Genomic DNA, 71,741 nt, shown 5'->3' with positions numbered 1-71,741 from the left:
AATTGTCCATCTCACGTTTTACAGTTATTACCATTGGATATTACTAAATGCAATTATGGCGGACATTGCATGGCTGCCAGCGACGCGATAGACTTTGACTGGCTGCCTATCAACTTTATTGTAACTCTTTAAAGTTTAAGGCAATACGAGTCATTTTCTTGATGTGTCTGATGAATTTAGGAAGCACACAGCGCCCAGTGAAGGTAGCGAGCGCACAGCTCGAGTTTAACAGGATCATGAAACTGCTTCTACGTATCATATAAGTGTTTTGCAAAACAAAACTTTTCTCTGATATTTCACCCGGATTTCAAAGCCTGCAGTTATTTTCAAAACAGCAGGTGGAGGACTGGTGGACTGAGAATATTCGCAGCGGGTTCAAATATAAGTTGGATGTGATGGAAAAGCAAGACCTTTGGAGGAAAACACACTCAGAAAGATGCTTATGGATGACATATTTCGGGTAAACACGTTGGAAGCCGTATCGTGTGAAATTGCTCGCTGTCTACAGCTATCTGCAACAATCACTTGGAGGATCTTAAGATGTTTTGTTATAGTTTGCTTCAGAAACAGAGCCTGTACATTTTGTAAAGCCCTCTGAGGCACTTTTATTTGGAGTATAATTAAAACTGACTGAACTTATAAGCAAAAAGTAGAAGGAGATGGGGAGAGAGGATGGTTATAGGATATAATTAGTGAGAGGGGGAGAAACAATGAAAAGTCCAATGAAATAAAAGAGAATAATAGAGGGAGAACGAGAGCAAGTGAAAGATAATGATGGGAGGCTGCTGGAGCTATGGAGGAAAAGTCAGGAGGGATCAAAAAAAAAAAAGAACAAGAGAGAAGTTCAGTGAAACCATAAGAGAGTCTTCAGTGTTATCTGTGCATGTGTGTGTTTTAGTTTTTTTTAAGAAAGAAGTGCTTTCAGTGCTGCACCTTCCAATTTCCAGAAGTCTCGCCCTCCCCCAGGAGTTTCACCTGGTGAATTCACGTCATCTCTGTGATGCTGAGTTTGGCCATCACTGCAGTGCATTGTTCACACATCTCTGGTATTCACTAAGTCCTGTTGGATTAGTGCAGGAGATTCCTCTGACACTGAGAGGAGAGAAACGCCTCTGGCTTAGCAGAAGGAGACTGAATCAGATGCTGCCGCCGTCCGTTGGTCCCGTGACTTGCTGCTCGTTCCCAGCGGCGTATCGCAGGCTTTCTTAAGCATAGAGTTGTCTCTTGGGGACGTGACAAATAAGGGCAGATGGCTCCAGCTTTACATCAAAGGAATACATTCAAAGGAAATGGGTGGTGTGCCTAATCATATTCACGATAGATTATCAATTGGGCCGCTTGTCTGCATTATTCATATTTTGTCAAACAGCATATTTTACCCCCAGTATACTTTCTGTAGTTATCCTTTCTCTCGCCATTAAGAGAGAAGACCTTTTGAAAGAAGCACTTTAATACACTCTGTGTGAGGAATGGACAATCCTCTTCTACTCACATGTATTTAAGTTAAATATATACTCTCAGTGGATTCATGTCCAGGTTTTCTAAGATCAATAATGTTTCTGTGACATGAATTAAATAGACATGGTAACATGACGCTTTTACAACTGTGATTATTTCATAACATAAGTTTTTTCATGTCACTGAAAATGTGAAGTGTGGGGCTCAAAAGCATTTATACGAGTAAAAAACAAAAACATTGTCACAGTACACCATGTGACGGTGAGCTTGCCATCTCATTGTCACATGGTGTATTGTGAACTATGAATGACCCAAAGAGTTCAACCACATGTCATAATGCATAATGTTGCATGACGTGGAATCACTTTTGAGTTCAGTGGCCGGCCACTATGAATTATTAAACCTTCACCCGCACACCACACATTGAGGAAGAGCAAAAAGGCAGGGCATAATGCACATTTCTATTACAGTGGCAATAAAGAGATCACATTATTCCTGTATAAGCTGCTCTCCACTGGCTCTCTGTAAAAGCAATAATCACATTTAAAATGATTCTCCTCACCTACAAAGCCTTGATTGGTGATGCTCCATCATATCTTAAGGAGCTTGTAGTACCATATTGGCCCACTAGAGAGCTGCGCTCACTGAATGCTGGGCTACTTGTGGTCCCTAGAGTCTTAAAAAAGTAGGATGGGAGCCAGAGCCTTCAGTTATCAAGCTCCTCTTTTATGGAACCAGCTTCCACCTTCAGTCCTGGAGGCAGACACAGTCACCTCATTTAAGAGTAGACTGAAGACTTTCCTCTTTGAAGGTCTTATAGTGAGGGCTGAATCAGGTTCACCTGGTCCAGCCCTAGAGGTGCTGCTATAGGCTGATAGGCTGCTGGGGGACGCTTAGGATACACTGAGCACCTCTTTTCTCTCTACTTATGGATGAATTGTCATCTCTCCATTGAACATTACAAACTCTGCTTCTTCCCCGGAGTCCTTTTGACTTCACGTCTCATAGGGTCCATCGGACCCGGCTGGGTCTGATGCCTCCTGCCATGGCTGATGCTCCCCCCTCTCTACCTCCATCTGCCTGGTGGATCATGGAGTTCTGAATCGTGGTCCATGCCTACTACTTTTTAATCATACACTCTGTCATATTCATTGAATGTGTTGTAATTCTGTAATGATTCCTTCTGTACACATCTATGTCTTCTATCCATCCTGGAGAAGGATCCTCCTCTGTTGCTCTCCTGAAGGTTTCTTCCCTGTAGTTTTCCCGTGAAAGGTTTTTCTTGGGAGTTGTTCCTGATCCGATGTGAGGTCAAAGGTCAGGGATGTCGTATGTGTACAGATTGTAAAGTCCTCTGAGGCAAATTTGTAATTTTTAATATTGGGCTATTAAAAAAAATAACTGAATTGAATTGAATTCAAAGTGCTTCTAAAATATCACAAACACAGGTTAAATATGTCCTGTGATTAAAACTAACAACGATAATTAACCATTAGAATGAGATTGATGAGCAGTTATAAAACCAAAGAAGAGAGAAATAAAAATGGAGCCTGAAGGAAGTCATGTTCTGCCCCGCTACACCCTCCACCTGCTCAGCCTCCTCTTGCATTAGTATTGAGTTGTGTGTTTTTGGCCGTGGCCTCAGGCGTTGTGTTTCTGGGTTGTTGCTGTCTGGTCCGTTGTCATGGGTGCATTATCTCAGGGCCGCCAGGGGGGAAGCTCTTCACATTATGCACGAAAACTACAGCACCAAAGTCTAACGGATAACATGTTAAAGGTCAAGTTCACTGAGACATCACATCCTTCCTATTCTCACATCTCAGGAACGTCTTATTTCTTCACATTTGGCATAAACATTTAAATTCAATGATAAACTGATTGGAATGATTTGGTCCAAGGTCACTGTGAACTTATAAAAAACTTTTTGGGGCATAACTCAATAATTAATATGCTAATTACAACAATTTCACACAATTGCTAAAAGGTCAATATTCTGTTATGTCGGCGTTCGAACGGAGATGAATGTAACCCGCGACATGACTGTTTAGTTGAGGAAAATCACAAATATATATTTCTACGGTGAGTTCGACCTCTGCAGCCCGAAATAGCCGTCATTTCTTGTCTCGGCAGCAGCAAAATCGGATGTGCCAAAAGCATTTTGTTATTTTTCTCTTTCAAACGTTAATCAGCCGTGACGCTTTTGTCATTTCTCATTAAATGTGTCGCATGGTCCTGATGGCCTTTTGTCACCCTTCCTCATCAAGTGTGGTGGCACCCATCCTCATGGAAATTGGCAGCTTCAGTTGTGTCTTACTGACTCTCATGAAATTAGCAGCTTCAGTTGTCTTTTCTGACTGTTTTTGCCTTTTGTAATGGGTTAAGAATATGCACATCCAACAATGGAGCTGAACCTAAATTGCTGGGTCAAGAATACAGCAACACATCCAACAATGGAGCTGAACCTTTCGTCTTCAAGTACAACCCAATGCGGTTTGAAGGCTACGGTGCAGTCTCCCAGATAGTGAGAGGCGAGTCCACTGCGCCGTGTTAAGAATTAGCGGAACGATCAGGACCTCTACTTTGAAATACGTGTGAGCGAGTGGTGGATTGCCTGTTCACTTCAACACAATTCCCCGGAGATGAATGAAGAGAAGCTGACAGCATGAAATGTAAATCATAACTGAAGTTCGAACATGATCCGTGTGTGTTGCATCACTAATGCATACATACAGACACATCTTGGCGATGCACAAACACTTGTATCAACAGCACATCTCCGGTGAATCTTCTCAGAAAAGGAGGATTATTAGAGAATATATTAATGGTATATATTATATATATATTACTCTCACTCTGCAAACTTAAAATGTGTCCCCTGGGTCTGCATAATTAATGGGGCTGAGGCAGGCATAATGTATCCATACTATATATATATATGTATATATATGTATATGAATATATATATATATGTATATATATATGCATACTATATATATATATATATATGTGTATATATATATAATATATACAGTATATATATATATATATATATATGTGTGTATATATATATATATGTGTGTATATATATATATACATATATGTGTGTATATATATACAGTATATGTGTATATATACAGTAAATGTGTATATATATATATGTATTTGTGTTTTTTTTATGCATTAAGTTCCTGACACTATCATGATATGCCTTTACTTGCTTTGTCAACTCAAACATTACACGATTACAGTGGCACTCTGTGTTTTGGAGCATTAATGTAGCTGGACTGGGATATTTCATGTATAGCTGCTAAATTGAACCAAAGCGGCCTCTAAATACGTTCATAGTGCATCATATTGGTGTTGAAATCTGATCAAATGCTAGCAACGGCCATTTGTCAAAGTACAACCCAATGCGGTTTGAAGGCTACGGTGCAGTCTCCCAGATAGTGAGAGTAGTCCACCGCGCCTCGTGTTAAAGCAGGCGCTGGAACCCGATCAGAGGACCTCTCGCACCAGTACGTGTGAGCGAGTGGTGGATTGCCTGTTCACTTCAACACAATTCCCCGGAGATGAATGAAGAGAGTTTACAGTACGGAATGTAAATCATAACTGAAGTTGGAACGTGATCCGTGTGTGTTGCATCACTAATGCATACATACAGACACACATGCGCGTGCACAAACCGCCGCCTCAGCAGCACATCTCCGGTGAATCTTCTCAGAAAAGGAGGATTATTAGAGAATATATTAATGGTATATATTATATATATATTACTCTCACTCTGCAAACTTAAAATGTGTCCCCTGGGTCTGCATAATTAATGTAATGAGGCATATATAATGTATCCATACTATATATGTATATGTATATATATGTATATGAATATATATATATATGGTTGTGTATATATATATAGGGTTACATATATATGTGTATAGATATGCATATATATATATGTGTATATATATATGTGTATACATGTAGAGGAGTATAGATTGTTCAGGCCTGACAGTACTCTATTTGAATTCAAGACTGTAATGGTCTGTAAACACATCCAACAATGGAGCTGAACCTTTCGTCTTCAAGTACAACCCAATGCGGTTTGAAGGCAACGGTGCAGTCTCCCAGATAGTGAGAGGCGAGTCCACTGCGCCGTGTTAAAGTTAAGCTGGAACCCGATCAGAGGACCTCTGCTTTCCTCTGATTCACATCTTTCTCAAAAATACGTTTAAAGGATTTCTCAGCATTCAAGACGAGAGGTCATCTCGCAGGCTCCGAGAAACGGAACCTGTGCGAAAGGTCGAGGCTTTCTGCAGCCCTACGGCAGGTGGGTGCTGCCTCTATCTCTGTTCACTTCAAACCCTACAATTCCCGGAGATATACATTGACTGACAGCGTGTAAATCATAACTGAAGTTCGAACGCCAGTCGTGTGTGTTTGTCCTAATGCGCCCATACAGACACACATGCGCGTGCACAAACCGCCGCCTCAGCAGCACATCTCCGGTGAATCTTCTCAGAAAAGGAGGATTATTAGAGAATATATTAATGGTATATATTATATATATATTACTCTCACTCTGCAAACTTAAAATGTGTCCCCTGGGTCTGCATAATTAATGGGGCTGAGGCAGGCATAATGTATCCATACTATATATGTATATGTATATATATGTATATGAATATATATATATATGTATATATATATACACGTATATATATATGTATATATATATGTGTATATATATATGTGTATATACAGTATATATATGTTTATATATGTGTGTATATATATATGTTTGTATATATATACATATATATGTATATATATACAGTATATGTATATATACAGTAAATGTGTATATACCTGTAGTTTTTGTTGTTTTGCTATAGCTGGCCAAAAACCCTAAAACTTATCCTATAAAATTACTCTCAGACCAAGCAAAAAGTGGACAGTAACAGCTGAGCAAGGTTGTCATATTCAGGAAACCCTGCAGTTTCGAAAGTGCTGACTAGACAATCATGATGCCCGTTAAGTGGAAGCTCTCTGGGACTAGGCTGTGGAGAGAAGAGAGGAGTGTTGCTCGCGGCATAGTGAGAGAGGAGTAAAGAGGTGAAAATTGAAGAGCATGGGAGGCTGAGTGCACCATGGATAAAGGGAGGGAATTGGGTACACAGACCAGAGAGTCAGGGTTGTGCATTAAGTTCTCCATGGCTCCCAATCGCTCATGCCATACTCTCTTTTTCATGATATTCTAACATTTAGAGATAGGATATTTGAGTTTTCAAGCTCGTAAGCCACAATCAGCAATAAATCAACAAGTTTGCAATATTTCAGTTGATTTGTAATGAATCCAGAAATGCATGACATTTTATGATTGTATTGGTTAGAAATAAAGAACCTAAATATTCTAATTTTCTGAGACAGTCCTGTATGTGTATATACAGTATATATATATGTGTATATACAGTATATATATGTATATATATATATGTGTGTATATATATGTGTGTATATATATATATAGTGTGTAGAGATATAGTATGTATATATGTAATGTGCATAAGGGAGAGGGCGTGGCTGAAATTCATTTGATATGCCTTTACTTCCTTGTTTTCTAAATATAAATAAAAGAGAGAGTCAGTTAAAAAAGAATAAAAAGAATAATAAAAAATGGAGGCATGTTCCCAAAAATGCCAATGTTTCTTAAATTATCTTGGTTATGTCCCTGTCTCTTAACCTTTTGTTCTTTTAACTTGTCTTGTTCTGTGTTTTTATGGCTTTCTTATGTTGTTGCCTGTCTTGGCCAGGTTGCCCTCGAGAAATACATTTTTAATCTCAATGGGATTTTAAATAAAACAAATATAAAATAAATAACAACTGCGGATAACAGAGGCTTTATCCTCCAGCATTAAGTTCCTGAATTACAGTTACATTTTTGGAGGTTATGCCTTACTTGCTTTTGTCATGGATATTATTTCTGTGCAGCAGCCCACTGTGTTCTATTACAGGAACCAAGCCTGTGTTTGGAGTACCAATGGTGGCTGACCGTTCATATTTTGCATATATTGGTTTGAAGTAGATAAATTGATCCAAAGCGTGCCCTAAAATACTGCCTAGGCATGTGGCTTTTCTCTAGTACTCATGGAGATTGCTCTTCAGGACTTTTCCCTCTCCACATCTTTCTCAAAAATGTCGTTTAAAAGGATTCTATGTTGCACATACCTTGCACCTGCCTATATACTTGTACTCTTCAGGACTTTTCCCTCTCCACATCTTTCTCAAAAATACGTTTAAAGGATTTCTCAGCATTCAAGACGAGAGGTCATCTCGCAGGCTCCGAGAAACGGAACCTGAGCGAAAGGTCGAGGCTTTCTGCCGGCCACACGGCAGGTGGGTGCTGCTCTTCTCTGACCTGTTTTTGTTGTTGTTTTGCTGTTGCCGTTAAGTGGAAGCTCTCTGGGACTAGGCTGTGGAGAGAAGAGAGGATAAGTTGTCATATAGTGAGAGGAGTAAGAGGTGAAAATTGACAAACATGGGAGAGAGTCAGACTGGGCTCCGAGCGGAACCTGTGCGAGGTGATTGTTAGAGCTGCGGCCACCCGGCAGGTGGGGTACTGACCTTCTGACCAAAGGGGAGGGAGTGAGGCTACAGACCAGAAAGGGGAGTCAGTTGTGTGATGTTTTGCACTCCATGGTTGCCGTAATCAGTACGGAAGCTCTGGGACTGGGCTGCTGGAGGAAAGAGGCGTGTTGCTCAGCGGGACGGGTGAGAAGAATCAAAGAGGTGAAAATTGAAGAGCATGGGAGGAGCCCAGAAGAGTGCCATGGATAAAGGGGAGGGAGTGGAGGTACTGGGTGATCGGGTTGTGGGTGCAATTGTTAGCCATGTCCCAATTCATCCAGTTTGGCTGAAATTCATTTTGAATTCTTCCTTGTTTCTTGAAATATAACAAAGAGAGAGCTAAAGTAGTAGTCAAAAGAATAATAAAATGGAGGCATGTCTTCAAAATGCCACTGTTTCTTAAAATTATCTTGGTTATGTCCCTGTCTCTCAACCTCAGGTTCTTTAACTTGTCTTGCCCTGTGTTTTATGCTTTTTATGTTGTTGCTCAGTTTTGCCAGGGTTCCCCTCGAGAACTGTGGGACGATATAAATCTCAATGAGAATATAAATAGTTTAATATAAAAATGAATGTCAATAACATCTTTATGAATCCCAGGCAGACTAGGGAAGCTGCGTGCTCCTCATATTCTATATGACTCTTCCGTGTCCCCCATGGTGGCAGCGGGGCACATGTGTTTTGTTTACACACTGCCATGCGTAGCTGCCACAGAGCTATGATAACAGAGGAAAAGCAAAAGGGAATCAGTTCGCTTTTAAATGATTAATTAAGCAGCAGCCCACTGTGTTCTGGGGACCACGGCAGCTTCATGATACTGAGAAGTAGATATTGATCAGGATGCTGTGGATCCTGGAGGTTTTTCTAGGATTCCCCCCGCTGGAAGAGACCTCGGGGCAGACTGGGGACACTGCACATCATACTGAGGGTGCTTCCTGTGGGACTGCCAACGGCAGAATTAATCGCATCATTTTTTTCATCATCAATTTTCAATGATTTTTGAAATTTCCCCACTGTGGGACGAGAGAAGCGCTCTGGAGCGTGTTCCCAAAAATGCCAATGTTTCTTAAATTATCTTGGTTATGTCCCTGTCTCTTAACCTTTTGTTCTTTTAACTTGTCTTGTTCTGTGTTTTTATGTGTTTCTTATGTTGTTGCCTGTCTTGGCCAGGTTGCCCTCGAGGTAATACTAACTGTTTTTATATCTCAATGGGAATTAAATGCCGCGGTCAGAGGATCATACGATAAGCCCCCTGGCTGCTGTTAGCGCTGCACGTAGCTAATTGGCCTCCTTTAGAGGCTCAGTTTGCGGATGATGAAGTGTCAGCGAGCTCTTCTCCTTTTCCTTTAGATTCGCGGAGCTGCAGCTGTGAAGCGACAGAGACTAATGGGTAGACTTTGCCAAAGGGACTGCTGCTGCTCCTGCTAACACACACTGCGTCACGGAAATGAGGCATGCCCACACACTCAGGCACAGACAAGCCCTTCCAGGCATCTTGGAACCGTCAGGGAGCCTCAATGGACGACATCTTTATGAATCCCAGTACAAGGAACAGGCCTCATATTCTATATGACTCTTCCAAATGTCCCCATAGTGACGCGGGGGCACATGTGTTTTTGTTTTCACACACTGCCATGTATGGCTACCCACAGAGCTATGTGCAAGCGCTCTCGTGTACTATTACTCTCTATTAAATGCCGCGGTCAGAGGATCATACGATAAGCCCCCTGGCTGCTGTTAGCGCTGCACGAAGCACCGCTCTTTAGAGGCCCAGCTTATGATGATGGAAGTGTCAGCGAGCTCTTCTCCTTTCTCGGTCTGCAGAGCTGCAGCTGTAGCTTATTGGTGAGACCATTGCAGACTTTGCCAAAGGGGACTGCTGCTGCTCCCTGCCAACACACACACACACAAATATAAAATAAATAACAACTGCGGATAACAGAGGAAAAGCAAAAGGGAATCAGTTCGCTTTTAAATGATTAATTAAGCAGCAGCCCACTGTGTTCTGGGGACCACGGCAGCTTCATGATACTGAGAAGTAGATATTGATCAGGATGCTGTGGATCCCTGTGGAGGTTTTCCAGGGATTCCCCCTTGCTGGGAAGAGACCTCGGGGCAGACTGGGGACACTGCACATCATACTGAGGAAGCCTCAGGATCACACGGCAGAATTAATCGCATCATTTTTTTTCATACATTTTCAAGGATTTTTGAAATTTCCCCACTGTGGGACGATGCCAAACAAACAAACGTATGCTGCCGTAAATAGGAGTATAGGCATGTTATATGTGAATGGGTCCTTGTTATTCATGTGCACAAAGCAGCAGCTTCCTCATCTCAAGCCTGTCAGCTTAGCCTTGAGTCGGGACTCTGATTTCACTTGGTACACACACTCAGGCACAGACAAGCCCTTCCAGGCATCTTGGAACCGTCAGGGAGCCTGCTCATGGACAGACACGACACATTCATATCTTAACCACGTGAGCCAAAACAAACAAACATGTGCTGCCGTAACAGAGGCCTACAGACAGCCTCGCATGCTTGAATGTGGGTCCTTGTTGTTCAGTGGGGGTATTTAAAGTAGGTTTTCATCTCAAGCCTGTCAGCTTAGCCTTGAGTCGGGACTCTGATTTTCCTTAAACATGGCGAGGATTTCTTCCTTCGGTAACAAATATGCTCTCTGAGTAATGCACAGGCCTTGAATTTGTTGACAAAAGAGTTTGAGTACCCAAGAGTAGTATTTTCACATCAAAACCAACTCTCTGCCTTTTTTTCTCTCTTCTCCCCAGCTCTACTTTTCTGTCTTTCCTTTTTTTTTTGCACATCTGTCCCCACATTAATGATGGGGCCCTTTTCACTGTTTTCTAGCTTTGATATCATGGGCCAGGATCCATCACATCTTTACCAAGCATGAAACTGAAGCAGACTAGGGAAGCTCACTCCTCATATTCTATATGACTCTTCCAAATGTCCCCATGGTGACGCGGGGGCACATGTGTTTTTGTTTGCACACACTGCCATGCATGGCTACCCACAGAGCTATGTGCAAGCGCTCTCGTGTACTATTACTCTCTATTAAATGCCGCGGTCAGAGGATCATACGATAAGCCCCCTGGCTGCTGTTAGCGCTGCACGTAGCTAATTGGCCTCCTTTAGAGGCTCAGATTTCAGATGATATGAGAGGTCAGGCTCTTCTCCTTTTCCTTTAGATTCGCGGAGCTGCAGCTGTGCAGCGACAGAGACTAATGGGTAGACTTTGCCAAAGGGGACTGCTGCTGCTCCCTGCCAACACACACAAAATAATCACATGAAATGAAACTGCCACACGCCTACACACACTCAGGCACAGACAAGCCCTTCCAGGCATCTGCAGGAGACACGTCAGGGGCACTGCTGGACAGACACGACACATTCATATCTTAACCACGTGAGCCAAAACAAACAAACATGTGCTGCCGTAAATAGGAGCGCATGGCGCATGTTTCGCATGCTTGAATGGGTCCTTGTTATTCATGTGCACAAAGCAGCAGCTTCCTCATCTCAAAAGCTCTCTGAGTAATGCACAGGCCTTGAATTTGTTGACAAAAAGAAGCCTGAGGCCCAAGATAGTATTTTCACATCAAAACCAACTCTCTCTCTCTGTTCCTTTTTTCTCTCTTTCTCCCCTGTTTCCATTTTCTGTCTTTCCTTTTTTTTTTGCACATCTGTCCCCACATTAATGATGGGGCCCTTTTCACTGTTTTCTAGCTTTGATTTATGGGCCAATCTATCCATCCCAGCAGGTCGGGACTCTGATTTTCCTTAAACATGGCGAGGATTTCTTCCTTCGGTAACAAATATGCTCTCTGAGTAATGCACAGGCCTTGAATTTGTTGACAAAAAGAAGCCTGAGGCCCAAGATAGTATTTTCACATCAAAACCAACTCTCTCTCTCTGTTCCTTTTTTCTCTCTTTCTCCCCTGTTTCCATTTTCTGTCTTTCCTTTTTTTTTTGCACATCTGTCCCCACATTAATGATGGGGCCCTTTTCACTGTTTTCTAGCTTTGATTTATGGGCCAATCTATCCATCACCAAGCATGAAGTGAGAGAAGCGATTCCATTAGCAACTAGAATGGACACTCGGTAGAGCGCATGCAACCCATATCACTAGGTTGGAGGTGAATTATGAAAGCATGAAGTGGAAAGCGGATTGTTATACTAGAATGGACACTCAGTGGCCTTGTATTTAGCATTGGACATTTGCACTGCCAAGATTGCCGCATAAGTTCGCATTGACAGTGCTATGGTAAAGAAGATTTGGCATTAGCATTGCAATTATGACCTTGACGCGACCGTTGATCCCAAAAATTTAGCATCAAAAATGGTGCCCCAGCCTTGGCAAAATTCTTTATGGTAAAAATTTCAGCAGCAAGATTCGGTTTAATACTTTTGTGTTATTCCGAATAACACGCTAAATAAATAAATAAATAAATACACGGTGATCGAGCAACACTCTTCCGCATTTTCAGTAAGTGGTCGACTTTTACGTGTGGTAAATGTAGCTCTCCTGGCCATCTCTGCAAAACTGACTCTCCCCACTGGTAAGCACACCGCAGCTTGATGAATCCGAGCGAGGGGAAGCGTATTACTGACCTGACTGTCATGACCTTGACCTTTGACCGATCTGATCCCAAAATCTGATGAGGCTGGTCCCCGGATAATATAATCATCACCAAATTTCATAGATTCGGTTTAATACTTTTTACGTCGTTATTAGAATATACGCATGCAAATAAATAAATAAATAAATGGCGATCAAAACATAACCTCTTCCGCATTTTCAATGCGAAGGTAATTAGACACACCGCGATAATAGTAAATGTAGCTCTCACCAACATCTCCTTTAAACTTTAAACCTCTGATGGCACACCCGCGGCAGTAGATCAGGGCGAGGGGATCCTAAAGATTTAATCTGACAATGACCGTCTGTCCCTTATAATAACACGAGATAGATCATCCCAATCGAATTTCACCTCTCTGCGATTCGGTTTAAACTTGGGGATTTTTGTTATTGGGATTTTCAATAACGAACCAAATAAATAGCACAAACAGACGGCGTATCAAAACATAACCTCTGCATTTTCAATGTAGCGGTGCAACAGATGAGCACTGTGACAACAGAAGCCTTCACCAACCATCTCATGCAAAACTTCAAACCTCTCCCCACTGATAAGCACACCCGCAGCTTGATGAATCAAGACGAGGGAAGCTTATTATTTTCTGACATGACCCGTCTGTTTATCCTGAGATAGATAACTACTTTTGAACTTTATCTAATTCACCATTTCATTTTATCCTCCAGTATTTCAGAGAAGAAGCTCATTACATATTTATCATATCATATCATATATCTATTACTTTGGCCATCTAGGCATTGTATTATCATATTGGGGGCGATATATACACTAATTAGATTTCGACCTATTGCAAAATATATACACTAATTAAATGACCTACGTATAAATATCTCACTGTTTTCATTTTTGTATTTTGTTTATTGTTGTTTTGTTGTTGTTTTATTTTCTTCTTTATTTTGATTTCAATTTAGGATAGAATTTACTAAGCATTTTTGCTACCTATACCTTTTCGTCTTTCTTTTCTTTTGTAATATATTATAATATTATTTAATATGTGATTGATTGACTGAATAAAATACACAAACAAACAAACAAACAAACAAACTGTGAGGCGCCATCACTTAGGAGTGACCGAAAAAAGGTAAACCAGACCTTATGAGGAACAATCCCATCAACAAGGCTTCTGTGAATATCTGTGTTTGTTTCTGTCTGTGCATAAGTGTGTGTGTGTGTGTGTGTGTGTGTGTGTGTGTGTGTGTGTGTTTATAACTGCCCAAGTAATGTGCACATCTTCTTCCAAGTGACAGTATCTTGTTGGCCATTAAGACAGCATGACTGAAAGCGTTGACGTTGTCTCAGAGGACACAACACAGCACTGAGATGATGTCGTTATTATAGATCGATACCGAGGCCCAGACACTCAACGACTAAAAGGCTCATCTGATGGTGGTGCATCAAGGTTTGCAGAGACACAGAAAAGGAAATGTAAACTGGAAAAATAAAAATAAATACAAATGACGATATCCCTGAGGCAAATAGCTGGCATGTTAAGTTATTTATAGAAAGGCCGTGGACATATTTACAGGACACATGCGGAGAAAATGCATCAGAAGAGTTGGCACGGCATGAAATGAAGACAGGCGGGCTTTTCCTTGTTTTGAGTTCATTGTCTTTCTCTAATACTTTACTGATGTCACAAGGTAAAATGTGATCTCTTACTTGAAATCTCTCTGAATGGATCAAGATGTATCTGGCTCCTTGTCTCTCTCTCTCTCTCTCTTCCTCTCTGTCCTCTTCCTTGATGTCTCTGCCTCTAGATCTGAATTCAATTCTTATGCCACTCCGTCTTAATAGCGCTGAGATGATAAAATTTATTCAGATTTTTTTTTAAATCTAGAGAAACGCATAATCATTGGGAGTTTCATATCCGCCTTTTTTATCTTTTAATAGATAATATGAACCAATACAATTACTCCACCAAATTTTCCTTATTTTTTTATAACAATGCAAAAAATCTAGTGTTTTTTAATGCTAATTAAAATTGCATGCCAAAACCAATAAAATATGAATGCACAAGTGCAATATATAGATTCTTTAATTAGTGTAAACAATAATAAAATTGATATTTTAGTCAAAGTCCTGATTAGGATAATGGTAATTTGATATATAGCAACTACATGGCTGATTATAAAGAGCAGTCATATGTTTAATTTTTGCTTTATATATGATCATAATGTTTATATTTATTTTATTTCTGAATCATCATAACATCTGACCATATAAAGCAGTCAAAATTATGTATATGCTCAACAAACATGTAGAAAGCAAATGAAATAAGATTAATGGAAACATCAGTCAAAGGAAAGACAAAAAAGGGCCAGAAGTACAACAAAGCTCATAACCATCACAAGAATCTAGATGGACTATAATCGCTGCTATACTTCTACTTCCCATGAAAGAAAATATCGAACAAACACTGAGCAAGACTCGGACTACTAGCCCCATTTGAGGATACTGACCAGTTCACTTCTCCAACTCAAAGCTGATTGATGGAACCTCAAGCCACAGCAGGCCAGATGTGTCAGATGCTTGATTAGTGGCAAGGAACTGCATGTTGCCGAGATCGACAACATTGTGCACAATAAAATGCTAACATACGAGCAGTACAACGAAAAAAAGCATGCGAGAACAACCAACAAAGTAAGATGACATTTGTGCCAGGTTAGACTGGTGTACTTCTTGTTGGGATTTGTTAAAGTTTTTGTTGATTTCATGCAAATTTTGAGATGGCTGTTGATGTCATTTAGTTCTGGGCCTTTCGCCAATGATGTTCATTCAGGCTCATTGCCAACGGATCTATCATGTCCATGAGGATTTCAGAACGCTGCGCATTTGGAGGGCATTGAGGGCTCCAATCAGCCCGTAATGAATGTTAGCCATATATAATGCTTGTACAATTTTCATTTTATAATTGACCATCAAAATTCTGCCCCGAGGAATTAGGAGTCTAAAGACAGCCCGAAGGTGTAATTTTGACATTTTCTCTGTTACATCCCTTTTTTTATGCTCCCGCAAATTTTCAACATTTTATTTCAAGTGAATTTTTGCCTCGGTTGATGATGATTAAATGTGTGTGCTGTTGATCACGATTGTTTCTTGTCTTATGAAATGTTTATTACCTTCATGAGATCAACGCATGTTTTTCGCATCTTGTTGGCCGTTTAGGTTTATTATTTATGTATGTAAATTTGTTTAAATTTATGTGAAACTTAAAATTACAAATTGATTTGATGTATGGTTTTTTGTATTTTGATGATGATATTATTAAAGGATGGTGATGGTCAATTTGAGGATTGGATCGATTAAGGTCATTGGTCATTGAAAGGTCAACATCTTCTTTGAAATGGTTAATTTGGTTTTATTTGATTTTGGTTATGATTTTGGATTTGATGAGGTCAAGGTCGGCGTCGGGTCAAAAAGGTCAAAATTTTCTTATTTTTCCATCAATCTTATATTTTACATGCGGCTTCATCAAAAATGTATGTAAATCAATGTATTGCCCAAATTTTATCCTTGTCAGTGCCATGTTCAAGCTATACTGCCAGTTTCCGAGTGTGTTCATCATGTGTTTTGTTTCCCCTTGAAAGACACAACAAATAATTAAATGATTAATTATCAACAAACTCAACACTTTGGTGTGACACACACACACCTGGATGAGTGAGCAATAACATCTCTTTTAAAAGTTGATCTCTCTTCTGTCTGAAGAGATAATACGGAGTTGAAAGAATCACACGACGGCTGCGATATTAATAACACTGGCCACGAGAGCACGACTCTTCATCACTCTTATGCTTTGAGATTGTTTGTGAAAGAGGAAAGCGTCTTTCTGTTTGCTGTTGTCCTTGAACACATGACGCCTGCCCTCCATCAAAGTGATGAGTTTGTGTGAGAGTGAGAAAATCCGAACAAATGCTTTTGTTTTATCCGTCACTGTTTGGACAATACCGCGGAACAGAAGTGGCAGATCTGTTTCCAGACGAGGTAAACTCACCATTGTGGTAATAACAAAATACAAAAAGAACGTGTATGAAAACACCAGACGCGTCATCTTCCCATGTCAAAAGATGTTTTTTTCTCTCAGGCTTGGATGGAGAGAGAGGAAAGAGAGAGAGAGAGAGAAACACAACTAGAGCGAGAGACACACAAACATACAGAGAGAGAGCGAGAGAGAGAGAGAGAGAAAAACAAATATAGAGAGAGACACAAAAACAGAAAGAGAGAGAGAGACACACACAAACAATTAGAGAGAGAGACAAACAAATAGAGAGAGAGATACACAAAAACAGAGAGCGAGAGAGAGAGACACACACAAATAAAGAGAGAGTGAGAGAGGGAGGAAGAGACAAATAAATGGAGAGAGAGACAGAGAGAGAGAGAGAGAGAGAGAGAGAGAGAGAGAGAGAGAGAGAGAGAGCCTCCGGCGTCTGACGGGCTGTGGGCTGTAAGATCCTTGAAAAAGAATTCTGACGGATGAAAAAGCCCCTGAAGTAGGAAACACGTGTTGTGCTGAGAGTTCAGTCAGATATGTTTCTCTCTTACATTCTCTCCGTCTTTGCCTCTCTCCTCTTCCCATTATCTTTCAAACCTTGTGATTCCGTCTGTTCCCTCGCTAACTTCTTCAACTCAAGATGCTTTCCCCCTCTTTGCATTGCCCTCCAGAACGCTGCAGCACACATGTAGATCAGTTGGTTGGAGGGTGATACATCCCACTGAACATACGTATGTAACATGTGTCATGTATGTGTGTTTAATGGAACACACATTCAGTCAAAAGCTGCATTCAGCCAAATACATAAGACATGCTTGTCCCTCATAGATCATTACATTCTTAAAATAGTTTAAATATTTGCATGAGACCATGAGTTATTATGAACGATGTATTGTGGTGCTCAAAAAACAAAACAAAATGATCGCCAATGTCTGAAAGAAATCCACAATATTTTTGGACCGTGCTCAATGTTTGTGAACACATCAACAACGCAGTCCTTCCTGTTTGTGAACGCAGCCTAATTTTTTTATTTTTTATTTTAATTTTATTTGAAGATGCCTATTTGAGCTGATCTCAGGTGACAATCTGCTTCAATTAACAGTGTTCATTTTTAAACTGACCTTTTGCTAGTATTCATAGTAACTGTGTTTTAAGTCCTTCAGTATGAGTTCAGACTCTTTGCCTTTGTCTCACTCGGTGAAGAACATCCATTTTCAGAGTCGTATGATCCTAAAATCTATAATTTCCTTTGATACATTCAAAACATTTTCACTGTCCCACCTCAAAACCAACGCATGAAGGTTTAATAGCAAAAGTAGGAATTTCATCAAGTCATTAATATTAATAAGTAGATTTGTTTCCTGGATGGTCTGTTCTTGAGGTGTCACTCTTTCAGTTGGCGACTGCAGTTTGATATTAATCGCTTTAATTCATTTTAAAGTATAGCACGGCGAAAGAAACTCCAATTGTTGCCTGTGTCATTTCCTGTTTGACTTGTATCAATGTTTAATATCTTGACGTTAAATCCACTGTCAGTGTTGAAGAATGTGTCGAGACAGGAGTTCTGCATGAGTGCTTGGCCGTCCTTTAACCGGCTTTTCATTCGTGCTCAGGGCTCCTTAAGGACAAATAACAACCGAGTCAATGTATCATAATAATTATACATCATCTCATGCACTTTCCATCCAGTTTGAGGCCAGAGGGCGGTGGTACACCTAGAATAAACCCTGTAATCACCCAGTTTGTGGTGCCATTTCATATAATCCTCCTCTCCTCTCCTCCTGGGGTTAAAGGCGATGCTCCTGCGTCATCACACTGCTCCCACATAGCTCACATTACATTTGGAAATGCTAGCGGGAGTGGGATTAATGCAGTCCTCCAATCCAAATCTTTGATGCTACTGAATAGTTCAAAGGAGGTCGCTGCCTTGTTATCCCATGTATCAGAACCTACATGTGATGATTGTAATGGTCTTACACACACAGTGTGACTCACAATTGAAAAATAAATCACACTCAGTGGCTCACGCCACATTCTCTACGGGCCTCTCTGAAACCGTAATAGACCCATAACTTGACCTGCAGGTCACAGGTATGGGAGTCACTCATCCAAAAGCACTGCGATTGTCGCGGTAATGCACCACAGAGCAAAAGGTAACCAGTGTCATGGAGAGAAAGAGGTGTTATTATAATGTCCTCCTTCCAGCTCATTTTCATCCTCACACAATTATCTGTTACACCAGCTAAGTCAGCGCTGGCGGCGGTTCTGGACCGCTGATCGAGTTTATTCTCGATATGTGTTTTTTTCTCGGGGGAGGAGGGAATCATTTTGTCAAGATATGATAGTCGGCTGCACGGCAGAGAAAAACACAAAATCCTCACACTTGAGAAGTTGCAGAAGCATTGTTCTCTAGCGTTTCTGCTGCTGCTGAGACCTCAGCGTCACTACTTCACTTTTAGCACAGGACAAATCTTTATTTTCTGAAATCAATGAGTGATATTAGAGGGAAAAGTCCAGTTTTTTAGACTCAATTAAGTTCTGTGATGGCTGTCATTTGGATCATTATGAACCCCTGCACTTCACATTGATAGGCATTTCTTTATACTTAGTAAATACCTCGTAAGACTCTTTATTGTAGACTTAAAGTATTTGTAACTCGTGCATTAAAAGTGAATGAATCATCGACAATGTGATAGAATAAAGTTGCCATCATGTAACATATGTTGGAATATTTGCCATGAATAGTACAAATTGTATTTTCTTCCTTTCCACAAGATGTTGTGATATTAATTATTGTTATTTATTGTCTTAATGACTTAAGTTATTATTATGATTATCGTTAGTCATATAGTATTTATGTATTCATAAATACTTCATCACGACTGAACAAAAGATGCGGCTCTAAGTGTAAGCTCTGAAAGAAATGCTGTTTTTTTAACTATACTTTTAAGCTCAATTTGAATCCTGAACACACACAACTGAACGCTATTAAATGATTACAAACACGCTCCAAGCAGCTGTTAATTGGTGTGTATTCATATTGTGTATATTCATATTCTATGTTATCAATGATTCATTAAGTGCTATGCAGCCGCACAGGGAGAGCTCTGGTTGTTGAAACATACATTATTAAACACACAGATGTCCGCATACAACACATTACAGTGTTATAAATCATTACGAATTATTTGATATAGCTCTACTGCTTATTCTTACCCCTAAAGGAACAGTACTGCCACCGTGGATTCATTATTAAAAAGTATTTTACATTTCCTGTAAGCTATGCACCCGCTGAGACGGGTGTCATCTGTTGCCACATGTTATATTACATTCTGCCCACGTTCACTTACCCCCTCCCGCCACCTCGGCTGACCCGTGATGCCGCGGGCTTCAAGTGTTGCCATGACCATAATGTCTTGTGAAGCGCGCAGGCCTCAATGCACTTCTCCCTCAAAGTTGTTTTCCTCCTCCTGACAGTCTTTATCTTTTCTATCTACTGTAAGTGGATTTGCGTCTGGGATTTGGTTGATTGACGAGAGCAGTTATAGCAGTTAGGAGTATGTGGTCTTTATTTCCCCTCTACATTATGTGGTATCTATCTCTATTTGTTTCTCTCTCTCTCTCTCTTTCTCTCTCTCTGTGCTTGAACTAAATTTACTGCTCTCCTTGAAGTTGATGCAACCATGCTGTCTTCTCAAATACTCAATGCGATGGTACTTTAATACCCTAATATAGGGGAAATAAATGTTTGATGCTCTCTCTGGATTTTTCTCTTCAGCTATTTCTTCACACACACACACACACACACACACAATCTGAATGGGGTGGGAAGGGGGAGCTCTGGAATAAGAGGAGAGAGAGAGGGGAGGAGGTGGGGCACAGAGGGGAGGGAGTGTGTGTGTGTGTGTGTGTGTGTGTGCTGAGCACATATGTCATAAATGTCGAACCGCCTTCATTTTAGAAACATAATTGCCCATCTTCTTTTGCTTTTGACTCTTAGATGGATTTGATGGATAGACAGAGGGGTTTGTTTCATACCCATTTTCTGTAAGACCTCAAACGCACCATGCACTTCACAGCTTCATGGACCATCATCATCATCCTCATCCTCATCCACATCATCATCATCATCATAATCATTCGTGTTGCCTGTCGAAGTCAATTGATACATTGCTCACTGCTTTTGTTTGCTCAACAAAGAGAGTCAAGTACTCATTCATAATATGAAGATGTGATGATGATGATGATGATGATTATCATGAGACAGGTCTCAAGTGAAACGTTTGTAATTGTCTAAACAAAGATGGACTCATATTTCTTAATGACAAACTTTTGATCGCTTTTATTGTTTCAGTGCTACAAAGCTCATGGTGTGGTCGTGTGCGTCTCGAGATAGATGGATGCATGGAATCAGCACATGACACGTGTTGCATGGCAATATAACGATGGCTGCCGTCGCATATAGGCTATATACTGTAGCTACAACACTGAACAAACATGAGCTTGCACATTAAGAGCGAAAGTCTTGTCGCTCTTCATCAGCGGAGAGTGAACCCGGGTTTTTTTTATTTTTTACACGGTCCTCAAACACACATCGATAAAGAGGCTGTCCCTGAATGAAAAGTCTGATTCTCTCCCCCTACTCCCATTACAGTCGGAGAACATTCCCCATGCTGTCCGCCCAGTCGCTCCACATGTAACACACGTGTTTCCACTGTGGTGCGTTACGCTCTGTGGAATTTGCATCTTATGATCTTCTTGAAAGCACTTTGGAAGTCTTTGTTGAAGTAGGCATATATGATGGGGTTGAGGAGAGAGTTGGAGTAGCCCAGCCAGTTTATGACTGCGCCCAGCCAGTCGGGCATGTAGCAGCTCTCTGCACAGAAAGGCAGCACGAGTGCAACGATGAAAAAGGGCAGCCAGCAGAAGATGAACGTCCCCATGATGATGCCCAGTGTTTTCACCGTTTTACGTTCCCTCGCCATCGCGATCTTTCTCTTCGCCCCCGAGTTCTTATCCGTCATGTGTTCGTAGCCCTGCGAGGAGGACTGAGGCGTGTTGGGCAGAGGCAGGTGCGTTTTGGAGTTGCTCGTAACTTCTATTATCTCAAGTGACTCACCCTCCTCTCCGTGTTTCACCGCGCCGTTTACGCACGGCGAGCTGGGCTTCGACTCGTTGCCGCGCTTCCAGCCTTTGCCCCCGGCCTCCCCGTTGGCTTTCTTGTGGAAGATCGCTGGAGACACAGTCGAGTACTTGTCGGAAACTTTAGTTTTCTCCGGTTTCTTCACCGTCTTTCGAATCCGAAACCGAGCAGCCTTAAATATTCGCCCGTACAGGACCAGCATGAGGATGAGAGGGATGTAAAAAGCCCCAAATGTGGAGTAGATGGTGTAGCCCGGATCCTGGCTGATGATGCAAGCGTCGGGGGTCGCCCTGTCTTCCGCGCTTCTCCAGCCTAACATAGGCGGAATAGAGACGGAGAAACCAATGAGCCAAGTCACGCTTATCAAGATCGCAGCTCGCCTCGGTGTCCGTTTATTTACATAGTCGATTGGGTCTGTTATGGCCCAGTACCTGTCCAAGGCGATTGCGCACAGATGTAGGATGGACGATGTGCAACACAGTACATCCAGAGAGATAAATATGTCACAGATCTCTTGCCCCAGTGTCCACTTGTTCAAAACCTGGTAGAGGGCCGCCATTGGCAGAACCAGCACCGATACCATGAGATCTGTCACGGCCAGAGATCCAATCAAATAGTTAGCCACATTCTGGAGAGATCTCTCCAGGGCGATGGCTGCCACGACGCACGCATTGCCAAATATGGAGCAGAGGATGAGGGCCCCCAAGAGCAAAGAGGTGATAATCTGGTAACTCAGCTTCACATCTGGCGGAGACCCAGAGCCCGTGCCATTCTCACTCCTGTCCCAGTCGGCAACCACGTCCACCCCGCTGGGGTACACGCTGGTCGCGTTGCTGCGGTTGCCGTCTGTTGTTATGAAATCCATAGTGCGACCACAGTGAGAGCGCAACTTTCCTAGAGCAGTGGGGGACACCGCTGGACAGATGAGCAGGACCCAGTCAGCTCCTCAGACTGCTGCCGCTGTGCGTTTTACCGGGGTCCATCGGAGTTACCGCGTTCGTGCGGTCGCTCTCAGGACGCATGACGCAGAGGTGTTTGTGAGTGTGTGTGCGTGTGTGTGAGAGAGGGGAATTGTGTGAGTTGTAGCTCGCGAGTGTTGACAGCCGGGTGCGCTCACGGGTACTGCGAATCGTCTGAGCTCGGTGACGCCGTGAATTCATTTATACCAGCAGCGTTGGGTACGTCAGACCGTGCGGAGGTCGCCCTGGAGTTGTGTGCCTCTGCTCTCCTCGTAGCTCTGTTTTTCACTGCGGGCAGCCGACGAGGGCGCAGAGCTCTCCTTTATTTTTCTATCTTCTTTTTTTTGGTAACTATTTGGACTCACTGAATGTAACATGTTGTGGATTTGTTTTAGTTTCTCTCAAATGGTAGGTTCCAGTCAGGACTAACACTTAACCCAACTGAGTTATTTTAAAAAATAGCATGATAGGGAAAACAATAAGTCGTCAGGATACTGCAGGTCGAACTGAGAACATTTCTTAATTGTTTATGACTTCTTAATAACTTTCCGTTTAAGCCAATTTCATTTGAAACAGTTATTTATTTTGATAAGCAAAATACCTTAAAGAGAAACTCCGTAACAAGTAAAAGAGTATTTGAGGGCGCAACCAATGCATATGGATTAAAGAAAAGACAACATGCGTTGGGAGCGAGAGGTAGTTTCAGGACCAGGGACAGCGGCACGACGCTGCAGAGAGGAGAGCTGCTGCCATCTGCTGTTTACAGCTGGTACTGCCTCACATGACGGCCACGATTTGAAGCGACGAGAAGCAAACTGTGTGTGTGTGTGTGTGTGTGTGTGCGCGCGCGCGCGCGCGCGCGTGTGTGTGTGTGTGTAAGAGAGAGATAAACATGAGAAAGAAACACGAGAGAGAAACATCTTTGACTAAACACAGCAAACAAAGCACAGATATAATACATAAATAAAAAGTAAACTTTGAAAGAAAACAGAGCATAAACATCTTCTCACTGATAATATGAAGGATGAAGGACAAAGTGAAGTGAACGGCGTCTTGACATTCTGCTCCTCGTGCTCGTTGAACTTCACTGACCCTCCTCCCTGCCTTGAGTCTTAAAATGAGGATGAACCTTTAGCCATCGACACAAGACGTGTCCTTCAAGTTTAGTCACAGTCACACATGGATGCGTTTTATCAGAGGGCAGAAGGTTGAAGATTTGTAGTGTGCAGTGTGTAGTGTTGGCACGCTAATGCCTCTCTGCAAGCTGCACTCAATATTCAAAGTGAATTCACTCTTTAATTTAGCTCGTAAAATACAAGTACGGCTCAGTCCTATACTATTTCTGTCTGTATGTCGCTGCGTCGATAGCTCTGCAACAGACAACGGGTCCTGTACTTTAGATTGTGGTTAAAAAGTATCCTTCCAAGAGACTACCAGAATCAGGGAAATTGTATGTAGAAGCAGACAGAGTAAACAGATGTGTTGTTACACTGTAAAATGTCAGGCCTGGACTAAAAGGAGGACTCAGATGCAGAGAAATAGAATGTATAAGCCCACTTTATTGAATTCAAATCCTCTTTGAGGAGTGACAAAATAAATGGGCTATGAAAAAACTCACTAAATAACTAGGGCCTGGCAAGATAACTTGCGAAAGAAAAACATCCTGATAATGACGGTCTAATCTAAACACAAAGTCACTCCAAACGGGAGGACAGCAAAACGGCTGAGAAAAAAGAAAAGGCACACCTAAATCTGGAGGCTCGACAAACCATCCAGGTCTAATCTAAACACAAAGTCACTCCACACGGGACGACAGCAAAACGGCTGACAAATAAAACAAAACAAAGCTAAACTAGAAACTTTACAAATGAAAAATCACTCTCAAGGAGGAAACTGAAAACAACTTGCGTGGTTTAGGAATAAACTTGGAAAAAGAGACTACGGCTGTGGCTTAGGTGCACGGAGAAGGACGAAACACTTTGGCACAAGACAAAGGGGAGACCAGACTATAAGCACATGAGGGTCATGAGGAACAGAAACAATCAGGGATCAGGGGAGACAATCACACCGGTGACACATGAGGAAGGGCGAGTGATCTGAAACGAGAGGAGGAGTGAGGCCTCAAAATAAAACAGGAAGTTACGAGACAAAACCCCAAGACAAGACAAACCTCACATAAAACACATCACTGTGTACTTTAATGACTCTTAAAACAGAGAACAGGGCAAAGAAACGAGAGCAGAAAGATATAGAGAGGGGACAAATGAGGGAGAGGGGGAGATAAGAGGCTGTTGGGAGAAAAGAGAGATGGGGGGATGTCACGGTCAGGCCAGTGGTTGAAGATCCTGATCTTGTTCTTTACTTGTTAAGGCAGCAGCTGCACAAACGGCAACGCAGCATTTAAAAAAAGGATTCTGCTTGATCAGATTCTGTTGAAGACGTTTTCTTCTTCAATTCAATTCGATTCAGTTTATTTTGTGTCGCCAATTATCACAAATTACAATTTCGTCTCAACGGTCTTTACAATCTGTACACATACGACATCCCTGACCTTTGACCTCACATCGGATCAGGAACAACTCCCAAAGAAATAGAAAAAACCCTTTCACAGGGAAGAAAGTGAAGAAACCTTCAGGAGAGCAACAGAGGAGGATCCCTCTCCAGGATGGACAGAAGACATAGATGTCATGTGTACAGAAGGAAGCATTACAGAGTTCTTCTTCTTGTTCTTTTTGGGGAATAAATTTAAACAAAAAACAACACGTCAGTACAGAGACAGACATAAAACAACTTGTTATTTGGTCCAGAAAAAGCTTCATCGCTTCCCAACTCGTGAAGCACGGAATCGGATATTCTGATGCTTTTAGATCAGTTAGAGAATGAAGGGAAGGAAAGTTTATTTTCAATACATGAGTGTAAATATGATTTGAGAGATGTTTGTAAGTTCACGGTACAAAAGGTTAAAAAAGGGATTAATAGAAGATGTATTTCTGTTGTAGGAGTCCAATTATGGAATAATGTTGAAATGGATGTAAGAATGGTGAACTCCTTTTGGGTTTTCAAGGGAATTATTTTTAAAACAATTCTTGAGAGTCATAAATGTAATTAAAAACGTATTAATATGGAAGATGTATGTGGTAGTATATATAAATATATTTTGTTTATTGTTGTTTTTTTGTTGTTGTTTTATTTTCTTCTTTATATTAATTTTCTGATTTATTTTGATTTCAATTTAGGATAGGAATTTATAAGCATTTTTTGCTTCTACCTATACCTTTTCAATCTTTCTCTTTTGTATATTATATAGGATAATATTGTATTGTATTTGATTTGATTGACTGAATAAAATACACAAACAAACAAACAAACAAACAAAGGAAGTAAGGAGAGGAGTTCAAAACTGTTGAAATCTTTCAGATCAGGGATAAAACCCCTTAAAGAACACACGTCCAGCTGAAACAGCTCGTCATGAATCCTTCGTCGTGTCTCTGCTGGTCTGTTCGACAGGATCTGGTCGTGTCTCTTCTGATTCGGTGGTCTGTAGTTTTTCGACAGCCTCAGTGGATTGTGATGTCTTCACAGTCTCGTCGATCACCTGGAAGACGAGCGTTGGAGCGTCCTTCGTGATGGCTGTGCTGGTGGAGAATGAAGAGGCAGTGGCGGCAGGTCACAACCTCTTCTCAGACCCGAGGACCAGTCTGGAGGTCGATTCGGTGTTTGAGGTCCAAACCTTCCTGCAGGTTCTCTGGATTCAAGACGTTTTACCCTTCTTGTATAATCCCACTAGAAAAAGGAGGACGTCATCATCATACACTTCAGTAAAACCACATAACATGTACATCTCACATATAACATGATGCATTCACAAATGGATTTATTCCCAGTAAGTGCATTTAGTTCACCAGTGATCGCATTTTACAATAAAACAAATCCATTTTAGGGGGGAGACCCTTTTCCCTTATTGTGCAGAAGAATTGATGAAAAGATTTAGCTTGACTCAAGTGCTTTATATTAAATATTTTCTTAAGATTCTATGTCAGCCTTTACAAGTGTCTGTGACATATTCAGATGAGCTGGGTTGACTGTTTTTGTTCTTATTCTTAAGAATAATGGGTTTAACAATAAACAAACTGAAGCTTTTCTGTTTTTCTGATATATAGTACATCCTCTTCCTTTTTATGTTCTACATTTGATAAACAATAAAGCAATCTGTTGCAACAAAGTGCCCTTGGACAAGTTATGTTGCCTTCTTAAGCTATCAGAAAATACATTATTTAGGTGTCCTTGGGGTCTAGAGATGAAAGAACAAAATCAAATAAAGGAAAAGTCACACACTCTCTCATTCTGTGCTCTGTTTGTAAACCGTGAAAAAAAGCTGACACCATGGTCGGGGTTGTGAGAAGGTTTTTTAAACCTTATTTGTGTGTGTATTCAGGGGTTGCATAGCACTGTGCTTTCTATAGGTCACACAGCACAATAGTGAGGCCATGGACAGTGCACCTATTGTGAGGGGGCTCGCCGGGGGCACTTTGTCTTTGCCAACAGTGTGGAATGTCCCAGTGGGCTAACAGGGGCAGGAGAGGGCTGCAGTCCTCCACACTGGAACAGTCCCACTTGCTTTTGGAAAAAAGGAGAAAAAAAGCTCAACGCTGTGGGAGGAGTGGGAAGGATCATAGAGGAGACTTTGGGAAAGATGACGGCGAAAAAAGGCCAGACTAGCCGCTTGAAGTCGAATCAGAAGTGCTCTGCTGGTGACTGAGGGGCTCGAAAGCGCCGGGCGATGAGCTCCGCGTTGGGATCCTCCGGCGTGAATGTCTCCGGCAGAGTGGGAGCTGGTGGAAGTGAGGATGCCGGTGAAGAGAAGGACACCAGCGAGACTCACGCCGAGTGTTTCAAAGCAGCGAGGCCCGGGCCGAGGAGTAGTGCCGATTCGGCAGCGGAGGGACGGCCGAGCGGCGTGGAGCAACTGGCGAGAGCCGCCCTGCCGGGGAGGAAGGCGCGCGGGAAGACCTGCCGCAGAGGAAGATGGAGAGAGGGAAACCAAGACAGGGATGAGGAGAGGCAGAATGTTGGACACGCAGGCCACGTAGGGGACAGGGAGAGAGGAAAACCATCGCGGAGAAAGGCGGAAAGAACCGGCACACATGGAGATGGAGCCCGGGACACACAGGAAACAGAGAGCGCTGAAAGTTTGTCCAGCAGTAACTCTGACGTCCCGTTCAACGACACTTTGGAAGTTGGAGAAGGATCGAACGACTTGCAGAGAGGATGTACGTGTCGCGGATGTCCAAGTACGGTCTGCACCCAGACCGCCAGCACCGATTCGAACCCTCAATTCCCTCGGTCGGCGATGAGGTCCATGTCTTCTGCTCTCTCTCAGCCTCCCGTCCGAACCAGATCCACACCTCCGGCCCCTCTGAGACTTTCATCCAGGAGGGTGGCAGGAAACCTGCACCGCCACCCGCAGGCAGATCCATTCTGGATGGAGGTGAGAACGGGGGCGGCAGCGGACGACCGTCGCAAAGTCACCCGACGCGCACCCCCTCGCTCATCAGCTCGGACCGAGGAGAAGAAGAGGAGGAGGAGGAGGAGGAAGATGGCGAGGAAGGAGGCAGTGGCGTGATGGAGGTGCTCGGTCGAACCGTCACCTCGGAAGTGGTGCCGACCTGTGTTCCCTTTGGGATGAGTAAACGAGAGAAGAACAGGATTACGTGTCTGAGGAGGAGGCGGAGGAGGAAGGAGAGGTGGAGACACAGCCAACTGCAGGAGAGCCGACAGGTGACCGGCAGAATGAGCCGAGCTCATTTCAGGCGACTTCTTCATATCTTCGTGTGTTCCAAGAAGAACCACAGAGCGTGTGATTAAATCATTGAATGATTTATTTGTCTCTTCCCATTTCCCAATCAATACTATGTTAATAGAACTAGAAAAGTCACTCAAGCCTTAAATTACCCAACTGATCCACTTAAAGCCCCATTTACATTTTAGGGCAGAAGGCCAGTGCAAGAAATCAAGTAAGAGTTGTGTGTGTCTGTGTGTGTGGTGTGTGTGGTAAAATACAAGAGGCAATCAGACTAAAATGCTATGCTTGTTGGTTCCTTTTAACTGTATTTATTGCTGGCACTTGTGTGTTTGTGTGTGTGTCTGTCTGTGTTCATTTCATCTCGAGTCCTATCAGCACCCAGCTCATCTCGTAATCCATTGTGTATGCGGTTTGAAGTGGGGTAACATCTGAATTAGTTGCATGATGAGGCTTGGCTGGAGAGCCCTTCAAAAACAACTAGACAAAAGAGCAGATTCAGTTTGGAGATCAGCTGTCACATCGGTGGATTGAAATGAGAGAAAGTGGAATAAAATGAGTTGCTTTGAAACACAGAATATCACTTTTTTAAATCGATGCCTTCCTGCTGAGTGTATTATTTTGAGGTATTCCTCTCTCCCTCACATTGGAGTCGGCGCATTAAAGGGCGCACGATCTAGACAAATAATACACATTATATCTGACCCGAGCAGTTAAAATTGTGTTCAATATAATGCGGTGGATTATTTCTGCGGAAGTGAACAGATGGCACACGCCGTGAGGAAAAGGCATGACATGTTTTTAAATCTTTCCCAATTCGCCCCACAGTTATCAAGAGCCGAATGTTAGAAACTCAAAACTCGAGAAGATTGATAACACTGAGAGTGAAATTTGTCTTCTCACCTAACCCTCAGGGAAAAAAGCAAATAAGCATATTTGTCCTAACTTTACCCTCGTATTTAGTCAGATAAAATGTAATAAGCTTGCTTGGTCATTTATCATTATCAAGGCGTATTGAGTATGCATGCTCTTTCCTCAGTTTGAGCCCACTCTGCACATTCTGTGACATTCATGTTCACATCGAGCAGTTCTGATATTAGTTGTTGCCCTAGAGATTTTAAGACACTTCTCAACGGCAGCTAAACAATAGTTTTTCTTATTCACTCTCTCATAGAATTATTGTCATTCTTTGGACCACAAAGTCTGTTTACCTTCGCATTGAAAATGCGGAAGGTTATGTTTTGATCGCTGTGTATTTATTTATTTATATGTGTGTTACTCGCATAACTCAAAAAGTATTAAACCGAATCGCATGAAATTTGGTGGGATGATTAGATATTATGCGGGGACCATTTGATCAGATTTTGGGATCGATCGGATCAAAGGTCAAGGTCAAGGTCATGAAAAGGTCAACATCTTCTTTTTACCATAGCACGGTCAATTTCTATCCAATTGGCATGCAACTAAAATTCTCATAATTCAATGCCCAATCTTTTGATATGTGAAGGTATGCGCTCTGCCGAGTGCCCGTTCTAATTTATAGTGTGCACACGTTTTTCACGATTTTCATATCCAGCTGTGATGCTTTATTACTTTTCTTCTTCCCAGATTGTGTGTAACTTTATGACCAACACACCAGCATTGTTGGGCAAAACAGTTGTTTTAACTCCCCTAATAGAATCTCATGTACATATTTCCGAGTACAATGTCCTGCTGTTGTAATTGTTGCATGTAGAGAACAAGGAGTTAGTGTCATCCAGTTCCCCACAGGAAGTGGTTTCCTCCTCTGTGATGGGGAAACCATTAGTGCTGGAGTTGTCAGTTACTTTGTCCAGCTGCTGCCTGTTATTGAAGTGGCTGCCCGTAGTTCTGCGGAGACAATTATATCTAAAATTGTTTTAAATGCTTAACACAAACCCCATTTGTTTCAGCTTAGTAATGCAGTAGACATCGTTAAGATGGCGAAAAGACGAGGTTCAGGCCCACTTCTACAAATACATTTCATGTCCACTTTTTGACACATTTACCAATGCAAACAAGACAAAAGTGCCATGATAATGTGCATGTTGCCAGGGGAGAGACTCGGAGTCCATGATTACTTGGCAGCTAAGCACTGTGTCATCTCTGCTCCGTGTTAATGACACACCTTGGGAAGCAGCACTGGTTCAACACGGAAGTCCCTGGAGCTCCCCCTGGGTGAGAGAGTGGTAATTACTCTGTATGTTCCCCTCCTTTGCCTTTTGCGAGACACATGTTTCAGACACCAATCCTCTGAGTCTGCCGATATGGGTCTGAGGAGGAGACGGGGGACTCGAGGGACCCCAGATACCGATCTTAAAAACAAGTTATGGTACTCCCTGTGTACATAAGTTGAAGCTGGAAGTTTGGAAATGCTGAGTGTGGATTTAAATGACGACGCACTTTAAAGAGTGTGTGAGTTTACTGCCGAGGGGGATGAGAGAGATTAAGGGGGAGCAGATGAATTATGCTGTATGAACTAAGAGAATGAAGACTCGATTGAAAAAGTAAACTGAGGACAGGACTTTAAGAAAATCGTCGAATGCTAATGGTGTCTTGTGGAGAAAAATATTGCAACACCTCTGTTTTCTGTCAAATGAATGGAGTTGGAATTAGGGTCGGCGTCAGGGTCAAATAGCTCTCTTTAGCAAAAAACGTTCAAGCTTTACAATAAGAAGTGAGAAAATGTAGGTCTCACTCTGCTGAGCTCACACCTGACACCCTCATGTCCTCACACATTATTATGTGGTGCAGGTGGGTGTCAAAGACATTTACACCCAATAGTACAGGGTATATTAAAGGAGAGAATATTGTATACATAATCTCAAGAAGAACATGAAAGAGGACATTCTTACTTGAATGTATTGCCAGCTGGTTTAATGACATCTTGTAGTGATAACGTAAGCGTTGGTCTGTTTTGTTCCTTTATTTGATGCTTAATCTCATTCCGTGTAGACGTGACACCGTAGAAATGGGTTTGCCGTCATGATTTTAGAGATATAAGAAAAGATAAGCATTGCAATAATATTTTAAATAAAACTCATAAAGTTATTTCTCCATCAATCCCTCCGTTATACACAGTTTATCTTGACAGCAGGCGTATCCGGATATTTTAGACGTCCCTCTTCCAGCAATGTTTTCCAGCTCTTCTGGGGGAGCCAGAGGTGTTCCCAGGACAGACGAGTTATATAATCTTCAGCGTGCCCTGGGCCAACCGAGCCTGAGAGGCCTCCTCCTTTAGCTCGATGGCCTCCTCCAACACTGGTGTCCACCAGCTGGCTCTAGTCGGGCCAAGCGTCGACAACCTTGACCACAACTCCTGTAGCAGCTGCTTCAACAAAGGAGGCTTTGAACATGGCCCAATTGAATTACAATGTCCCCAGCCTCCCCAAGGATGCGTGAGAAATCATTCCAGGAGTGGGAGTTGAAGACGAGGGACGGGGGCCTGAGCCAGACGCTTCCACTTCCCTCGTAATACCGGTTTTGGTTTCACCTGGTCAATCCAATAGAAAAGCACCACTAAGGTTCAGATTAGGCAGGCGTTTCCCCTCCAATCCCCTCGCTCCCCCAGCAGAGTTATGGAGTCCCCAGTGTGTACTGTTTCAGAGACTTTAAAAAGGCTGAGTACTCCCGAGTTGCTGTTTTTAGGGCTCGACCTCCCGGGTCGGGCTCCATGTTTCTCTTTTTTCCAGGCGAGGTGCTTCAACTCTTTTCTGGACGATTCATATAGTGTCAGTGAATCGCACTTGATCTGGCTCCTCCTCTGGTACCACTTGGCCTTAAAAGAGACCTTACCAAGAGGGACAACTCAGGTCCCAGGGTCACTGGGGCGGACTTTAAGATGGTGATTCATTGAAGGGGGCAAACGTGTTTTATTTGTATACTTTTAATGTTGTAAATAGGATCGACCGTGGTTATTTTGGCGCAAATCTGATTGAAATCTCATCTAAAAGACACAAAAAACAACCCATATTTATATATATTTGCATTTATAAACATGTAGATATTGACACGCTTGATTGAGGAGACGGTTTACAAGAAAAGATCAGAATCAGAATCAGAATCAGAAACAGGTTTATTGCCAAAGAATGTTTTCACAAACAAACGAGGAGGAACTTTTTGGCGGAAGAATTGCAGAAACTGAACGGCGACGGCGGCGCCGCGCGCGCGCATAGAAGAAATGGGAAAAGATGAAGATGAAGATGACAGCAAGAGAAGAGGAAGAAAAAAAGAAAACCCCCCGATGCCCCCCCTAGGGGGTACAGGTGGAGCAGGAGAAACAAAAAACACCATTGCACATAAGCACATACATCTTAGACATGACTTGCAACGAGTAGATACTGGAGAGGGATCCTCCTCTGTTGCTCTCCTGAAGGTTTCTTCCCTTTTTTCCCCCTGAAGGGTTGTTTGGGAGTTTTTCCTGATCCGATGTGAGGTCAAAGGTCAGGGATGTCTATGTGTACAGATTGTAAAGCACTCCGAGGCAAATTTGTAATTTGTGAAATTGGGCTATACAAATCAACTGAATTGAATTGAATGGAATAGATACAACTATCTATTTTTTTCTCTGTCTACCTTTCCATCTCACCCAGAGTTCAACGGGGAACCCGTCGAGCAGCAGCGGCAGCGAGGATGATGACGTGAGCGCCGGGGACAAAGAAGGTTACATCTGCGCTGTGTGTCTGGATGTGTACTTCAGTCCGTACATGTGTCAACCCTGCAACCACATCTTCTGTGAACCCTGTCTGAGGACGCTGGCGAAGAACAGCCCCACCAGCACCCCCTGCCCCCTCTGCCGAACAATCATCACTCATGTGTTCTTCCAGAAGGGTGAGCTAACGGGAAGAGAGCACATGATTAGAAACACCTATCAACTCTACTCGTGACTTTTGCGCACAAGTCTAAATTGTATCCAGGGTGATGGAAGTAAGTAATTTATTTCCATAGACGTACATACATAACGTGTACATAGTGACAGGCATTGACAAAAAACAAAATGTACGAATGGAGGACCGTCCAAAGACCGAGGTCTGTAGGCTCCTCTGAGATGAGGAGTTGGACGGCCCCGCCCCGAACCCTTTAGCCCCGCCCCTTCCAACTACTACAGGCACACAAACAGTACACACACATATGGATCAAAACATAAAATGTCGTACAAGCAACAACAAAACCCCAGAACAGGAAAAAGAAAAGAAAAAAGAAAACAAAGAAAATAAACATAGTAAAAACTAGAATAGGCACTCGGTAGAGTGCATACCTTCGCATATCACAGGATTGGGCATTGAATTATGAACATTTTGGCATTAGTTGCATGCCAATTGGATAACAATTGACCGTGCTATGGTAAAAAGAAGATGTTGACCTTTCCATGACCTTGACCTTGACCTTTGACCCGATTGATCCCAAAATCTAATCAATTGGTCCCCGGATAATAACCAATCATCCCACCAAATTCCATGCGATTCAAGAAGATGTTGACCTTTTCATGACCTTGACCTTTGACCCGATCGATCCCAATATCTAATCACATGGTCCCCGGATAATAACCAATCATCCCACCAAATTTCATGCGATTCGGTTTAAAACTTTTTTTGTTATGCGAATAACACGCATACAAATAAATAAATAAATACACGGCGCTCAAAACATAACCTTCCGCTTTTTCAATGCGAAGGTAATCATAATAATATTAGGATATTAATACGGTTTGATATGCCGGTAAAATGTGCAGTTCAGAATAAAATAATGCATAACTGTGTGATATGACTGTAAATACACATGCATACATGTATATCTTGCAGCTTTATGTGTATGCCTGTTGGCTGTTGTCGGGATGACATCTGAGCTGCAGGTTGTTCAGAGGGGCCAGCTGCAGAGAGCCCACAGGGAGCGGAGCAGACCTTTAGTCCAGCTCCGACCAGATGAGTCAGCCAGAACGAGAAGACGAAACCAAACGCCATCTGAACACTGTTAATTAGTGCATACAACACGTAATATTCCTTGTAAGTGAATAATGCAAAAAACAATTATGTTTTTAGCAACGGTGAAAAAGAAGAAACCCTAACGTCCTAATCATGAATCTTGTTATCGCTGCATGCTGATGACATCCGTGAGTCACTTTTGGCCTTCTTCTAACTGTCTGTGAGTGGCAGGCACACTGCTGTGGCCATAAAAAGACCGAGTGGCCGTGGTTACGAGCACCGCAGACACACGGAGGGCTCTTGTGAGTGATTAGATGACAAGCGTTGCAGATTAGATTCTTGTGTCGATTACCAAACCCAAGGTGACACAGACACAGAACAGGGAAGAAAATGAGGGAGCCTGGTGATGCTTTTTGAAGGATATGATGAATAAATCAGACATAATCCATCCAGGCTATCAAGAAGCGGCGGTGTGAATAAGATGTGCATGTTTGTGTCGTGTTTACTTTGTCTCCCTGCCTTTTGTTACAGAGCTAAACCAGACAGCCAGGACGTTCTTCCCAAACGAATACCTTTTCCGGAAACAGAACTTCCAGAAAGCCAGTTGTGCAAAGTGGCCTCTCCCAAGCTGCCGAAAACTCTTCCGTATCTTTGGAGGCAAGTTTTTAATGACCCCGACATGGAAATGATCCCAGCTCAGGATCAATTCATCAGATTTGGCAAAGTAGCAGCCGCTGTCGGACTCATTTATAACGTAACTGCTTTTTTCGTGGTATGTAAGACCTAGTATAGCTGCTACACAATCATCCTTAACCCTCCTGTTACCTTTCGGGTCAATTTGACCCCATTCAATGTTTAACGTCGGTGTTCTTTCGGGTCAATTTGACCCCAGGCTGTTTTTCACTGTGTCAAACATATAAGAAATATCAACTTTTTTATATATTTAAAGGGCTATTTAGGTAGTCAACAAACAAACATAAAGTACCTCACACTTAAACTTGGAAAACAATATTAATTCTAATAATTTTCTGGAGGTTTTAATTGCTGGGGTCAAATTGACCCCAAGGGTAAAATATGTCAGTAAATATAAAGTTAACAGGAGGGTTAAACATTGAATGGGGTCAAATTGACCCAAAGGTAACAGGAGGGTTAAAGGCTTCAATGGCACACACACAACATTTCATCTTCATAGCATACAGAATACAAATATAAGGGGCTGCCTTTCCCACGCTCACTGGCAATTACTTATGATACAAAAAACATGTTTGGAGAAGATCCTGAGGGGAAGCAGTGTTTCAAAAAACTCCGAAGAGGAATGTGCTTATATCTATATGTGTAATTACTGATAATCCATTGTTTATAGTACTATAAGTTCATATTGAAGCATTCAATGTGCAGTCAGCAATTCAGGAGAAAGATATTTGAACTCAATGCCCAAATTAATGACAATGAAGCATATTTACCGTCCCTCTCGCTCCCACTGCCTTTCTCTTTGCACATCCGTGGCCTTTCCCCTGTCCTGGGCACCAGCATGAATGCTGATTGGCTGTAATAGCGTTGTGAGGCCCGGTTTGAGCTGCTTTGTTTGAGCCAGCGCTGTATGAACACACAGAGAATGGACCGCAAGGAGATAATATCTGGATTTGAAATTGTGTTTTGGATTCGAATTGCTGACTCCACCGTAAAACACTCCAACCGTACGGCAACAATTACTTTCAGTAATGAGCTCACAGCTTCAAGTAAAGGAGCAGCACAGCGTGGATATCCTGTATACGGCAACTATTACTTAAATACACAAAGGTTGGAATAAACTCAGCATATGGATGGACAGTGGAAATGTTGATCTTTTTGATTGAAACATTTTGTTCAACATTTTCTTAGATAGGATATACCCCACCAATCTAAGAGATGTTTGAATAATCACCAACCATACTTATTTTCTTTGGTCTGAAGGAAAATCACCCTTAAAACCCCAGTTTGTAATCTTAGAAATGAACATTTCATTAAATTCACCAAATGTCCTGTAAATACGACACAGGGCATTTTTTTCAAGCATAAAAAAAGTGTCACCATGAGAATCAGAATCAGAATCAGAAACAGGTTTACCAGAAAGAATGAGAATGCCAAAAAACAAACAAAAAATTTTTTTTTTTTTGGTTTGGTATTTGGACATGACAAACAACAATCAACGCAAGGAGGGAGGAGGAGTGGGAGGAAGAGGGAGGAAGCTATTGGAACTGGCATGGATTCATGTAAGGAAAACAAGTGTAGAAATATTTAACAGCTAATTTCTTTGTGATTTCTTTTGGGTGAGTTGGAGTATCACTACCACCGGATGAGATTTCCCCATTTGTCACCCAAACCAGGCTTGCAGAGGCAATCCAGTCCCGTTGCTAGACGCCAGTTCCCCCACGGAGAGGGCTACCGTCTGGACCATCTGGACTTTGAGGATGACTCTCGAGGCTGGCGCTTTGACATGGACATGGTCATCATCTACATCTACTCAGTCAACTGGGTTATTGGCTTCTTATTATTCTGCTTCCTCTGCTACCTCTTCTTCCCTTCTTTTTGACAGCCGAGGCAATTATGAAGGTGCAACGTAGAAAGAGGAGGGGTTGAGGATACTAAAGGACAAAAGTAAAGTCAGGAATGAAAGATGAAGCAGAGGGCAGGCGAGTACACACATGTACAGTATATATATAAATATATATATATATATATATATATATATATATATATATATATATTTATATATATATTTATATATATATATTTATATATATATATATTTATATATATATATATGAGAAGACAAAGAATTAATTTTAACCAGGTTGAATAATGCGGTAGAAGGAAATTACAAGAGTGTGCCAGCTTGTTTTCTCTTATTAATAAATAATTGAAATGGGTAAATATTGTAATATTTGGTTTGGGATTAAATTGTTCTCCGTCTCCACATGTTGCACATTAAATGTGGGTTGAACAACATGTCTTGTTCCAGCATTGAGGGGAGTTCATAATACATGTATACCATATCATGGTTTGTTGTGATTTCAACACAATACAATCTGTTATTGCTTAACATTTTAAATAACACTACAGTCAACTGGATTACTCACAGTCCTGTTGCTTTTAATGACATACAAATTTCACGATCAATTTTCTCAAATCGCTTAACAATATAAAGATTATTATTTATATTTGTATCTAATTTAAATTGTTGGACCGTGCTTGTTTTGCTTTTGCCCAAAACCCCAAACCCAACATTTCAGTACTATCACAGGTGCGATAATAGGACAATAATGTGATGTCAATCCTAGTTTATTAATAATAATAACAATAATAACAATAATAACTAAACCACATTAAAACTGAAAAGACTATAACACGAGTGAGCACTTTTTGGATGGATCGTCATGTTTATGCTTCCTCTGAAAACTTCATGAAATGAAAGATGTTCTCTTTGGTTGAACCCACAGGTGTTTATTGTTTTATGAACCACTTCATTCCCATTTACGACCATATCCATGCAAAAAAATAATTACTTTTAATTAGCACTTATGTTATACCATACAGTATGTCTTGCTAGATGTCTCTAATTTGCTATTTTCCAATGATAAGGAACTTTTTGTTTTTTATTGTTCTTAAGCACCCCCTGGAGGGAATGTTTGACTAAGTCGCTGTATTTTATAACCAATACCATTTATATAGTCACACCTACTATATGTACATGGCTTTTGAAATTGATATATACATTTGAAGTGATTTCAAATATGTTTGAGCCAAATAAATTACTTTAATCTTGACACATTTCAAGTTATTTAATTTAAATACAAAATATGTACATTTAAACTTTTCCAAAGGTCTTCTCTTTTAGTTTCCACTTGTATATCAGTGGCGTGCCCATTGTTCTCAGTTTGATATAACTTTTAAAAAACAATCAAGTGCTCTGCTGGGTTGCCAGTTTGAGAGAAGGTAACATCTGAGGCCTTGGTGGAGTGAGCTCCGGCTATAAAAACTGACGCTTGGGACAGAAAGCATTACCTCTGTGGTTAGTATATTGTACAGGAAGCAAAGCAACCCTAAAAAGATATTTGGGATTCATGAAAAGCATTCGGCTCTGGTTACTCCTGGATAGAGACGGGAGTTTCTACGATGAGAAGTGCAAGACCCCAGAGAAAACATTCGGGGGGGAAAGAAGGACTTTCACCCAGAAAGGCAAAGCATTTAATATTGACTGGCACAGTTATATTACCTCTATTTATTAAAATGCAATGAACGTTTTGGAGTAAAAATGCCAATTAAGAAGAAGAAAAAAGTAATCGCTAAGAAACAAGGAGGCGGGTTAGGGCGCTAGCTCTTCTAAAAGGTCCAACTCAAACACATGATCGCTGCAGACTCTCTAACATTTGAATAGACATACCATTAGGCTGAACATTTATTATGTCAATCCCCACTGCGCGTGTCTCTTTGTGTTTGCATGAGTGGAGCTATGTGCGTCTGTGGATGTATGTCACTTAAATAGATGAATTTTAAAAGTCTTCCTCTGCATTCATAATTAAGTAGTAATCCAGGTTGAGAAAGAGCACTCAGCATACACTGAAATGGACTCTTAATTAATTCAGAATATCTACACTTTCCTCTTTGTGGTTGTGAGAAGCAGGCAGGGGCAAATAGCCACTGCTGGAAGCTGGATCCAAGCACATTCAAAGGAGCAAACCAAGAATAAAAAAGTTTTTTTTGTGGCTGTAACCATATGCAATAAACTGGCACATGTATTGATAAATTATACATTTATATATTCATATACACGGTAGCCTATTTATTTTTCTTTATGCCACCATGCTCCGTCTGTGTGTGTGTGTGCATGAAAGAAACATGTATTGCAATGAACATAATACTTTTTGTACTTATGTATTTGTCTGCCTGACATGTTTTGCATGATATGGATTGCACAAGTTAGTATTGTGTGTGTCTGTGTGTGTGTGTGTGTGTGTGTTTGTGTGTGTCTGTGTTTGTGTGTGTGTGCGTGTTGGGGACTATCAACTATAGGGTTTTAGTCAACACGCATATCATCCTCATATTGCTGCAGAGAAGAGACACATTTCTAAAAACAACAATGAAACACACTTTTAGACTCAAAACTATAGCCCCTGCATATACATATCATTCCACATGTTGTGTTTTTTCAACTGTGGCGTCCTATATGCTAAAGTTCCAAGTGACCCACACTTGGTCTTCACATATATTGAATTGTCCTAATCTCATTTGATTTATTTTCTACGCGGAGGCAAAGTGGCCGGCAGTCTGCTGGTCACACGTTTTTGGAGATAATGGACAGCTCAGGGCGGGAGTTTCACCTGATGGGCCCAATTAGTATTCCCGTCCTTTGGGTGCGCAGTGTTGCCAGCCACACAGCCAAGTCAGGCCTGTAGCAACTGCTCGTCTTCTGCTGCCTCTCCAAGGTTAGAGACAGGCCCGCGCCCGGCCAGCTGGAAACACTCTGAGGAACAGACACCGCAGGAGCCGATTGAGACCGCGCCATAGCGGGGAGGGAGTACGCGTTTTGTTGTTGTAACGTTCAGTGTTTCTCCGACACAGAGGACTGAACGTGTATTGCGTCTCTGTCACACAACAACAAAAATATCGTTTTAAAATTTTTTATTGCTGCTTAATGGAAACGCGCAATCATTAAAAAAAATGGTTGCATTTGGAGAACATCCGTGAATGCGATCGTCTCCTTCCGACATCGGTGCGTCAGAGAAGACACCTCGGCTAGCTGGACTCGGGGTTTTTTGGTGTGTGTGAAAGTCTTCACTGTGTGTGCACCGTGTGCTGCTGGATTGAAGGTGATTTTGCGTCCCGTCGCAGCCGAGGCAATGCGGAGAGGAGTCGCAGGCGCTCATCCGGCACTTTTTCTGGACTCTGGGAAAATATTTGCTTCGTCTCTCACACTAAAGGAGGGGAGGAACGTGAGCGGCAGACAATAATCCGCTGTTTCAGCCCAGCCAGTTAGTTGTCTGAGGTGGATTGAGCGTGTGAGTGCACTCACACGGAGGAGAGAATAAGGTGAGCAGTGAGGTGCGAGGGTGCTGAGGCAGAAAGGTAGAACGTGGTGGAGTTTTTGCTGGGGTAATAAGACAACACCGTTCTTTATTAGGGCTGTTTTATTCGTGGATGTGTATGCATGAGTTCTGCATCGAATGGGCGCAAAAACCGCCCCAGATCCGCCGGGAACATCTTCCAGATCGGCAAGCCTCCTTGCCGAGACCCGGAGAGGAGGGAGAGCACCGAAAGTACCCGCAAAGCCCAGCGCGCCGTGGCCGACTGCAGAATGGTAGGTTTGCGACACGGCAATGCCTTTCATGGTGCCTCTGGTAATAAAGATGTTATTAGCACAACCGTCCTTTGTTTTAGACCACCGACTATCCCGTGCACGCAAAGGATGCACAGGCGACAGCTGTTACTAGCTGAAACCAACAAAAAAAGAAGAGAGAACAGGATCGTAACCCGGTGTGAGAGCCTAAAAATAGATATATGCATTTGCATTGCTTTGTCGACAGTGAAGGCAAAGGGATCGTCTCTCTCGGCGTGCAGGGTGATTGCGATTCGCATTTGGAGTGTTTGGGATTTTCCAAATTGCCCCAAATGACAATATGATGGAGATGTGTGTGATCAAGGCTCATGCTTTGACGATGCTCCGCGCACATATGTTAATCGTATGAATGTGTCATACACCAGTTTTCGCCACGCAGCCTCGATGAGTGCATGCAAGTTGTTACGCAGGAGTTGCATACAAATGATCCAAATATTTGCACTCCGATCCTCGAGCTCTGCGGCTGTGCAAACAACCACATTTAGCATAATGGGACCTGCGTCAATAAAAGAAACATCTTTTTCCCCCATTTTTTCTTTCCATCATCCGCTTTGACTTTGCGGACTCTTTTAATGTCAATGCTTCACATTTTGTGTTGCTTAGTCACAAGTTTCTCTAAGATGCCGATGGACTTGTGTGACCACATATGTTGCAATAATACAAAACACAATACTACTTCTATTGAAGCGCCATGCAGCTTTATTACGTGTCTGCACAGTGAGGCTCAGTGCTGCTCAGCATTCCTTCTGCTCTGACACGTTTTCATGTTGACAAGTCAATATGCTGACGGCCCAAGGGTAAAGGTCATCCAACTGAAATAACCACAGCGGGACATATAGGCAAGCACAAGTTGCGTGTTACACGTGTGCAGCATGCTTGTATTGTTTTGGGGTAAATAACTTCTTTTCTCGTGTGAATTTAAACATCTCATTGTAACACACAGATCGTCCAAGAGTTCAATACGCTCGTGGCTCTGTACCGTGAACTGGTCATCTCCATTGGGGAAATCACCGTGGACTGTCCTTCTCTCCGGGCCGAGATGCTGAAGACCCGAACTAAAGGCTGCGAAATGGCGAGAGCGGCGCACCACAGCCTCTCCTTGATATCTGGGTGAGTTGGCACAGGCGCTGTCCGTGGTGCCGGAAAGACAAGCGCCTCGCAAGGGAGGCTCACAGTGCGCCAAATGGGACGCTCTGCAACATTAAAGTTTACAAGTAGCTATTTGGGGATTTATCTATTCCCACCAAAAATCACATCCCTGATTCGCATAAACATTCCCTGTTTTAGGCACATGTATATTGTAAGCCTGCTCCTTTGCACTTCAAATAGAAAACAACGTATGTGTCCGCCCCGTTAGTGTTCAGGGGTTAAACAGAACATGAGTTCAAGTCCAAAAGAAAAAAGAGAAAAGAAAAGCGTGATTCTCTAATTGCTCGCGAGACAGATTTGGCAGGAATCAATCACAACAACGTGCTAACTGAACGCGTGCCATTAGCTGGGGCCTAAAACGGTAATGCACCAAGTGGAACGCTTCACAGGACGACTGTCGGAGATAGTAGTATCAATAATGTGAGCCTTATGGATTGATTTTGCTTTTATTGTGTGTGTGTGTGTGTGTGTGTGTTTTGTGTTGTGTCTCTTTTATGGTCATTCGACCAGATACCATGCAGCATGCTTTTGAACAATGGATGTTATTATATTCTAGAGTTCAGAATATCTTAAGAATCCAAATCAATGGCTTTATCTTTCTTTATCTTTTAAGATTCCCCTTAACCCTCCTGTTACCTTTAGGGTCAATTTGACCCCATTCAGTGTTTAATGTCGGTGTTCTTTGGGGTCAATTTGACCCCAGGCTGTTTTTCACTGTGTCAAACATATAAGAAATATCAACTTTTTTATATATTTAAAGGGCTATTTAGGTAGTCAACAAACAAACATAAAGTACCTCACACTTAAACTTGGAAAACAATATTAATTCTAATAATTTTCTGGAGGTTTTAATTGCTGGTGTCAAATTGACCCCAAGGGTAAAATATGTCAGTAAATATAAAGGTAACAGAAGGGTTAAGCATTGAATGGGGTCAAATTGACCCTAAGGTAACAGGAGGGTTAACAAACAGTCAATGCAAAGTGACCGGAGGATTTGAGGTTGTTGGGTGTGTCAGTTGACTTGGCCCGCGCTCTCCACCGAGCACGGCGTCTACTCCACGTCGGTGCAAGTGGAAGAAGGGCAAAGGGAGGTTTCGGGATTTGAAGGTCCTCATTAACGCTAAGATGCCAGTTGACTTGGCACCCTCAAACTCACTTAAATAACAACTGGACCGACTGAAGCCGTCGGTGAGAGGGATTTAGAAAGACGCTCTGAGGTGCTATAGCTGCTTGCCAAGACCCGTCCACACGACTGGAACAACAACACTATCCGGTTTACTCTATAGCCCATCTTCCTCTTACATACACATTGATTCAGAGACCTGCAAAAAAACATTGAATGATCTTCATTAAACATTAGTCTGCCATATGTTTCATAGGCACGAGTTTAAATGTATCAGGCTGTACTCTACTCTGCTTCTTGGCTCAATAATTCATCCACTTGCTAAATCTTACGACGTTTTAATAATGTACACTACCGTTCAAAAGTTTGGGGTCACTTAGAAATGTCTTTATTTTTCAAAGAAAAGCACTGTTTTTTCAATAAAGATAACATGAATCAGAAATACACACTATACATTGTTAATGTGGTAAATGACTATTCTAGGTGGAAACGTCTGGTTTCTAATGAAATATCTCCAGAGGTGTATAGAGGCCCATTTCCATCAACTATCACTCCAGTGTTCTAATGGTACATTGTGTTTGCTAATCGCCTTAGAAGACTAATGTCTGATTAGAAAACCCTTGTGCAATTATGTTAGCACAGCTGAAAACAGTTATGCTGGTGATATAAGCTATACAACTGGCCTTCCTTTGAGCTTGAAGTTTGAAGAACAAAATTAATACTTCAAATATTAATCATTATTTCTAACCTTGTCAATGTCTTGACTATATTTTCTATTCAATTTTCAATTCATTTGATAAATAAAAGTGAGTTTTCATGGAAGACACAAAATTGTCTGGATGACCCCAAACATTTGAACGGTAGTGTATGTCATTCACTGTCTGTTACATGCATGACAAAATAATTCCATTTAAAGTATGGGGGCTTTGAACCGCATGTGCGTGACACACTCTTATGGTTAGCCATAAGCATGTCTACTGCATGTTTCCTGCCACGAGGAGGCATGAATCACACGACACCCATTGTACATGGACATTTTAGTTGCATTTTCTATAACAAGGCTTTAATAAAATCTTATTCAAATCATTTGAGAAACAGAGCAGTTTACAGTGAAGACGCTTTATACTCGGTGTGCTTCTTTTCCTGTGATATGGCTCGTAATTAGACGTCTAGACACAATTATACCTCCAAGCCAACAAGTACCATTAATTATAGTCCACATGTGCTTGGATGTTCGGCTGCTGCTGCTTTAGAAGAGGAGACGGTGTAGATAGATAGATAGATATGTACTTTATTAATCCCCAAGGGGAAATTTGTCGTAACAGTAGCAGCACTAATAAACTAAACACACAAGAATAAAAAATAAAATATAAAAAACAGGGATGAAAGATAAAGATGTATACAAGAAGTATACAAAGTAAAATATAAAATAAAATATATATGTATCTGTACAACATATATGCATACACAATACACAATACAATACTAATGACAAATTAAATTAGCAGCTTTAAAGAGAACTCTTAAGTGTCCACCGATAGCAACATCAATGCCCTCGTCATAATGTGCTCGATTCCTCCTTCTCTGAAAGCTCTGCGGGCGATTCAATTGTCCGTCTACTACAGGAACAGGGCTTGAATTAGACAGATTATTCCCCTTTAATCAAATAAAGCCAGTGTGTCTGAATGGTTTGAGTGGTGCAGGGCCTCTCCGATGTGATAAGCAGGATAGCATTGATGACAGCTCTGTAGAAGGCAGCCCTGTGACAGCACAAGGGTGGGAAGGAGAAGCTCGCTGGTGGGAAAAGGGAATGCGACAGCATGATTTGTGTGAACAATATTTGCACCAGGTGCAAGTTTCACGCCTTTCATCGCTGTCACTTTCCCCTGTGATATCACACCCACTGGATATCACCTGCTGTAGTTCCCCGTTGAACACCAGATTGATATGTTTCCGAGCTACACTGCGGCGTCTTTTAAAAGGCGGTGATCTGCTCTGGGTATAGATAGAAAAAATACGCATGCGTTGCTTTTTTAATGTTTGAACTTCTCCACTTGCCTTCTATTTACACATTCTCAGATGGTTAAACAAACAGAAAATATGGACACGCTAGAACACAATCAAGCAAAAAATCCAGCAAGTTGCAATTTTAAACCACCGTCTGCTGTTGAAATGAATAAATAGAAACGAGTCAAAAGAACCAGACGGCTCCTGTTTATTCATCCGTTATGCAAACTCCAGCTCATCTCTCATCTGGTGGTTTAAATTAGGTAAACTTTGTTTGATGTCCTGATATTAGTCATTCTTAGTTTTTTGTTCAGATGTTCAAGGAAATAAAATGACATTCGTGACATTTGTGGGTTGAATGCTTCATGAAGTGACATGGAAGATGTGCATTCTTACTATTAGCCATACTATTTTGTTATTTTCCCCCAGTACCCAAACCTTTTGTATCTCCATGCTGTGCATTGATCAGAGGAACCGCTGCCAAGCGTAGGGTTAAGTTTAGCACATCCACATCGAGAAGCTGAGCTCAACGGGTTTAAACTAAGGAGTCAACGTGAACCTTTCCTTCAACAGAACTATGATTTTAATTTGTTTCCATGAAGTTCATTGCATCCAGTGACCTCTCTGTCGTCTCACGATGTGTCATTTCAGGCCAGAGGACGGGGAGATCCACCCTGAGATCTGTCGGCTCTTCATCCAGCTGCAGTGCTGTCTGGAGATGTACATCACCGAGATGCTCAAATCTGTGTGCTTGCTGGGCTCCCTGCAGCTTCACAGGAAAGGTCAATACACAGACACGCCCCATGGCATAGCTTTTGATACGTATGCTTGCTCGTTTATAATTAAAATCAAATGACAAAGAAAGCAGACGAGCAGATTTTAAAATGCATGCACAATTATTAATTGACGTCTTAAAAAAAAAATTTATATTATTAATACCAGCAGCAGTATAATCACCAAACCTAAATATATACGTGTGAAAATATAGTGTTTATAGTGCCTGTACATGTTTAATGACGTTGATGAATCATGTGATCGGATGGGTAATGTTGTGTGTGTTTTTTTTTCCTTTTCATCCTTGTTTCCCCTACGTGTTTAATGTAGTGGTGACACATGTTTAGGCTCGCTGCTCTCTGTGTGCTTCAGGTAAGGATTCCTGTGTTCCTCCCGGGGTCCAAAGTAAGACGGAGGACAGCTCAGACATCCCCATCCTGGAGGACACCTCTTCCTCCCCCACGGACTTCCCTCAGCTCTACTGGCTGGTGGCCACGGATATAGAAAACATAGAAAAGTAGGTAGACCGAAGAATTGTGTCGTGTCCTTCTGTGTTTGAGTACGTTATGTGTGTTTGTTTGTGTGTCTGTGTGTGTGTGTGTTTGTTGATGTGTGAAAATGTAATGCAAAGTAACTATTTATTTTAACATGATTGAAATGATCAGAGATGCATCAACAGGTTGCATTATAACATTCATATATGTATATACATATATATATATATGTATATATATATATAAATATATGTATATATATATATATATATATATTTACATATATATATATATATATATATACTAGCAAAATAAGTGATTTATATATATATATATTAGTTAAATTGCTTTATTGAACTAGATCCCATTTTAATTCACAACCACACTAATAATGTAACAGTTGATCATTTACAGCTCGCTTTTTAAAATATTTGTGCAACTTTTAATTGCATAGCAGTATACATTAAGGAACATTCGGCTTGTACTGTTGTTCCAAAAACAAATGACCAGATGTTGTTGTGCACTGCCAACCCCACAGTATTTACAACTGACTGTACTTGGCAAAGTTGACAAGTAGAATATTAAGAAATATGTAATATTTAAGTCTGTTGTTGAGTGTAATTATTTAAATATGTTGGTAAAACAACAGAATCAAATAATAAAAAAATGTGGTCCATCCCGTTCTACATGGGATGTTATTGGCCTGTTTGCAAACTGCTTGAACATGACCTCACATATTGAGGCGGCATCTCCTAGTCACAGAGTGTGTATTCAATCAGCTTCAGAAATTAGACTGATACACTTTATCACGCCGAATACAATTCATTTCAGATGGTTTTTCGATGACGTTGCAAAAATATGATGCAGTTGAGCATTTACTGAATTAGTTTGCGTGTGTTTGTGTGTAAACGCACAACATGAAAGATGCTCTACATCAAAGCCCGTATGTGTGTTACTGCAGGGACATGAGGGAGATGAAGAACCTTCTCAGTAAACTCAGGGAGACAATGCCTTTACCCTTGAAGAACCACGGTAAGGTAGAACGCCACATTACACACAGATCCCCACACACACCTCTACCCCCGAGAGCAGCGACACGTTTAAAGTATTTCATAGTCAAAGAAGTCTAGACGAGGCATTGAGATGAAGACACGCGTCTCTGCTGTGTGTCCGTGTGCCCAGACGACAGCAGTTTGCTGAACCTGACTCCCTACCCACTGGTCCGACAGAGGAAGAGGCGGTTCTTTGGGCTCTGTTGCCTGGTAACCAGCTAAGGGCCTCGCCTTCGTGGGTAGGAGGCGGCAACAAAGACACCATTACCCACCGTCCTTCACCACTTGTGTCTCCCACCAATCTATTACTGCCATTTTCAAAATGAATTGTCTCCTTCTCTCTCTTTTGAAAAAAAACAGGCTGCCCATTTTATAATTTTATTTTGTAATACAAAGAAGAATTGTAACTGCAATGTAATGAAAAACAAGTCATGAACATATATTGTAAAATATTTTGCAACAAATTCTCCCTTTTTTTGTGGTAAATGATCTGATTGTCCAATGTGGAAGAGAGTGAGAAATAGTGTCAATGTTCATTTACTTCCTCAAACCTGAGTGAATGAAATGATAATTCATGGGAAACAAAAAGGGAATGTAAGTGTCAGTTTTTGTCATAAATAATGTGTTAACTTATGAATAGAAGCCTTCTGAATATTTCAAGATGGCACATGCAAAGACAAAGTTATATCTTCGTATGTCAAAGCTGAGACGAGAGGTTCGTGCAGAATACGTTTGTTGTGTATAACAGTATCTGTTTTCTGTTTCTTGTTGTTTTTTCTTCTCAATGTACTTAATTTAGTCTTCCATAAACCAAGTACCTGTATCCAACTTTACCTTTCCAGCTTCAAAATGGAATATATGATACAATACTCAAAATGAAAACTTCTTTGCACACAATATCTATCTATAAATCGAGATGCTAGACTTGTACACATACTCTTTACGCAATGCTCTCTGAATTATTTTCAAAGATGGAGATGGTTAGTCAATAATCAGTTTGTTGGTGTGAACCGGGAGGGCTTCCCTCTGTCTCAGGCAGTCAAATGCAGACAGAGGCCAGGCAGCATGGGTCTTGCTTATTAATGGTAGTGATACATGTTTATGGCACGGTGAAGGTACAGTAGTCGAAGCTGATATAGGTCATTTTACATTGTTAATAAAACTTTTGTTATTGAAACTAATCAACTCGTCTCTGGAATTGTCTTTTGCATGTAATACACTGAATTGTCCGCTGGGTGAAGACAAACTATCAGAAATGTTACGTTTTAATTTAAGTTCTGGAGGTAAACTGAAAAACAATTAAATGGTTTAATTTTACTTTAGGTGATAGTTAAAAGGTGATAATTCATATTTTGGGAATAAACACCCGAACATTTACTGTATGCTTTTTGGTTATATTTGACTGGTTTGCTATTGTCCACCTCTTAAGCCTGTTGTTATCTTGGAGGGTTAAGAGGGGGAGAATGATAGATGGATAAAAACAAGATAATCTTTTATTATGTTAATAACAAGCAGTGTGTGTCTGTATTTACTGAAGGCTGGAGAAATAGAGGGAACACACAGAAGTCCCTAATACACAACAATATAATACATTATATGACATATATGATATAAACAGTACAAACTGTCAATTGCTCTGAATATAGACAAAGTATATTTTTTAGAGAATAAATGGTTCCTTTGTGGATTGAAATCCCGACAAACACTTGTTAATCTATATATTAACTATTACTATTACTATTTAGATTTTCTAAAAACAAAATAAACTATGACATTATTGACTTCTTTTTTCGGATAATGACTGGTGACAGAGACATGATTTTGAAGTGTTGAAACAGGTTTGAATATGAGATATATGGTGTACAGGCATTGTTATGACCTTTGTCATGGCACAACAGGTTATGATATTTATTTTATATATTTTACTTTTTCTGGCATACTTTATAATTACCTTTTATGGTATAAGACTATTATAAAAATAATTAGAAAAATATTCTATGACATTTTCATACAATTTAAAAAAAATACTTTCTTACGCCATAGTATACAATGCCTTTGAACTTTTTTATTCCATATTATATAATGTATTCATTGTGTATTTTTATGGTATACTATACTGTCTATTTATAATATTTTCATGGCATATAAGCAAAAGAAATGTGGTGTGATATGTGTATGGTATATAATCTTATGATGTTTTTATTACTAAATATGACATTTATATGGCATATCATAATATCACTTTACTTATCACTTGTTTTCATGGCATACTATATTTTAACTTTTTATAAAATCTAATGGCATATTATACGAGGACCATTTTTGACCTTTTCATGGCATTCTACCTTGTCCTTTTTATGATGTCAAATAGCCGGTGTTACAGTTGACAGTTCGGTTCAGACACACATGTTCAGCAGGGCCATTTACCATGTTGCTATTTATTCATTGTTTTGATACAGTTTTACATTATAGTTGTATACATTCATAACCGTGTTCTTTATGATTACTTCACTGGAAAACTATGAGTGTTATCGGGATTAAAGTGTAAAGGAAGGTGGCGATTTAAAGCCGTGTGGTCGAAGCCGTGTCTTCGGCAGCACAAGGCAGGATACTGACCACTGACACCTTTCCTCCCTTACATCGCCGTAGTCCTGCGTCACACTCGCTCATCGTCTGCGACACTGCGGCGGCATCGTCCCCAACTGTTACGCACACATTTAATCCCGGGGTCAAGCAATCTGCAGAGTCTTTGCAGCGACACATGTTGGTTTGATCTGAAAAGATGGTGGGAAGACAAATGGGATGAATTACTACAGTCCGCACACACACGTTACGATTGATTCTCTGTAACTATCAGACGCCCCTACCATCGCACGCCTCCCACATGTGACACATGGTGCAGCCCGTTGTGTTGCGCTCCGGCCACTTGCATGTGCTGTCCTCTGCTATCATCTGGGTCTTCCCCATACAATGCAGAGCATGCATTTTGCAGACATTGAGAAGAACTGTCCTTCTATTCACAGGATTAGTGGCGCACACCTCCAAAGATGAACTGCTGACACAATCATCCACAGGAACAAGAGAATTCATGAAATACGTCCAATTTCTTCATGTCTCATGGACAAAGTGATGAAACATACCTGCACTCGAAAGGCATTTTGCAAACACATTTTCCTCTGGAGGATTTCTCCCACGGTTGACATTGCACGACAGGAGAGCTGCGTGGTTGTGGTGTGCTGACTGTGGGATACATCAACGCATCGTTATTCCACGTTGCATCCATGCATGCAACGAGAATTTCGTTTGTTAATGGGACATTAAAGAAGGAATGAGAAGTCGGGGACAATAAACTGCAGTCAGACATTGTTACGCAGCAGGTCCCAGCAGCCTGTTTAGATGACTTGAAGGCCTGGAAACCTTGAAGTAAAATGTACCTGGGCTGCATTTGATGTCTGTAGGATCTGGGGAAAAATGCAGACTGGGGTCACATATCACGGTCGGTTCTCCGAGTAGCTGTCGACCTGCCGGACAGGACAAGGTGACCGTGTCCCCGATGCCATAGGTCTGCTGCGAAGGAGAGGCTGTGATGTCATCAGAGAGGGACTGAATGTTGCACCTGGAGACTGAAAGAAATTCGACAATGTGATTCATTGTGACTGTGAATGTTAAAAATACCTTGGTTCTATCCCACACATCCCTCTGCAAGGTGAGGCCATGGCTCGACCGAGTTTCGTTAAATACTACCTGGGTTGGCTGAAGCAGCCTACTGCTCCGCTGCGGTTAGGTTGCCACTGCCGCTCTTAATAACCTTGATGAAGAGGGTGTACGATAGTTTAGCAGCAATGCACGCTTGCCTTATATATCTATGGTCCGCACAGGTCGTCACATCCTGATTGGCTGGTTATGCATAGAGACCGAGCCCCCAGTAAGAGCGCCAGGCTTTGAAGTACATTTTACAATTACAATTTATGGGTGTTTTCCCGTGATGCTAGGCCCAAAAACGCTTTTCCAGAAGGACTTCCATTGGGAGAGAGATGTAACTCAGGGGGTCTTTTTCTTTAGGTGAATCAACTTCCCAGTACAAACATAGCCCTCATTTCACTATTTTGGTCGAAAAAAGTATACAAATGCAGAGTTGTTTTCTTTCCTGCGGGCTGGGCTGGGAGGTGGGCTTAAGGCTATTGCCCTCGCTCCATGGGCCCAGAGATGTGAACGGTCACTGGGGAATCTGTGTGCATTCATCTAAATTCTGCAACGGGGAAGTCAAACTTTTATTTCCTTCTTGCGTCACATAAATAGGAATAAATGGGGTTTCAGCTCGGACACTGTATCCAGTTTTCTCTACACATCCACAACTCGAACGGGCACTCGGTAGAGCGCATACCTTCGCATATCACAAGATTGGGCATTGAATTATGAACATTTTGGCATTAGTTGCATGCCAATTGGATATAAATTGACCGTGCTATGGTAAAAAGAAGATGTTGACCGTTTCATGACCTTGACCGTGACCTTTGACCCGATCAATCCCAAAATCTAATCAAATGGTCCCCGGATAATAACCAATCATCCCACCAAATTTCATGCGATCCAAGAAGATTTTGTCCTTTTTGTCCTTTTCAATTATGAGAATTTTGGCATTAGTTGCATGCCAATTGGAAAAAAATTGACCGTGCTATGGTAAAAAGAAGATTTTGACCTTTTCATGACCTTGACCTTTGACCCGATCGATCCCAACATCTAATCAAATGTTCCCCGGATAATAACCAATCATCCCACAAAATTTCATACGATTCGGTTTAATACTTTTTGTGTTATGCGAGTAATACAAATAAATAAATAAATACACGGCGATCAAAACATAACCTTTCGCATTTTCAATGTGAAGGTAATGAAGTCCGTACTGATCTAGGAATACAATATGCTGACCTTTCTTAAAGGTACTCACCCGTGCACAGGCCAGGGCTGGTGGACCAGGTTTGATGAGCAGTGCATTCTAGGATGCTGTCACCAACGAGATAATAACTGCCAGTACAGGTGTACTCAACCGTACTACCCACAAGGTAAATGTCCTTCGGGACCTGCGGACCATGCGGCGACAAGAAGGGTATTACGCTCCATTTGGGATTTTATATACAGAAATCACTTACAAAAGATAATAAATCAGAGAGTGAAATATACTGTAATTAACTGATGTGACGTCATGCATTAAGCCAGGCTCATTCCCTTTACTGGAGGCACGCAAATCAAATATTTAATTTCACATACACAGAAAAATGTTTCATGTTGGGTCTCAGCTTTTAAGGCTTCATTGTTATATTTACCAAAAGACATCATTTCTCGATATTAAAATGTGGTGTACAGCCTTTGGTAATTAGGCTGACCGATGTCAAGACAAAGTAAATTACATGAGGAGTAAAACTAAACTGTGCCCTTCTTGGTCACACTGACTCTAAACAAGAAAATCAATTAGCGTGAGCATGAAAATATTGCATTTTTGCAATAGTCTGTTATGCAATCTACGGTACATTTAAGGAATCTTCACCAGGATGTAGCCGTTGATTAGACCAGGTGGGTTTCCACACATCTGATTGGCTGAGAGAGTTTGGTCAAAGCAGTGAGGCTCCATGTCTCTGGAGAAAAACAGTTACAAATCAACATGTGGTAGAGTGCTGATGGTGGATGGAACAGTGAACTGTGGTGCCTGTTACAACAGAATTAAACTTAATGGCTCTGACTTCAAGTGTTGCAGGTCTTGGTCTTCGCAGTCAGACTCCTCAGCGGGTTCTCCGGTGCATTGTTGCCCCCCGTTCTGAGGAGTGGGATTAGAGCAAGAACGTCTTCTTGTTCTTCGAACCCCAGAGCACCCCGACCAGGAGGACCAGCAGGCCCAACCGCCATGGATCACTCCTTAATGGGCAGAAAGTGAGGAATATATTGCAGTCGGTGTGAAAGTATCCGATCAATAAATATGAATCAGTATCTCATCTTACCCTCAGAAAGGAATGGAATAAAGCCTATTTTACAAAATAACATAACTTCTTTTAAATCACTTCTTAAAACCCCTTTTTATAGAACGGCTTTTAAGTGATGTCGTCCTTTTATGCAGTTATTTGGTTCCCCCAATTTAGTTTGTCTGTTGTTTTTTATTTTATATTTGTATCTTACCATTCTATTTGTTTTGCCTTGATTCTCTGTAGAGCACTTTGTAAACTCTGTTTTTAAAGGTGCTATATAAATAAAGTTATTATTATTATAAAAGAAGAACCTGTCGAAAAAATGTTTTCCACCCACCCGGCTGACCCTCCACTTCACTTCCCTGCTCACAGGCCAGTCCTGATGTGTCGGGCTTACAGATGCATTTGCATTCATCTGCAGCCATGACAACCAGGCCATTGTTACTGCAGGGCCGGCAGTGGCAGGTGTCGCTCTCAGCCAGGTGCTGCTCGATGGCCCTGCGGAGGTAGAGTCTCTTCACCCCAGCACACTGGACCTCTTTCACCAGCTCCGACAGCGGCCGCAGCTGCCACAACAAGAGAGATGGAGCGTTGTGTTATCTGAGATGACTGAATAGTTCATAGATATAGTTCAAAGTGCTGATTTTACTCTCCCTCACTGTTTGTTTTACGACATCTGGAAAGTACCGAACAGACTCAGCCCAGTTCGAGTACATTTCCCAGTTCCTGTCCGGGTCAGAGAGCTGCATGTTCGTCAGCCCTGCGATAAATTGGATGTCTCCTCCCAGCACGTTCACTTTTTTCACATTATTGCTCCTGGAATTTCCTGTTTCGAAGAGGTTTGCAGAAGGATGACAGAATTACTCAGAAATGGCAAGTGATTTCACAGGCTGGTATGTTTGCAGAAAAAAACAATACAATGGTACCGCTGTGGAATGTGACTTCATCTTGACCTCTCTTGCAGGACACGTGTTTGATGGGGAATATTAAAAACCAACGTTTAGTCTTTGCACACTCGTCGTACTGATAGCTTGTGCTGACTTGGAAACATCAGCAAATTAAAAGAAAAAGACAAACAAAAGTCATTGTTAGAAACAGCAGGATTGAGGGAGCAATGCTATCAAACCGGATGTTTACTTCTATTATTATTTCATTCAATCACAGTTTGCATTTATTCTCTGAACATTTTCAAACTTTTAAAACATATATATATTTTTCATTTCTAAATGCATCAATAAACATATTGAAATTGCATATTTATTCAAATGTTGCTGCAATTATCAAGAAACATTTCAGAAAAGAAAGACACATTGCATTTTAGATTAAGTTACTTGCTTTAGTGAAATGTATTTCAGGGAAAAAAGAAAACATTCTAATAAAATACACTGGAAATTCCCAGAAAATGCATTTTCATTTAAATATGTATTTCAAATATAAAATGTAGCCATGTTGTGTCAATGGTGAATAACACAGTCTAGTTATATATTTTGTTTAATTTGTGTCAAGTTCATACATAATACTTATAATAAATATGTCTGCCAACCAGTGTGTGAAGTAAAAGGTACTTTCTTCCCTTTAGTGAAAATTAAAGCTTCTTAAAAACACAACATGTTGAATTTGTCGGGCGTATGAAGATTCATTATTCTTTTATTCAGGCATATCACGAGGCTGCTGATAATATATAAATTCTCACCCATTTGTTTTTCAGTTGCTTCATCAATCTTGCCAACGATCCTGAAGGAGCCTCCCAGGCTTCCTTCTGACAGGTAGTGCGTCCCAAACCTCTGTAAAACCGTCCTGTAGGCGGCGAAGTCGTAGACCGAGGGGAGTTTAACCAGCGCCTTCCAGAACCCCTCAGACAGTGGGAGGTGCTGAGGAGAGTTGCTCTGGAACTGAGCTACCTCAATGTCATTCTTTAGAACCAATAGCTTTTGGGTCTGGAAGGAATAATGATATGATATGATATGATATACCTTTATTCGTCCCACAGTGGGGACATTTCAAAAATATAATATAATATATATTATATTATGATTATGATTATATTATATTGTTTTATATTTGTATATTTATTTATTTTATATTTATATTATTATTATATTATTATTATATATTATTAATAATATAAAAATAAAAGATTTCAAAAATAAGTTCAATTTTCAAGTTTGGTTTTCCGTTTTTTTCCTTCTCTGAAAAAACGAAGCACTGGGATCTGTAGGGACGCCGTTTCAGGTTCAACACACACACCTGGCTCCGGTCCTGTGTCTCGTGGAAGTCATAGTTGTTGTATCCTGTCGTGGTCCCGGTCACTTTCTGTCTGTTGACAATGTCCTTCGCATAGTGCCATTTGCTGGAGTACATCTCATCACTGAAGTCATTCTGAGCTTTAACCTAAACAGCACAGGTTAATTAACAAGGGTTAAGGTTAACCACTCTTAGGAAAAGGAAAATAAATGTGCACAGAAACTTCAAAAATACCCTGTGGAGTTTTTGACCACTAGTGGTGCTGTATGTGAGTGATGATTTCACCACTAATTTAGCAGCACTCACAGAAGGTCTTACAAGACTCTTCTCCAATATGCAGTGTCGATTATAACACTTTAAACTAACTATGATAAGAAACCTTTGTGGTTGTGAGAGGTAGTTATCATTCTCCATAAATAGTAAGAGCAGAAACAGCACTGTTATTCTTTTAAACACTTCAGACAAACTGTAGCTGCTCATCTTAGCTGAACAAGAAAAAAAAGCACATCAGTGCAAGTTGTCAATGCACCCAGAAGACATTAAGATCAGAGTACGATTGGATTGATATCTGACACACATTGTGACATATGTATATCGTTATGAATGCAATATGTACAATGTGACGACATCCTGTGGAAAAACAAATAGCTAGTTTAAAAGGTCAACTGCAAAAGCGTATTTAGAAATGAATGACGCCCATTCGTGGCATTGCTTTGCTTGACCTGGAATGCCCCTTTTCATCCACCTGCCCCACATAACTGATTTGCATGGAGATCCAAGGATGGAGGTCAAGTGCATGCTCATTAAAACCAGATTTTGACTCAAAGATGTCCTTTTTCAGATAATATTTACAGATACAGATCAGATGCTAATACCAGGTGTCACTGGGGCCATTGTGGATGGTTGGGTCAACCAGCGTAGTGGCTAAAAAGGAACCTTGTCACAAAACGCATCGATATGAATGCAATGCTAAAAAAAAGAGCACAAGTATGTAACCATATAGTTGACAAAACTTTGATCGAGTAGAAAACATCGTAAGGATGCTGAGGAATGTTAAATCGAAACAACGCTCATGGACAATCAAAACTCTGCAGGGTACCTTTACAGTCAAAAGTGAGAGGCCTTCAAGGGGGGCGTTAATAATAATTGCAGCGTTAGATATGTCCTGAGTGACCAACCATGAAGCTGTACTGAATGGTACTCAGGGGCAGTCTGTAGAGGGCATTGTGGACACCGCTGTAGATGACGCGACACTGTCCCCCGAAGCTCTTTGTGTCGACGACAGGTGCCCTCCGCCTCCCCGACACCACATCAAATCTACACAAAGTATCGCAGTGTTGAGCATATATCTGCTTCTGTGTTGGCGTGTGGGTGCACGAACCATTCGTAACTTACCCGAGTCCGAGGAGGTCAATGTTAGGCGGCGGAACTGACTTGAGACACACGATGTGTTTTTCCATGTCGCAGCCCCGTTCGTCATGTCCGTCTTCCTCACAGTCCTGATCTCCGTTACACACCAGAGACTGGCTGATGCACTTCCCTGTGGGTCAGAGGACAGACAAACAGCGGCGTGATTGTTATTTGATTCTGTATTATTATGGGCGTGAGATGAGCGGAGGGAATCCTCTCACCCGATCGGCAGCGAAACCTGTCTCCACATCCGTCCTCTAGAGGGCAGCCGCGTGTGGTTTCACAGGCCCGGGTCTGAGACCGCTCCCCATCACAGGGGTTCCCTCCGAACTGAGCGTAGACAGCCATCGCTCGGCTTCTGGACTGTGACATATGATATGATACCACGAGTTGACAAAGAAATATACACACACAAGCATATAAATCAAGAAAATATCTTTCTTATTTAAAATATATTGCTAGCAAAATGTGTATTTTATCATCATTCTACAATGTGTTTAACTAGTTTAAGTTGTGCTAATAATTACCTTCGCATTGAAAATGTGGAAGGTTATGTTTTGATTGCCGTGTATTTTTGTTAATTTTTTTTATTCATTTATTTGTATGCGTGTTACTCGCATAACACAAAAAGCATTAAAACGAATCGCATGAAATTTGGTGGGATGATTGGTTATTATCCGGGGACCATTTGGTTAGATTTTGGGATCAATCGGGTCAAAGGTCAAGGTCATGAAAAGTTCAACATCTTATTTTTACCATAGCACGGTCAATTTGTATCCAATTGGCATGCAACTAATGCCAAAATGTTCATAATTCAATGCCCAATATTGTGATATGCGGAGGTATGCGCTCTACCGAGTGCCCATTCTAGTTACTATGAGAATGAATCGTCCTTACCTGTAATTTAGTGCAGCCATCACACTCGAACCAGTCCCCATACGGCCCCCACTGGCAATGAACTCTCTGGTTACAAAACCTTTTCAATCAAATGATTCAATAAATGAAACCAAATAAGTGTAATGCAACTAAATCATCATTGTTGTTATCATTTGTGTCGTTTATCGATTTTGTATTTTTTTATTATTATGTTGAAACAGTAGATTATTAACAGATTTACCCGTTGGAAGTGAAAAGGAATAGCAGCGCTGCTAAAAAGAGTTGCGTAACGCTCTGAGGAAGTGAAGAAGAGAAGAGGAAAGCACAGAAGACGAGATGTTTCAGCAGGACACAAAGTAAACACTCAAATACTCCAAATCAAATCTTAATTTTGTTTTGAAGAAATCTGAAACATGTTCCAGGTATTGAGAGAAAAGTCTACTTGCCTCCATGGTGAGCGGAGAGCAGCGAACAGGAGAGTCTCGAAGAGGCGTCGTCGCCGCTCAGTTTTGTTCTGGTGAGGGAGTCAAACTCTGAGAGGAACATTCCTTGGAACTCTTTGGGCTTCATTTCATGAGGGGAAAGGAAGATTTATTCCTCTCTCGGTGTGCGCGCGTGTGTGTGTGTGTGTGTGTGTAACAAGAGGAAATAACATATTTCTGCAACTACTCCTGCCAAAAATGCTCATTGAAAAACAAAGTTTCCTCTGAGAATCTCCATCTGTAAAAACAACCTCGTTGACTTCTGTGAGTGTATCAAGCCGATGATTACCTTCGCATTGAAAATGCGGAAGGTTATGTTTTGATCGCCGTGTATTTATTTATTTATCTATTTATTTGTATGCGTGTTACTCGCATAACTAAAAAAGCATTAAACCGAATCGCATGAAATTTGGTGGGATGATTGGTTATTACCCGGGGACCATTTGATTAGATTTTGGGATCGATCGGGTCAAAGGTCAAGGTCATGAAAAGGTCAAAATCTTGTTTTTTACCATAGCGCGGTCAATTTCTATCCAATTGGCATGCAACTAATGCCAAAATGTTCATAATTCAATGCCCAATCTTGTGATATGCGAAGGTATGCGCTCTACCGAGTGCCCGTTCTAGTTCATTATACAACTGACTTCGAAAAAAAATATTTTCCTACAATGGCAGATAAAATTGTCTGTAAAAAAACGACTGTCAAGTCAAGGGTGAAGGAAATGTCATGTTGGGGCCGGTGTCGCTTCATTCCAACCCAATCAGCACCTCCAGGACATCTCACGGTACATTACACGCTCATGCTTCTGCAAAGGTCAAGTTAGAAGCCAATGACACAGAAACAGAATCAACTTTATTGACCAAAGTATGTGTACATACACAAGGATTTATTTTCCTTTTGCATTTTTCTCAAATGCACATAACTAGCCATAACAGCTTGGAACTAGGACAACACAGCTGGACAATGAAAGGATAATACTATTATGTGTGCATGACCTTTTATTATTCTTATGTAACATATACTTTATTATTAGACCATGACATTGTATAACTTTCGTGACGCATTATTTTAAAACTTAAAGAAACAATTTTTTATGACTTTTGTGAAACGTTGATTTTCCTTTTAGTTTTTTATAACAGCCTGTTTTATGACTCATTCAAAAAATAACGATGCTTCAGCAGAGCAATTTTACGAGACACTGATGGAAGACGCACTTCAGTTTTGATTTTGAGCAATGCAGTCTATGAATTACCTTGTACCAGAAGCATCATGCCCTCTCAATATTATTCGTCAAATTTATTCTCCGGATTATGTCATAGATTACAAAGTCAACATCCTTTCCCCCATGGTGCTGGTTTCCTGCTGCTTACATTTGATATTTACACAGACGTCAGCCATGTTTGGCATTGCGCAACATGTATTTGCATGAGTGTGTGTTGCTGAGACAAAGAAAAGGTCTCCAACAAAGTACATCTTTCCTGACTGTCAGGTCAGAGTCAGAATGTGGTGACAATTGGGCAAAATAATCCGTCGTAATCTCTATTCTCTGATACGTCTGCCAATGGAGTTAAGCAGTTTGAGTTCCCCTCCGCTCACCATTCCCTTTCCAAGCGTGTCGGAGGTCCGACGCCAGGATCTGTTTCGTCTTCATCTGTTGAGATATTTGCATCACTAAAAGAGGATGGGAGCTTCTTGCTTTTAGAAGGCATCTGGAATCACTCTCAGCATCCACATCTGGGACATCTGCCGGCAGCTCGCTTTGCGCCTCGTGCAGTTGTTCTTGGCATTTTTATAAGTTCCACTTTTGGAGAGTCTAGTGTTCAAGAAGGCATTTTAAACTTGTAGGATTTAATGTAAGTAAGCAAGTGCTGTACAGGAGGAGAAGAAAAACAGAAATGAACACAAAGTGATAAATATGCCACGAGGAGCTCAAAAGATGACATCGGGGTAGACGTGTGTTTTGAGCTCCTGCTTAAACATACGAGAACATTTAGCACATTTTCTTTGACAGAAAGTACAAACCATTTATTGTTTTTCGAAAATTGAATGTACATTCATCTTGTCATTTCTAACTTGTTCAGAGGGACATTTGATGAAAACGTGTATGGACCAAAACTTTTCAACGGAGACGAGATATGAAAACAGTCAGACGTAACTATGAGTATTGAGATGTGATATAGGCGAGTAAACACTGGAGGGCAACAGAGATTTGAGAACCGTTTCCCCTCCATGGCTGAGATGTGATTCAAGGCTGAGCAAATTCATGGATACGGTAAGTAAGGAGAAAATATAAAAGTCTATATGACAACCAGATGTATATCTGCCCAGGGCCATCTCTCGCAGCCATATTTGAGTTTCTTCTGCTATTTAATGAGGAAGTGTTCCCGTATTTGTACGTGGGATCCACATCGCTGTCTAATTACGGTTATATATCTGCCGTCACAGCCGGACGGGAGGCCCTACTGTGCATAACCGTCACATACTGGCAGCTCAAAGGGGAAAACCACTGAGTTTGAGTGTTCCGATGAAATGTTCATCTTGGCAGCCTTGGGGCAGGCGAGGTTTTGTCCGTGAGCGTTGATTCCTGCTGTCTATCATTTCGAGAAATACGCCAGAGACAATGTTATCCTGGCTACAAATTTAGGATGTCAAATTAATATGCAGCTCAAAATGAGTTGCAAAAGACAAAAAAAGAGCTCCAACTGTGATTTTTTATTTTGGAAATGTGAATATATTTGCTGGCCCCAGCAGAGGTATGAAGCAGTGAGAAATAAAAACACTTCTTGGCTACAATCTCAGCCCTACGTTTGCAGCAAGATGAAGCTCCCTCAAGGTAAGCCTCTTATTCAAGAGCAGTTTTCCAGGCATAGCAACGTTTTGCAAAGCAGACATTGCATGGCATTTTCTACTTGACTGTCATCTACGAGTAAATAGAATAGCGATAACGACATCATTGTAATGTTTTGAGGAAAATGGAATCTTATGGATCTCAGAAACAGGGAGAAAACATCATATCAGGAGAAAAAAGACAATCAAAACATAAGGGATGCGTTAAGTTGTACATAGTAAACTCAGGTAATGACTACAAAAGTGATTTCCTGTATTTCTGAAATGCCCCCCCCCCCCTCGATGCATAATGACTCGCTCCTGTACAGCAGTGGGCCAAGTCCCTGCACTCCGGGCTAGAATACCAGTTGGCTCAGACCATCGGCCACCAGACCGTGCCCTCTATTAGTTTCGCTTCTGTGAGCCTCAGGATGTTCAGAGGGCATTTTGACCGCCATCTGCCCTGGAAGTTTGTTCTGCCAGAAGAACAACAGGCTGTGAGGCTCCGGCAGAGACAGACTCAGTCAATGGACATGGGGCTTATGGGCTCTCGTGCCGATATTTCAACATTTCACTTCTTTAAAGTGGCATTTGTGTGTTGATAGCCTCCTGGTTTAAATCTACCGGTATACTGTTTAGAACTGCGGGACCTTTTTTTATTTATAATTTTTTAATTTTTTTTATCATGGTTTATTTAATAAGGGACAGTGCACATTGATAAAAACATTTCAGAAAATGTGCCAGAGTTAGCCAAGAGGCTATTTTTCATCTGTAGTCCCAATGATGCTGATGTGAAGAACAAACCTAAAAACATAAGATTACAAATACAATCTAAAATACCATTTTTTTGATGCATATCATCCCTATGTAATGTATCTCGTCTGTTTCTACCATCAAGAAGTGAAGAAATCTTATATATATATACAGGACTGTCTCAGAAAATTAGAATATTGTGATAAAGTTCTTTATTTTCTGTAATGCAATTAAAAAAACAAAAATGTCATGCATTCTGGATTCATTACAAATCAACTGAAATATTGCAAGCCTTTTATTCTTTTAATATTGCTGATTATGGCTTACAGCTTAAGAAAACTCTAAAATCCTATCTCATTAAATTTTAATATTTCCTCAGACCAAGTAAAAAAAAAGATTTATAACAGCTGAGTGTTTGTCAAGGCTCAGGAAACCCTTGCAGGTGTTTCGAGTTAATTAGACAATTCAAGTGATTTGTTTAATACCCTACTAGTATACTTTTTCATGATATTCTAATATTTAGAGATAGGATATTTGAGTTTTCTTAAGCTGTAAGCCATAATCAGCAATAAATCAGAATAAAAGGCTTGCAATATTTCAGTTGATTTGTAATGAATCCAGAATGCAGTTTTTTTAATTGCATTACAGAAAATAAAGAACTTCATCACAATATTCTAATTTTCTGAGACAGTCCTGTATATATATATATATATATATATATATATATATATAAAACATTTTCGAGCTTATCAACAGTAAACTGCAGTCTTTGAAGTCAAACAGAAATTAACAACAGTGTTATCTGTTCATTTTCAAGGTCGTACTGTGTGGCAATGGTTCCCCAACCTAGGGGCCTAAAATATATTATTGTTTCATCTGTTTCTCACTTTTCTGAAATATGTTTTAATCTGAAATGCTTGATACTTCTACCTGCTATCTAAAAACGATGAAAATTCAAAGGGTTCAGAGAGACCCATCACTCTTGTCGCTGCAGAATTAGACTTTCCTTCCTTTTCAGGTTAAAAACAATTGTCTACTTTATGTACAAGGCAAAAACAACACTGTAAAAGAGGAATGTATTGCCAGAGTTTAAGACGTGCTGTATTTTTATTATTTCATTGAAAGGGGGCATTTTGTAAAGATGTGTGTTACGGTCTTCTCCGTTACCCCGTGCGTCTCGGACGGACCGAGCTCTCGCCTCCTGCTCCTCAGTCCCTACCGCTCCTTCATGGGGACAGACACACACACACAGATTAACCCCAGCTGGGGCTGAGTAACAATCAGCCCCAGCAGAGGTCGATTAGACCTCGTCTCGGCACCGTTCCCTGAATCCCCCCCCCCCCCCCGCTCCACCCGCCCTGCAGCCGAGCCTAAACACACCCCAGCTGGACATCAACGGACATCAGCGATATGAAGATATGAAGATATGAAGATATGAAGCCTGTGGCAAGGGGTCAACCGTTGCTTCACATAAAGGGTCACGAGTCAAAAGGGTTGAAAATAACAACGTATAGGTCAAAATACATGTTGAACTGAGAGATGCAATTGAAACACTTCCAATCTCGTATGGAGAAAGGACAAATGACGCCGAACTCTTTGACGTCAACGTGTTAATGATCTGTGATGAACAAGGTCATAAACCACCGGGCAGCTCTGGCCGACGGCCTTTCAGACAGAATGATACAATTAACTTGAACTCCACTTGCTCCCTCTCTGTGCCCTTGCTGTGAGTGCTGCCTGCTGCCTCTCTCTTCATCTCCGACTGAGTAAACACATCCTCAGACCCCCCCTCCCCCCCGCGCCTTTTGTTGACTTTTAATAATTAACTGTGTATCCAAGCCTTTTACGTTTCTCATTATAATATTGTCCGTTGTTGTGTGGCTTGTATTGGCAGATACCTTGCCAGGCTGTGTTGTGTGCACCCCATACAACGAGACACAGGAGTGGAAATTCCTCCTCCTCCTCCTCACACCAAACTTTTCAGAAACTGTTCATCTCGTTACTGGCCCTCTGTACACCGTCTGAATGCCATCATCCATCTCTACCTCCCACACCTTTACCGCCTCATCATCTGTGTCTGTGTGTGTGTGTGTTTGTGTGTGTGTGTGTTGGTGGAAATGTGTCATAGTGTTCTTCTAAATGTAACTGAGGTCATGTTGACCTCCCCTCAACGGTGCCAGGTGAAGAGGGATAATAACAGATGTTATAATTGTCGAGTCGTCATGTATTTCGGCTTTCTCTCTATCTCTGTCACCTCTCAGGGACGCAGCCAAACAACATCTGTGAGGCGGCAGACAAAACCTGTGTGCAGGACGCCAGAAGGAAGGAGGGAGGAGCAAGAGGAAGGAGCAAGAGGTGGGATGAGAGGCAAACATCTCATCAATAACTAGAACGGGCACTCGGTAGAGCGCATACCTTTGCATATCACAAGATTGGGCATTGAATTATGAACATGTTGGCATTAGTTGCATGCCAATTGGATAGAAATTGACCGCGCTATGGTAAAAAGAAGATTTTAACCTTTTCATGACCTTTGACCCTTGACCCGATCGATCCCAAAATCTAATCAAATGGTCCCCGGATAATAACCAATCATCCCACCAAATTTCATGCGATTCGGTTTAATACTTTTTGAGTTATGCGAGTAACACACATACAAATAAATAAATACACGGCGATCAAAACATAACCTTCCGCATTTTCAATGCGAAGGTAATTAGGACTGTTTAAAACTATTTTGCACTATCCTTCTGGGTCAGACCTCCTAACCATTTGTGGGGTTGAGCTCTGGTCATTCAATTTAGTTGTGTGTGTTTGTGTGTGTGTGTCATAGAGAATGACAAAGAAAGACAGGCAGACAAAAACACATGTACACAAGGATAAGGACACAATAACGTTGTGCATTTGCATTTCGATTAAACTGTGTACATAAACATAATAGTGCCTCTTCTTTCATTGTTTGCGGGACAGCATTAATAACGGCTTACCGCCCATTTGGAAATGGAATAAAGCAAACAAGGGAAATGAATAAGCTGCAACCTTTCCCTTCAGTCCACTACTGTAATGTGAAATCAAAGTGCTTGATACCCGTCCGGTCCGCTGGCCTGCGTTCACCAGCACGCGTGGTTTGCGTGTGACACGATGATGTCACTCCACCCTGTGCATTTGATATGATATGATATACCTGTATACCTTTATTCGTCCCACAGTGGGGACATTTCAAAAATCACAGCAGCGGTGCACATCAGAGCATCAATGAAAATAATTATAAAACACAAAACTAAATACTAAAAACTAAGAACTAAATACTAATACTAATACTAAGTAATTATTATTATTTACACGTGTGATGAGAACGTGATCATTCGATTCAGTGTTTGTTGTTAGAAACGGCTGCACGCCGACAACAAAAGACATATATTTTTCTTTTTAAAAGGAAAGACCTTGAACACAGCGAGCCACTCTGCATCCCAGTTATCTCCGTTTCCTCTCGGTGAGCAACACCTGGCTGCAGAATGGCAGCTGCCGAATTACAAAACAGTCTCAACAAGGTCACTCTGAGTGCCGCTGCCCACCCACCTCCACCCACATCACCCTGGAAACCGAATGATTTTAGGATGCTCGGCTGCACACACAGGGAATGAAATACTTGCATGTTAGTTTAAAACATGCAAATATACTTTGCCATTCAGCGATTTCACAATTGTATTTTATAATTGCTTTAATTAATAACAGTTGGTTTCCCCTTCCAATCAAGCAACTAACTAACCAATCACCACTCAACAAGCCAGATACTTCACAGAGTCACTTATTAGGCATAGAAGCTTTATTTGATTTGATTTGCCGTTTCCACTTAAAACAGTCACCTTTGAACAAAAGTGTTGGAGTTTTACGACAGCAAAAGGACTCTTTTCACACCAGAACATGAAGGCAATGACAACAGTTTGGACCAGGGAAGACACAAATGTCCTTACAACACAATTTACAAGCCTTTAAAGTCTGATTGTTTTCATTATTAATGTGTACGTGTAGTAGCAGTGCAACATTTAAAAAATAGATCAATTTGGAGATGTGTCCTACAGGGTCAAAATTTCTAGCTAAGATGCAGTCATAAGAAGTTAACTTAACACTAATGGACCCTGTTGCTAAACAACAGAAGTACTGTTTGGTTCATGCACTTCACTGAACATAGGAATAGAAGAAGCAGTATGATAACTCAGTGAAGGTATAACTTAAGAAATGATCATCAATGACTATAATAATTTACAATTCCTCGGCAGCGTATTATTTTCAATTACAGTATGTACAAACGTTGCACGATATAAAACATTTTAACATGAAACCACACTGAAGTAAAAGAGGGACTGTTGAAACTTTCAAACTTGAGCTCCACATTGAAGCATAAAATACAAAAGAATGACTTTCTAGCTGATACTCAGTCACTGAGTTGCGTGAGACTTCCTTGAATTAATAGTTTTGTCGAAATGGCACCGTTACCCACAAGACACACACATTCACGAAAGAGTTGAGTTTCCTGTTTCGGTTGTGCGTTACCAAACGAGACAACCATGTCCTGACAGAATACATTGTCACTGATCGTAACACGTGTGGATGTTTGACTCCTGCGCGATTGTTTTCATGCAAAGTGGCGCAAAACCTCGCGATGAAATGTTATCCCTGTTATCGTTCTGGTTGCCATTTTAAAGTATGTTTCCTTACTAAATGAACTACTGCAGGGTATATTAATGACCCCCGTTAAACATAAATGGAAAATGAAATTGAACGAAATTATATTGCAGACAATTTGGGATTCAGTAACATTCAGAAACATGAAACACCTAATAAGGTAGACACCAAAGAGTTACAGCTAGATATTAAACTAAACATTTATTGTATTATTTTCCATGTGTTAAAGCACAGCTGATACATCAAGACCCACTGACTCCATGTTATGATGTTTATCCTTTTCTGACTTTAGATAAAACGTACACTACCGTTCAAAAGTTTGGGGTCATCCAGACAATTTCGTGTCTTCCATGAAAACTCACTTTTATTTATCAAATAAATTGAAAATTGAATAGAAAATATAGTCAAGACATTGACAAGGTTAGAAATAATGATTAATATTTGAAGTATTAATTTTGTTCTTCAAACTTCAAGCTCAAAGGAAGGCCAGTTGTATAGCTTATATCACCAGCATAACTGTTTTCAGCTGTGCTAACATAATTGCACAAGGGTTTTCTAATCAGATATTAGTCTTCTAAGGCGATTAGCAAACACAATGTACCATTAGAACACTGGAGTGATAGTTGATGGAAATGGGCCTCTATACACCTCTGGAGATATTTCATTAGAAACCAGACGTTTCCACCTAGAATAGTCATTTACCACATTAACAATGTATAGTGTGTATTTTTGATTAATGTTATCTTTATTGAAAAAACAGTGCTTTTCTTTGAAAAATAAAGACATTTCTAAGTGACCCCAAACTTTTGAACGGTAGTGTAACTCTGAGCGAGTGTGAAGCAACCTCGTCACCATTTGTTATGAAAGACACGACACCGTGACACATCTCACGATGACTCGTACATCTACTGCACGACAGCAGTACGTATAGGTCCCACACGCACACTCGTACCCAGATGCACTGTATTTTTATACTTGGCTATCACGACTCGGCGCCCACCTCAGAATCCAACACATTTGTCACGCTGGATCATGACTCATCGCATCGATTGCACTTCTAGCCGTCCGAAATGTAAAAATAATAATTTGAACGGTTTGTTGCAGCGACAGCTGATGCTTGTCTTAAAATTTCAAACAAGCTGACATCGATCGTGGTTTTGTTTGGATGCACATAGTTCGATTGGTACATTGATCTCCGCTAGCCGAGCTGTGGTTTTTGAATGAGTGAGGTAATAATGACTTGACGATGCACAAAAGGTGTCTGATCAATGTCTAGGCTGCAAGCTGACTTCAAAGGAGACTATTACTGTGAGAAAGCCCCTTCAGAGATTACTTCTAAGGAAACATAAGATGGAACATGGTTCCTTTATTGTCTATTTGTAAAGAGATTGTAATAAAACCTTTTAAACACATTTTGCTGTTTTTCAGAAACACCTGCAGTGATCTGAAGTGCAAAAAAAAAAATCTTTTGCACAGGTCTGGACAAAGAACGGCAAGATATTTAAACCAGGCCGGGAATTAGAGAGGTTTAAGTTACACAGGCTTATTTTACAACAACCTCTGAAAAAAAAACGTCACGAGAATACCAAAAAGAATGTGCCAATACATTTAGCTGAAAGTTGATCAGCTGTGAGGAATCTACCCCAGGTGACGTGGTAAGCCAGAAAACGGTGCATTTGATCAGTCACAGGAAGTAAAGAAAATCAACATCCTCTAGTAAAAAAAATGTTGATCCCCAAAATAGAAAAAAAATAGAAAAAGAACAAAAAAAACCTAACCTCACTCTCTTTGTGCTCCAACCAAACGCCTGTGTTGTTCCTCCCAATCCAAACCTTTCCCGCCTTAACAACCGTGCAGTTTGAACTCTCAATTCACTGTCGCCCTAAATAAAGTGAAAGGAGCAGTGCAGATGCCCTCCTGAAATAAACGCCAAAGAGAAAAGAGTGAGCAGCACAGACCAAGCCCCGAGTGCTAGTAGTGGTGAGCGTGCCCCCCGACGCACCCCGCGGGCTCTCAGGTGGCATAGTCGTCGTCTTCGTCGTCGAGGTGATAGTTGAGGGTGATGACGGCGCTGATGAACTCTCCGAGCTCCACGAAGTCAGCCGTGATGATGTTGATGCCGCTCTCCCCGGGTCTCTGCGATCTGATCCACTGCATCATGCCCGGTAAGGCCCTGGGAGAGTACACACACACATACAGATATGTTAGGGGTATAAGGGAGGAAGGCGTGGGAGGGGGGGGGGAGCTAGGAAGTCACAAAAGATCCAGAGGGATAGAAGAAGGGATGATTCATGATTGGCTGGTTTAACACAGAGAGAGAGAGACACACGCTGTGATAAAAGATCTCCGCGACGCAGCACGAGACGTCTGCGAGCCAGACACCAGCTGTGAGTACGACGCTCTGAAAACTCGCCGGACATGTTCATGTGGGCCGAGCCGCAGGAGGAGAGTGTTACTCCTGCAGATGCCTCGCCCCAAGTTTCCTCAGGTTTGTCTCCTCTTCACGCGCGTCCCCCCCCCCCCCCCCCTTCTGCCGAGGTTCTACGCTCGCAGTCTGCATGGCAAAAAGCGAATGTACGTCTTTCTGAAGGATGCTGACATCAAAGTTACCAAAACACCCGGTGAGGACGGCTGATAGGGGAGTTGTCGAATGAATAATTCACGGCAGGAGAATTTATGCTCTACGCTGCCGAGGCTTTTCGCAAACTTGTGACACTAAGAGCGAGTTATATACAGAAAAAACTGGGGGAGGGGGGGGGGTAATTTACAAAAAGCTAATCCTGAACCCGAACTAAGCAGGGGAGCTAAAGAAAGAGGGAGGAGAGGGATGAGAAGCATCGCTTGTTTAAAAAGGAACTTGAGGTCAGTGTCAGACGAAAAACCGACATGCCTCTGGGTTTTGTTCCTTAAAATTCGACAATGACTCCCATGTGACTGTTTATACGAGTGCGTATGTGTGCGCGTGCACATTAATCTTTGTTCGAAGTTTCGTGAAAACCACCCTCTCCACCACCTACTCCAGGGACAGAGGAGGACTTTCTCCAGACGTCTCCTCACGCTCCGCTGCCACAAGGACAGATACAGGAGAACATTCCTGCCGACGGCTATGAGGCTCTACAACAGATCACCTCTTGCCAGATCGTAGTGCAATAATAACTTAATATTTACACTATGTTGATCTGCACTTCACACATTTCATTTGTTTGCACTACACATACACACACATTTCATTTCATCTGCACATATACACACACTTTGCTTTTTGCACACTGTCTATATTTAATGTTTTTGTATTTGATTTGATTTGTCATTGGTGTTGTGTGTTGTGTATGCATGTGTGTTGTATATGTACATATATATTTTGTTTTGTTTTGTATTTTACTTTTATTTTACTTTGTATACTTCTATATCTTTCATCCCTGTTTCTTATATTTTGTGTTTTGTTTTTTATTCTTGTGTGTTTGGTTTATTGGTGCTGCTACTGTCACGACAAATTTCCCCTTGGGGATTAATAAAGTATCTATCTATCTATCTATCTATCTTTTCTTTTCGGTGGCCTCTGGTGCAAAAGGTGTTGCTCAAAGTTTGGTTCCACACCTCACATCTCATCTGGTCTTCTTCATAAACCCTTTTTTTCATGTTTCTGTCATACACCATCAGTGGTACACACCTTTCTGTGATTGTCTCTCTCAGTCCGCTCGCCACGCCCTTCATCACCGTGCTGGCCTTGGGTGTCAGAACCACCTGGGAGACAAAGAAGGTCCCCTTCCTCCTGCAAGAAGTCACGTATGTACAAGTTATTTTGCGATAATTTTTTTTTTTATATGTAAAGCACACATGCATAATATGCCATCTGCTGTAGAGATGTGATCAATGAATACATAAATGTCGCCTTTATTTAGATTTAATAGCCTTACGTAGCCACAGAGGGAGGAAAACACTTATTCTGTCAGGGAAAAATAATAATACAACTATTTCACATGCAAATTGATGTCAGATTTCAAAGAAGATTGCTTTCAATTACTGTCAGCAGTTGCCTTGACATGAATATATTAATGAGTTTTAAAGGGTAAAAATGTGGTTTTGCCTTCATTTTGGTTGACTGCAGCAAAGCGGGGCCATAATAGGTGTAGGCCTTTTCTTGTATACAGCTTAATATCAGTGTTTTACATTGCCATAGATTGTAATAACTCATTTCATTCCAACTAATAGAAGCAAACTAATTTGTAAGTCATTAATTCCTGAACTCTGAGTAAAGAATTAACATATGGCAATAATATAAAGTCATGGTTGATTGGCTGATCGTGGTTAGATGAGCTGCACAGGGGACATGACCAAGTACAGAGATATGTCCAGTTTAACCTCGTGCATTAAATGAAATAAAGGTCGCGGCTGACCGGCGGTCGGTGACAGACGCCTGGAGAAACTGCACCAGCTTCTCTGGGTCGGTGGTGTTGGCCCAGGGAGAGGGCATCATCTGCCCCGGCCACAGGAAGGGCACCTCCAGGGCCATGGGGTGGTGGTAGAAGACGAGCACCTGGTAGTCCTTTTCCCACATGTACTGCAGAGACACCTGGAGATGGAGGCATGCGCTCAGGTTACAAGGGGACCGAAAGAAGAAGAACAATGATGGTGATGGGTGTTGAATAGCAAATATACAAAAGAGCCCCTTCTGTGCTGAGTGACAGAAAACATTATAAACACCAAGCTGAGATGTACCTCGCAGTTTGTTTTGGAAGCTTTAATGTTTATTTGAATGGAAGCAAATATGAATAAATGAATATAAATGCCAGATGTGATGCATCACGAATCAGCTTTGGTTCAATACTCAGTTTTGATTGACTATCGACATCATTATGTATGTTTAGTGGAGTAGACGAGTGTTTACTGCATTAGAGATAACGAAGGAGAAAGTGGATATACTCCTATGTATTTCAATGGTGT

General features: G+C 41.3%; 5 protein-coding genes across 8 annotated transcripts in view; 2 read left to right on the top strand and 3 right to left on the bottom strand.

The window, feature by feature from the left end:
• Positions 1-21,470: 21,470 nt before the first annotated feature.
• Positions 21,471-22,754, bottom strand: htr1aa (5-hydroxytryptamine (serotonin) receptor 1A a). The gene has a single exon (XM_056419559.1). It carries the CDS (start codon positions 22,752-22,754, stop codon positions 21,471-21,473), a length of 1,284 nt encoding a protein of 427 aa, XP_056275534.1.
• Positions 22,755-28,116: 5,362 nt separating this feature from the next.
• On the top strand, positions 28,117-38,393 carry rnf180a (ring finger protein 180a). Its single transcript, XM_056418354.1, has 4 exons — positions 28,117-28,626; positions 33,259-33,496; positions 35,119-35,244; positions 36,954-38,393. Exons 1-4 carry the CDS (start codon positions 28,117-28,119, stop codon positions 37,157-37,159), a joined length of 1,080 nt encoding a protein of 359 aa, XP_056274329.1. The 3' UTR covers positions 37,160-38,393.
• Positions 38,394-40,744: 2,351 nt separating this feature from the next.
• Positions 40,745-47,827, top strand: rgs7bpa (regulator of G protein signaling 7 binding protein a). Its single transcript, XM_056419824.1, has 6 exons — positions 40,745-40,924; positions 41,907-42,073; positions 45,894-46,024; positions 46,389-46,533; positions 47,472-47,542; positions 47,693-47,827. Exons 1-6 carry the CDS (start codon positions 40,775-40,777, stop codon positions 47,782-47,784), a joined length of 756 nt encoding a protein of 251 aa, XP_056275799.1. The 5' UTR covers positions 40,745-40,774; the 3' UTR covers positions 47,785-47,827.
• A 1,210-nt stretch (positions 47,828-49,037) lies between these two features.
• On the bottom strand, positions 49,038-58,581 carry c7a (complement component 7a). Of its 3 annotated transcripts, none has more exons than XM_056419821.1 (18): positions 58,496-58,581; positions 58,291-58,343; positions 58,071-58,149; positions 57,395-57,536; positions 57,159-57,303; positions 56,942-57,080; positions 55,767-55,910; positions 55,213-55,456; positions 54,446-54,559; positions 54,179-54,345; positions 53,857-54,085; positions 53,301-53,472; positions 53,108-53,195; positions 52,511-52,643; positions 50,997-51,185; positions 50,703-50,802; positions 50,430-50,617; positions 49,038-50,336 (listed from the first exon to the last, which is right to left on the bottom strand). In XM_056419821.1, exons 1-18 carry the CDS (start codon positions 58,499-58,501, stop codon positions 50,125-50,127), a joined length of 2,544 nt encoding a protein of 847 aa, XP_056275796.1. In that variant the 5' UTR covers positions 58,502-58,581; the 3' UTR covers positions 49,038-50,124. The 3 variants fall into 3 exon arrangements, with proteins under 3 accessions (XP_056275796.1, XP_056275797.1, XP_056275798.1); XM_056419822.1 differs by having other exon boundaries at positions 50,430-50,614; XM_056419823.1 differs by lacking the exon at positions 58,496-58,581 and having other exon boundaries at positions 57,395-57,531; positions 58,291-58,340.
• A 7,334-nt stretch (positions 58,582-65,915) lies between these two features.
• Positions 65,916-71,741, bottom strand: part of plcxd3 (phosphatidylinositol-specific phospholipase C, X domain containing 3) — a 17,195-nt gene continuing 11,369 nt past the window's right edge. Inside the window, exons 4-6 of one of the 2 annotated variants that reach the window (XM_056418921.1) lie at positions 71,195-71,370; positions 70,468-70,569; positions 65,916-68,970 (exon numbers count right to left, since the gene is read on the bottom strand). In XM_056418921.1, the coding sequence (XP_056274896.1) occupies positions 68,811-68,970; positions 70,468-70,569; positions 71,195-71,370 (438 nt within the window). In that variant the 3' untranslated portion in view covers positions 65,916-68,810. The remainder of the gene's footprint in view (positions 68,971-70,467; positions 70,570-71,194; positions 71,371-71,741) is intronic. The other variant, XM_056418920.1, reaches the window with a different exon arrangement.

This window comes from Pseudoliparis swirei, chromosome 7 (assembly GCF_029220125.1).
Source record: "Pseudoliparis swirei isolate HS2019 ecotype Mariana Trench chromosome 7, NWPU_hadal_v1, whole genome shotgun sequence".
NCBI classification, from domain to species: Eukaryota; Metazoa; Chordata; class Actinopteri; order Perciformes; family Liparidae; genus Pseudoliparis; species Pseudoliparis swirei.
Note: the sequence above shows the minus strand (reverse complement) of the source record. Positions and strands in the feature narration are given on the sequence as shown.

Bases quoted from the DNA above. Each gene is read 5' to 3' on its own strand.
- rnf180a (XM_056418354.1), top strand. From the start codon at position 28,117: ATGTACGTGTCGCGGATGTCCAAGTACGGTCTGCACCCAGACCGCCAG. The intron at 33,497-35,118 runs GTGAGCTAACGG...CTTTTGTTACAG, and splicing joins TCATGTGTTCTTCCAGAAGG to AGCTAAACCAGACAGCCAGG. The intron at 35,245-36,953 runs GCAAGTTTTTAA...CACCCAAACCAG, and splicing joins ACTCTTCCGTATCTTTGGAG to GCTTGCAGAGGCAATCCAGT.
- htr1aa (XM_056419559.1), bottom strand. From the start codon at position 22,754: ATGGATTTCATAACAACAGACGGCAACCGCAGCAACGCGACCAGCGTG.
- rgs7bpa (XM_056419824.1), top strand. From the start codon at position 40,775: ATGAGTTCTGCATCGAATGGGCGCAAAAACCGCCCCAGATCCGCCGGG. The intron at 42,074-45,893 runs GTGAGTTGGCAC...GTGTCATTTCAG, and splicing joins AGCCTCTCCTTGATATCTGG to GCCAGAGGACGGGGAGATCC. The intron at 46,534-47,471 runs GTAGGTAGACCG...GTGTTACTGCAG, and splicing joins GATATAGAAAACATAGAAAA to GGACATGAGGGAGATGAAGA.
- c7a (XM_056419821.1), bottom strand. The intron at 57,537-58,070 runs GTAAGGACGATT...CATATGTCACAG, and splicing joins ATGGCTGCACTAAATTACAG to TCCAGAAGCCGAGCGATGGC. The intron at 50,337-50,429 runs GTAGGGGCGTCT...CCATCTTTTCAG, and splicing joins CATGTGGGAGGCGTGCGATG to ATCAAACCAACATGTGTCGC.